Below are 72,089 nucleotides of genomic sequence, written 5' to 3' on the forward strand. Positions count from 1 at the left end.
TCATGGAGATAATGGAAACACACAAGTTCAAACTTAACTCATGGAAAGTCATCTTTTTCTTTTTCATTGTTAATATAAAATGTAATTTGAGATAAAAAATGTTATTTTAAGTGCAAATTTATCTTTACAACTATGCAAATATGATTTATCCTTCAAAACAGCTCAGCTTTCAAAATTACCAGGATGAAGTACTATAACCAATATACATGCCTTACTCCTCCATCTCTTTACATTATTAGGGTTCTAGAGGCACCCGGGTGGCTTAATCAGTTAAGTGGCCAACGTTTGATTTTGGCTCAGGACATGATCTCAGCGTTAAAGAAAGAACTTGCTTTTGCAAGTACTTAGTTCAGTCATGAGCAACTTTCACATTTCAACAAAAGCCCATTGACTGAGAGGTATTTGTCTCTACACATACACTGGTATACACACACTAATTCCTTTCCTGGAAAACAGTCCGGGTTTCCAAGATATTCGATTAGAGAAAATGAACTTCTTTTCTGTTTGTCCATGTCATTTCAGAGGCATTTACTTCTAAAGACCTGTAAGTATTCTCTGATGTGAAGATGATTTCTGCTATAATTGCCACATATGAGTTCAATTTGTATCTTTTCTAAAAGAAAAAAAAAGCTAGTCTTGATCAGTCTCCTTAGTGAAGTATTTTTATGCAGTTCCATATTTATTTTTGTATGAGGACTTTTCTATCTCTTAAGCAGTGGAGTTTCCTTGTTGACCTTTTCATTAATGTCTATATATATATATATATATATATATATATATATAACAGACATTGACATTAATGAAATTATATATATATATATATATAATGAAAGTGAATGTGAGAATCTTTTAATAGGCTCTCTAATACCCATCATAAAAAGTATAAGAAGTTAGGTACTCCAAAAATGAATATTTTTAACATATATCTGACAAAAAAAAAAAAAAAGATCAAATAGGCAGTACACTTTGTAAAAGCTCTGGAGGTTTCAAAAGCAAGTCCTCAGAGTTTACTGGAGAATGTGCACCTTAGCAGGGTACTAATCTCTGCAGACTTCTAAACAAAGCTAACTAACAGGAGGTGACTTCGACTGTGAAAGTGGCCTGACCTGCAGGAAGTACGCTGTGTATTATTGCCCTGTGAGTCATCCTGAGCCATAATCGGTCTCAGGGTTAGAGGAGGATTCCTGCCATTTCTTCCTGCGATTTCCTGCCCTCTTTGCCTCTCTCTCATGCCCATGGATCCTCAGATCCCTTTCAGAATGACTGCACACTTCATCTTCTTACAAAGGCTGTAAACCACCTGTAAATTGAATAATAAAGAACTAGGAAAAGGCTAAATATCTAGGGAACAAAACAAATATATTTTAAATAACACTTTAAAATGACACAGGTTTTCTCATCTAGGATCTCATTTCATTCTTATTCCTGGCTTAATTTGGCATATGATGGTGAAGATGAGGAAAATGAACTTCCCAGAGCGAGAGTGCTTGATCAGCGCTGACAACATTAGAATTTGGAGTATGGGAGAGACGGGGTCTGCTTCAGCCTATGTGTTTTTCTTTAAACTACATTGCCTCTGATTATCAACCTCAGCAAATCCTGCCTAATCAGTAAAGTTAATGTTTGTGGATTTCTGTTTTAAAGAGGAAACTATCAAGTATGAGGAACCACAGAAAAGAACAGAGACCATGCTCTTGCAAAACACCTCCAACACTACTGCCAGGTAGCAGATTATTTTCAGGTGATTCAGAAGGCATTCACTCTTCTTAAGAGATGCTTTGTGCTAATTCTTGTCCTATTTTCCCAAGAAAATAGTTTTATTCCCTCAATTTTAATATGTTAGCAAATGCAAAAGAGAGAGCACAGAGCCCGTGGAAAATTAGTAGCCACCTCACCCAGGGTTAATGTCTGGCTACTCACTGGACACTCATTCAATTCACCATTGTGAAGGCAAACAGTCTCAAGAAAATCAAGTAATGTATCATTTCAATTCCTAGATAGATCGCTTTCTGTCTACATCATACTGCCACTATTAATAAAGCCGGCAAATCAAGCACTGACAGCAACATGGGGTAGTGCAGGCATAAACGCTCACAATTTACAAAAAGAGTAACGCATATGAGCCATTCAGCATCACTCCCCAACATTCTGACGCTCAAAATTTGCTATATATGGCTGTTTTAGAAGTGTTAGCATGTGTGTGTGTGTGTGTGTGTGTGTGTGAGAGAGAGAGAGAGAGAGAGAGAGAGAGAGAGTACAAGCAAGCACCAGAGTGACAAAGACAGAAAGACGGACAGATTGCAATAGTTCTTGTGCAGGTTTTTCTCTTCTTTTACAGTTGAACTCTACATCCAGATACCAAAGATTCACCTAACACATCCAAAACTGCCACATCTGATAAGGTCTTGAGTTGTAAGATTTTTCAGATACAACCTAAATGGAAATACAACATCTGCCACCCCTCTATCCATTTTCTGCCTCGAGAATCCCAGTTTTCCCACCAAAAGTACTCATCCATCCCCTATTTATGGACACTTTTTGGAAAAAAGCAACATGAATACTAACTTAAATTATCCCCTGTGACAAGCCCTGTCCTAAACTGATAGTCTAGCTCATTTAATTGTCTTCACAATCCTGTAAGGCATGGGTATAGTATTATTTCCAATTTGTAGAAAAGAAGCCTTAGGCTCAAAGAAGTAAAGTAACCTGCCTGGGATCACAAATCTAGAATAAGGCAGAGCTGAGATATAATAAATGCAGCAATCTGGTTCCAGAACCTGCTTAACCATGAACATTATCTGGCTTTAGCAAGGCAATCCAATAGTCTCCCCCTCCTGTTTGCACATCAAAGAACTAAGCAGAATAGGGTAGATGAACTCTGCCTTTGCCTAGGTACCCAAATATAAAGGCTGGATAAAATTAAAATATTGCAAGAATAGTTCTGTAGCTGTTGCCTGCTCATCCTCTAGGGTCTAGATAAAGCTAGAGGAAAAGCGAAGGGCTGAGATTCTATCATCCCAAAGCTACTCATGCACTAAGAGTTACCCTGTTTCTCCTTCCATGTTCTTTGTTTTTTGTTTTGTTTTGTTTTGCTTTTTGTTTTGTTTTAAGATTTATTTATTTGAGAAAAAGAGAGCGAAGGAGAGCATGGGGGAGGGGCAGGAGGGGCAGAGGGAGAGGCAGAGAGAGTCTAAATGGACTCTGTGCTGAGCACAGAGCCCAACAGGGCTCCATCTCACAACCCTGAGATCATGACCTGAGCAGAAACCCAGAGTCAGACACATAACCAACTATGCCACCCAGGTGCCCCCATTCTTTGCTTTTTAATTTAAGTCTGTGAGGTTTTTTTTTGTTTTGTTTTGGGTTTTTTTTTTGTTGTTGTTGTTGTTTTTAAGTGTGTGCTACTTGTCTCAGGCATCTCTTGTCAGTTCTCTTCATGGACATTTAAGATGGAAAACCCCTTTTCAAAAAAGTATGTTTATCCAAGGTATGAGGGCAACTGGTCCAGCGTAACTTACTTCAGGATACTACAGATTAGCATAAGAAGAAAGTAGAGGTTGTTTTCTCCTTCTACTTATTTTGGGACCTGACAACAAGCACGAGATATACCAGTTCTCTTAGCAGTCCTGGATTGCTTTAAACTTCTGCAATTTTTATGACCTAAGACTAGTGTACAACTGTAATTTCTAATCAGCTGTATGAAGATAATGAAAAATGTTCTAAAGTTTAAAGTCAAATGTTTTATATTTTCAGGTGAATGGATAGCTACACTTTTCCTGAGTTTAAATTAGTGACTTCAATAAAAAGAAGATAATGGATGGGGGAAGCATGTTATGAACGGCCATAAATGATTCTCACTAATCTGAAGTCACTGGTGTTTTTTTCCAATATGATTCGGCAAATCTCTATTCCAACTGTGAGAGAATAAGAGGAACCTTTAGTTCTCATTTGATTTCCTACAAGGCATTGGCTTATAAATGGAATGCCCTACATGAGATTTTTTGAGAGTTTAGGAAGTAAATAAAAAAGCAAAAAAAGAAAAAATAAAATATAAATTATCATAAAAACAATGAATTTTTGAACACAAAAACATCCATAGAAATATTTTTTAAAAGACACATTAGGACATGTGATTAACTTTCCATTCTACTTGAATGCATTAGAAAATAAAACTTGACACAGATTCCAGAGACCTTGAACCAGAAAGGAACAGAACGATTACATGATAAATTTAAGAGGAGTTTAAAATCATTCTATAATATATTGACTGGTACATTTTTAGACATAAGACAACATGGCAAAGTGTATTTTATCCTACTGCAATTTTAATACAAATAACTACGATATGTATCACTTTACAAATCAGGTTTTAAAATTTTATTCTCATTTATTTGCTTAGAATGTACTTTACTTAATAGACAAACTAATTAGTATTAACTGACCAATAATAAAACTTGTTTTTCCATTGCCCCAAATATTTTTCTATCTAATCTATAACATCAAGTTATTGGGTTTAAATGCCATGAGTTTCTAAGTTACAATGTATCTATGTTGTCTAACAATTAATGTATAATAAGTGAGTTCTTCCTTTTAGATGAAAATCTAAAAGACTGCATAGGACATTTTTTAATTTATGTGGAAGACAGACAAGTATAGAACAGACTTTGTTTGAGAAGAACACTTTGAATGGAGTTTCCTCTTTGGGGAGAAGCTCTAGACAGTGAGAAAATAAAAATGAACTTGAGTGCAGACTGAAATCTGAATGAATGCGGACTAAGAAAACCTTGGGGGATTGGTACGAAAAAAACTAAGTTTATCCACCTAATAAATTTTACTAACACTATTTTGGTTAATATAATAAGCTGAACACTTAAGCATAGCTGGGATGGTAAGTATCTTTAATAATAGCTTGAATGTATTGATCACTTATTATATGCCAGAGATTCTTTTTATCTCAATATTTCAAAGTAGGTGTTTTATTTTGTTTTTACATCATTGCTAACTCCGTCTTAGAACATTTGTTTAATACAAATCATATGTGTTGCTGTGTTACAATTAGACAATAGCATACTAAAGTAAAAGTTCAGCTGTATTTATTTCACTGGTTTGAGTCTTACTGAAGGGTAAGACTATGTCTAAATACACACAGGTTAAGAAACAAATCATGTCATTCATAGGCAGGCAGTGGATAATGTTTGAAATATTAAGTCAGGGTTTCTGGCCACTGGAGAATCAAGCACCTCAGTTAGTAATAGGCAATTTCTTGGGCAGTTTACTTGAAATGTTTTTACAGTTCAATGCTAATATTTCTGATAATTTCAATAATTCTTTTTTCTTGTCTAACACATTTACGTGGCCTGCCCCTTTGAGGAGGCTTTTACAATATTAGATCATGAAATCATTCATATACATTTGCAAGGTTAATTAACTGTATCTGAAGGGATGTCTCTGTCTTAAAGCCAAACAGGGTGCCCATGGATTCAAGATCGGTCAAGAGTTTGAGGACTTTCTTAAAAAAAAAAAATATATATATATATATATATATATATATATAGAGAGAGAGAGAGAGAGAGAGAGAGAGAGAGAGAGAAAGAGAGGGAGAGAGAAATATATATATGTATAGTTTACCTTTTAAGAATCTTTCTCTTTCTCAAGGTTAAGAACACTGCCAAAAACCAGAGCAGTAGTAATTATGATCAAATTTGCTGAAACTTATGATTGTTAGCATATTAAAGAGAAACACGTGTTTTAGACATCCACAAAATGATTTTGACACTAGTAAGTATAACTCTAATTTTGAAATTATTTTTATTTGATTAAATACAAATGCTTGAAAGTTAACAAACAAATACTCAGGGTTATTTTTTTTTTATGCTGATAAACTCACCTTCCCTTTATTGTTTTTAACAGTTAATAAAGAACAATCTTGCAATCAGTGAATTTAATTACTATAACCCAAGCTCACCCAAGCACAAACAGAAGTTAATGACATGTTTATTAATAGAATATCTAGGCACAGAATTGTTGCACACAGACTAAGAAAACACAGGTTAAAAACAAAAATGTTCAATGAATCAGGATGTCAAGTAGAATTATAATAAGTTTCAGAATTGGTTTCTGTTCCATGGGTTATTTGCAATATTTAATGTGTTCTTTCAGACCACCTTTACTTTTACAATTTATTTTTGAGAAACTTCTATGTGTCAGACAATTTACTAGACTCCTAAGTATAAAAGATAAATACATTTTTATTCCAAGGAATTCAAATTCAAATGTAGACAATAGTAGGTAAACAAAAAAAGTTTTTAAAGAGGGTCATGTAATACAAATGAGGAGAAAGAGCATGCAAACCTTGGAAATACATAAGAAGTCACCATCAAACTGGAGAATTGAAGATAAAATTTGAACTGGATCTTAAATGAGGGTGATTTCTAGGTAGAGAAAATAAGGCAAAGTATAGTCTGCATAGACTGGAAATGATGAACAAAGACCCAGAGAGTGAAGAAAAACTTGATGTTCCTGTACAATTGTGGACCAATAAGATCTTGCCCTCCCCCCAAAAAAATGTGTAATGGGGATTAAGAGGATTTTAATCCAGAGAGAAGGTCTGAAATGAGATTATAAAGAGGTTAGGAATTTGACTGTTTTCAGGAAGGGAAAGGATATCAAAGAGGTTTTCAAATCAGGAGTGTAACATAAGAGAGGCACTCCAAAAATGAAGACTGTCAGCTGCATCCATATACTTCCTCAAAGGAAGGGCTGCATTTAAAAAAATAAATAAATGTAAAACCTCTATCATGCCTTTTAGGGTCATGATAAATACGCAGTGATTATCATGTATCTATGCTTCTGCAATTAAGTTGGAAGACTTTTAATTAGCTATCGCTTCACATTGATTGGGATATCCATTTCCTTTCAACTCAGTAGAGCAGTTGCATCAGAAATAAACAGATGGCAGCATTCTTATGGAAGTTAACAGTATATTAAATAATAGGTTTTGGAAATAAATTTTAAAAATTGACTCTGCCTGTTCAAAAAAAAGGGGGAGGGGAGGAGTGTTGCCTTCCATTCTCATATATTTGCATTTTTTGGGAAAAAATAAAACCTTTTCCTCACTCATTCTGTCATGTAGAATTTGTGTAAGAAATTATAATGCACTTACTTTTGTGACCACCTTAAGGGAAGGCATGGTAATTTATGGATTGCAAGACTAAATACCCTATAATGGCATATTTCTGATGAAAAAAGCAATATTATTAAGCAAATCAAAAACTTAAAAAAAATTTACACATAAGTCCTGATTGATCAGTGGCCTATTTATACTTTCAAATAAGTGCACTGAAATGAAAAAAAAAAAAAAGTGAATTACTGCACAAAGCTATATGCCATTTGGTGTTTCACAAGAATGATAGTGTTAATTTCCAACTCTTGTGATAAACATCTAAAGATGACAGATCTATATTAGGAATGTTCTCCTCTCATCTGAATGAAAGAACACCATCAGAGATAACATAGTATGCAGAAAGAATGCAAAATTAAATAGTTAAAAATTTCTAGTAGCATAATAATTTACAGAACATTGAAGGATCATGTTTTATTTGTACTTAAATATCAGTTAAATAATGAAAATTTTAAAATTAAATGGAAAGAGCAACATGTTGAAACGTTAATAGAATTTTAAAGTGACATATTTGCAGATCAATCAAGCAAAATAACAAGCTGTTCTTTAGTACAAGTACAAACAAATACGAATTAATTTCCAATACTATGATCTAATCAATTGCAGAATTTAATAAACTGATTCATATATTCTCTTCTTATCCACACAACTTATAATCTTTGCCATGTTTGAACCCGGTACAAGAATGAGTCATACACAAGGCACTGAACTATTTGGTATGGGGCAACAGGCTTTAATAATCCTTATCTACTTATTACCTCATAAAATATTATAAACCATTACCCATCATCTACTATTCTATCTAACAGGTATGTATTAGTAATACACACAATGATGATCAGATGGTCTCTATACATCTTCATTTTGCAATAATACTATTCTATGATGTTTATGTCTGATCTCCCCAAATTGCCTATTGCCCAGAAGACTATAATCAGGGCTGAACCTGGGCAAATATTACCCTTTGGAAGTAGACAGCACATGAGTTATATCCACAGGTGGTCATTCAGGTTTTCATCTACACAGAACTGTAATTTACCTACTATTTATTGGTCTTTCTTAGAAGTCTGCTTTTAGTATTTGGAGAAGTGGGGACTGATACTCAAAATATTTAAACAACCATGTCTAACATAGACTCTGATTTATAGTTGCACAAATCAACAAAGCAAATAACCAAGAATAGCTTGTTAACAAAATCAAATTACTTTATTTTAAATAATCCTGCTAAAGGAAACATATTCAATATTTAGAACAACATGCATCTTTAAGAGTTTTATTTCAAAAACATGGACTTCAGTGCCCGTGGAATAATTATCATAGTTAGCCTTGGAGCATGCCTAAATAATTTAGCATTTAAAACACAAATATTGTCCTCTCACAATACATAAGAATTGTAATTAGATGAGCTAAGATGACAAAACCTATACTCCTAGATTTCTAAATTCTAACGACCTTTTTGTACTCTTCCCATTCTCTATCTTCCTTTGTATTCTCTATATGATATTTAAAGAAGATTTAGTGTGATATGGAATATAATTGTGTACAATATTCCCTTGCTGGGGAACATGATGTCTATCTTGAGTTTTAGATGTGTTCATATTTTGTAAAATGTGACTGGAATTATTCAACTGCTATCTAAAGATAAAGACATTATATTATAAAAGATGTTATATCTATTATAGCAGATCTGTTCTATCAATTTATTTTAAAATCGAGAATGTCAGCCCTATCCAATTTAAGGGAACTGATAACAGCCAACTATGATATTTATAGATATAAAAATCATATGCATGGAGTTTTGTAAATATAAAATGGCATATAGCTAGCAGAATCTGATACATATTCTCCCAATTCATCATTAAATCAAATACAAATAAAAAAGGATGAAAATTTTAAATAGGATTGAAAACTAAGAGAGATAATATTTTCACAGATATTAGATGACCCTCCAACACCATTAGACAAATAAATCCTGACTGAGACAGTCTTACACGGAATAAAGAGGCATAGTGTCATAAAATAGTGGTTCCTGAAACCAGTCAGGCAAACATTTAATGCCTCCTCTTTTCCACCATTGTTTCAAAGACCAACGAACTGCACCACCAAGAAAACTGGGCAGCCACCTTTCACTGATGGTTCTCAAACACGCTATGCAGGATCACAACATTAATATAAGATTTTATAGAATTTATGTGAAAAGTATTTTTCTGCTAAAAAGTATCAATATATATTTCTAATTGCTACTATTCCCAAGCGACATAAAAATTTCTAACACTTCATGTGTGAAATGGTAAGTAACAATGCATATACAGAAACCTATTCAGACTAAAAATGGAAGGGAGCAAGATGTAAGAATCCACTATGAAATTAAGGACTGAGGTATAGAAAACACCATGAAATTAATACATATTTCTTGCTTTTGAGAGATCGATAAGCAGAAGGCAAGCAAGAAATTATACAACTCAAATAATCCTTAAGAGGGTTAATATATTGAAAGTTATACCTTAGAAAGAAATAGTATGTTTTCATACACAAGGCCCACAACACTTAAAGATTTTTGTGCATTGGTCAACATAAGAAAATCCCAATTTGTCTTACAAGGTAAAAGTAAGTAATATAATGAAATCAGAAATGAGAATTGTTTTAGAAGTCTTACAAATCAACAATACAAAAACAAAACAAAACAAAACAAGCATTCTCCCTAATAAATCCAAGGGTAAAACAGGAAATAAAACAGCAAATAAAATCTATTTGGAAATTACTGACCATCAGAAGAGCACCCAACAGAACTCAAGGAATGTAACCAAGCTACACTCTGAAGAAATGCCACAGACTTAACTTCTTTTATTATGAAACAAGAAAAAAATGTTAAAAACTAAACTTCACACTTAGTAATATAAATGGCATAAGAATATACATTTAAGAGAAGATATAAATGAATAAAGATGAAACAGGAAAAAATGAAGGAGTAAGAAATCAGGAAACAAATTGGTATATTCAATAAATAATTCTTAAAGCCATTTTAACAACAATAAATATATGCAAAATTTTAAAAACAAAATCAAGAAAAAGGAAGGAATAAGTACACTAGACATCAGTATTTAAGAAGAGAGTAAAACACAAAGTAAATGATTAATAGAACTGTAAATAAAGACTGCCCTTCACTTTAAAATTTCAAATTTCTATTTATATCACTCAGCAAAGTTGAGAATCTCTTAAAAATTAATTTCTAAAAGGCAGAAATTTTCAAAACTGTTTCATGAGGATAATATAATAAATCCTCTACCATGAAGTTATATAAAAATAAGCTAAGAAATACATCTTTCCAAAAAGATGCAGGACCCCAAGAGTTTTAGAAATGCCATAAATGAAGTATCCATTTTTATGTATTTTAAACAACTTCAGAATGCAGAAATTATGGAAAGCTTCACAATTCATTTAACAAAACTGGTTTAATTCTGATAATAAAAATGACAAAGAGAAAAAAGTACTAATTAATTTTCTTTACACATACAGATACAAAATACTTAATATTTTATAGCCAATTTACTTCAGCTATATATTACCATGATATTCCATGATAAAATAGTTTCTAGTAGTAAAGCAATGATGGTTGAAAATTACAAAACCTTATAAAATAAGTCCACATGATTAATGAGTTAATAGAAATCCTCTCCATAGATACAGCAACCTATATGATAAACTTTAATATGCATTTCTTATAAACCAGTCATGAACTGGAGGAGGTCAAGTATTTCTTTAACATGGTAAAGAAAAGCCATTTGTGACTAAGAACAACTGCTGTTCTTGTTAATAATGATGGACAACAGAAGACTTGCCAAATTTTGCCTAAGAGAGAGTCTAAACTTGCCTATAGAGAATCTAAAAGAGGAAAGTAAATTCTAAAAATTCACAGACAGAAATGCATTTAACAACCTCATTTGTTTGGATTTTTTTAGATGTTTTTATTGAAGTATAATTATTGGAATGATCTGTCATTTCCATTTTAGCTGTTCTCTCCACCTGTGGTTTGTATTTTTATTCCCTTAAAAGTGCCTTTCCAAGAGAAGTTTTAATTATGATTAAGTCTAATTTATCACTTTGTTCTTTTATAGATCATGCTTTTGTTATATAAGAAAATATTTTCTCCTATATTTTATTCTAGAAGTTTTATAGTTTTAAGTTTCACATTTTAGGTCTATGATCCATAGAATTAAACTGGTATCAGGTGTGAAGTGTTATTTTATTTATTTATTTATTTATTTTATTATTGCATTTGGATATCAAGCATTAATTGTTGAAAAGACTACGTATCCTCCCTTGAACTGCTTTTGCACCTTTGTTAAAGATCAATTGTTCATATATGTATGGGTTTATTACTGGATTCTCTATTCTGTTTCATTGATCTATTTGTCTATCTTCCTGTTTAATTCCACACTGTACTGTATACCAAAACTTTATAAGTCTTGAAATAAGGCAGTTTGCTTTCTAAATTTTTACTTCTTGCTTTACACATTTGTTTTGAGTTATATTAAGTCCTTTGCATTTCAGTACCAATTTTAGTATTTCAATGTCAATGTGTCATTTTCCACAAAATAAATAAATAAATAAATAAAAGCCTGGTGTGATTCTGTTTGGGATAGTGTTAAATCCATAGATTAATCTAAGAAGAACTGACATCATAACAATACTAAGTCTTCCAATTCATAATCAAGGTGTCTTACCTATTAGTTATGCTTTCTTTAATTTCTCTCAGCAATATTTTGTAGCTTCAGGTTTTGAGCATTCATGTCAGGTTTATTCCTAAGCAACTTATGTTTTTGATGTTATCATAAATAGCACTGGTTTTTATTTAATATTTTTATTGTTAATACAGTAATACAATTGATTTTTTGTGTAATAATGTACACTGTAACCTTGATAAACTCACTTATTTTGGGAACATTTTGTTGTTATTGTTTTTATAGATGTCATTAGATTATCTTTATAGATAATCGTGTCATCTACAAATAAAAGTAGTTTTTAAACTTATTTCCGATCTGGATGCCTTTTATTTCTTATTCTTGCCTTACTACACTGGCTAGAACTTTCACATTATTTTGAATAGATGATGAGAACACACACGTTTGTCTTGTTCCTGATCTTAGGAAAAAAACATTGATTTGTCACTATCATGTGTGATTGTTACTAGTTGATTTTTCATAGATGTCCTTTATCAGGTTGGAGAAGTTCCCTTTTACTCCTGTTTTGCTGATTTTTTTTCTTACTAGAAATGTATATTGAATATACTCACATGCTTTATCTGCATGTAGTGAGACAATTATATGTTAATTATATCATAAAATAAATTATATTGATTGATACACAGATGTTTGTATCAACCACACGTTCCTGAAATAAACCTCACTTGGTCATGATTATGTATTTTTGGGGTATGATTTACTAAAATGTTTATAGAATTTTTGCACATATTTTTATTTGGTGTGTTTGCCTATACTTTTCTTCTTATAATGTAATTTGTCTGCTTTTGGTGTTAGTGTAGTGATGGCCTAACTGAATGAGTTGGGAAGTGTTTCTTCCTCTCTAATTTTCTCTTTAATCTTCTTCAACTTGTGTAGAATTTGTATTATTTCTTTCTTCAATGTATGATAGGGTTTATAGTGATACCACCTATACCTGGCATTTCACTTGTGGGAAGGATTTTAAGTACATATTTAATTTATTTAATAGACTCAGGGATATTCAGGTTCTCTATCTCTTGATAGAGATATCTCTATCTCTTGAGTAAACAGGTAGCTTTGTGTCTCTCAAGGAATTTTTAAGTTATGTCTAAGTTATCAAAAAGATGTTTTTAATATTCCTTTAATATGCTTTTAATATCTTTAGAATCTGGAGAAATTTCACCACTCTCATTTTTGATACTGGTATGGTGTGTGTGTTTGCACTTTATTTATGTAGGTCAGTCTGACTACAGTTTAATCAATTGCATTGCTTTTCTCAGAGAATAACCTTTAGTTTCATTAATTTCATTATTTTTCTGTTTTTTTATTGCTTTTGACATCTATAATAATTACGTTCTTCTGCTTACTCTGGTTGACTTGCTCTTCTTTTTTCTATTTTTTTAAGTAGAAGTTGAAGTCACTGATCTTAAACCTTTCTCCTTTTCTAATATAGGCATTTATTCCCTGTAAATACTGGCTGCAGTTTTGTATTTTTTTTCCCAGAGTCTTCTTCCCTATCTCCCTATGTCACACTTTTCAAATAGCTTCAAGAAGTCAAGAAGACAAATATTTAAGTCCAGCTCTACAACCACATTCACACATTCACACACACACACACACACACTTACACAAATGATAGATAGATGATAGATAGATAGATAGATAGATAGATAGATATAGACTGATTTATATGGGACTTTAAATATGTACATAAAGAATAATTATATAATTATAATCATATCTTATATAGTGGTGTATTCCAAAATAATACATGTTCCGTTTTATGCTTAAATCGCTGGTAATTTAACAGACGACACTGAAGATTAGTGATAGCTGGGTAAAGAGGTAGGATATTACAAGCATAATAACAATATCACAGCAATAGCTAGCATTCGTTAAGCACTCAATGTGTGCCAGAGCCTATGTTATGTCTTTTACTATATGATGGTTGTATTAAAACACTATAAGATAGACATAGTAACATTATTTTATAGGTAAGAAAACAGGTTGACATAGGCTAACTAATCTGCCCATAATTCCAGAGCCAAACATGACAGGGCTAACATTTTGGCTCAAATCTTTTTGACACCAAAGTGTTCCTAAAGGAAAAAAAATCATTTTAATTTCAGCCTTTCCATGGTACCAGTCAGTCTATGGCATTTGTTCAGATTCCATTACTTGTGAGCCTAAAACTCAATTGGGAGAAATCTTTCATCAAGAGTTTAACCATATCTCTCCCATATAATAGGAGAAAATTCTACCATCCGTGAAAATTGCTTCCTCCAATAGAGCAAGTCATCTGAGAAACCATCTTCTTAGAGATTGCAGAAAATTACAGAAATGTCTCTGTCAGTCCCCAAGTTCTTCCTGAGGCTAGTTTCTTCCTATACATTTTCATTTGGTGTATTGAAAACCTTTTATTTGCTTTTCAGTTTCCCCTTGATTCTTGCTTTGCAGGTCTTCCACATTGAAATGAGTGTATGAAACTTATCAGGGTTTTTCTCCTTCCCGTACATAGACAAACATAATCATAGTCTTAAATTCACTGATGACAAACATCATTTTTAGGCCTGACAGGTGCTATTTGTGTTTCCCAAACCCAATTACTCAAAAAACTTGTGGGAAGATGTATTTTTCCTACCATGTACTAAATTCTCCCACCATCGTCTCTCCTCATGCAAAATTCTCTATGCCTGTAGTACTACTATGGTGGTAACAAAGCCATTTCTATCTTTCTTTTTTCCTTCCTTCCTTCCTTCCTTCCTTCCTTCCTTCCTTCCTTCCTCCCTCCCTCCCTCTCCTTCTTTTTCTTTCCTAGAATATTTTTATCTATAGAAATTTGTCAGTTCTTTAACCTTGGCTAAGAGTCACAATAAAGCAAGGCGTGCCATTCTTATCATCAGCAAAATCCTGACACCACGTTATTAAAACCCCATACACAGAAATACCCTCAATTTTGAAGTGAGCCTGAGTTTACTACCATTCTCTGCATAGATTACCCCCCTTACTCCCTACATAGGACATCAAACTCTTTAAGTTTTAAGATCACTAGTGAACTTTCCTAGGCTACGAAATGTATCCCTTATCTCTTCAAGAGCAAATTCTTTGTATTACATTATGGTTCTCAGTCATGGCTGATTTTGCCCACTCCCCCAGAGAGTTATTTGGCAATATCCGGAGACATTGTCAGTTGTCACAACTGGAAGAGGGGAGTTGCTGCTGGCATCTAATGGATACAAGCCAGTCGTATTTCCTACAAAGCTCAGATTATACCCCATCGCCTGCCCCCACCAATTATCTGGCCTCAAATGTCAACAGTACTGAGATTGCGAAACCCTGTACTAGATCACTTCCTACATTAGGAGCTTCAATTTTTGTATGGAAATGTGTCCATGGGAAGTAGAGTTGCCTTAGAATTTATAAGACACTGAAGGAAATTTTCCTGGTTCTAGTTCTCTACACACTTACCTGAGCCTGCCCAGTTATGCTAGATGTTAATTGTATTTCTGGGATGCAAAGAGATAAAGGCATGATGAGAAAAAAAAGAATTCAAAAAAAGCTTCATCAGTTGCCTAATTCCACCATAGTTCTAACTCTTAATCCTAGCTTTGGTAGACTGGTAAATCACAAAGACTGCTTTCAGCCCTTTAAAGCTCAGAATCAATCACTCTAACTAGATAACCAAAAGAGAACTTTGGATCAAATCTACTCTATCTGTCTAGAAGTGTTAAAACTCTGAATGCCTCCATAGATACTCTGCAAACTGTAGGTTTCCATAGTCCCATTAATTCTTAATGCTTGTTTATTTAGACATGCTGCTTCATATACTACCTAGGTTAGTTGTCTCTCTTGCTCCTGAAGGCATATGAGTCTGCCTAGGCTTCATTAAATATAACCCATAGAATAATTTTAACAGACCACCTTCCTTTTTGCCCCAAACTCGGTGCTTATTTTGGCTTCCTTGTTCTCTCTAACCAAAAAATAATAAGACCTAGAGGAAACCTCATAAAAAAATACTAAAAAAGAAAATGATACAAGAGCACCTTTTCTAAGTCTACTTTCCACGCATTGGAGAACTGCTGGCAGGTTATATTATTGCATTCTCTTCCCCCACAAGAGCCTATTGTCAACTATAAATACTTATCAATCACATTGAACATTCCTCGACATGGGCTCCAGTCATCACCAGTAACGCTTTCCTCCTCAAAACTATTGTGGAGGTGAGAGAAGAGAACGTTGCTGAGCACCCTTAGAGCTTCCTAATTAGTCAACATTATTTCAAAACTTTGACTAATAAAATAAAGAAGGTGAAGCTTAACAACTGGCAAGGTTGAGAGATAATAGATAAAATGTCCTATTTATTAAACCAAAGAAAATATACTCAAACATAAATGGAATTAATATTTGGAATATTATTGTTTCTGATTACAATAGGCACATTAAAAATATACCCCCACCCATATATATACACAAGTCTGCATTAGATGGGTCAGAGCAAAAAATAGAAGAAAATATTGAAATATAAAAATTCATTATATTCATATTAGGAACAAAAATAAAACAATTACTATATAGAGAGAAATAAACGTTCTCCTTTATGCAGAATATTTTAGTATTTTATGGTACACTTAACTCACAAATAGAAATTAGTTTTATCATACCCCAAGGTTAAAGATTTATAATTTAAAAGATATTAACTCACTCCATATTATTCGTTAAAAATAACACAATTCCAATAAATGTATCAAAGAAATTTTATTAGAATACTGACATAATAATTCTAAAGTTCATCTCCATAACCTCAAACATCTCACTTGTCTACCACTAGAGAATCATTTTAATAAATTAAAAACAAAGAGGTAGATTTTTATTTGCTGTCATGGGGAAATGTCCAAGATATATTACATAAAATAAATAAATCCAAAAATATACAAACAGAACTTAGATCAGTACAGCTAGTATAGTATTATTTGAGAAGAAAAATGTATTCATTTATATATGCACAGAAAATATCCAGAATAATACAGAAGGAAGTGTTAACAATGATTTATTTCTAGAATACAGTTCTGGAGAGGATAAGAGGCTAAAGAAAACAAGACAGTGGGAAAGAACCACTTTTATATATGTAAATATATAGTGACTTTTATAATTAAATAGAGAAAGTGGGTGAAAATGATAGTCAAAAACATTTTTAAAATATGAATAATGAAACATAATTTAATCTATTATATTAATTAAGCAGTATGAAAAAAGGATTAGGAAAATAAAAAGTTTAATAGAAGAGCATGTGTATTCATATATATTTGTATATATATGGAAACGTTATGTGAATACATAATCCATGCACATAACACATAAATATATATGCATAAAACAATATATGTATTTACAAGAATTCAGTGCTTTGTAAATTCACAAATATAACATTCCATAGCTGTGTGTAAATGACAAATGAGTTTGTGAAACTGGGTAACATTTTTGATAACAAAAGTTAGTTGAATTAATGATTTGCATGCAAAAAATAAAACCATGAAACTATTAGAGGAAAATAAAAATGATTATTTATTTAATATTTTATGGAGATAACCTTTGTACCATACAAAAAGTCAGAAACAATAAAATAAAATATAGAATTTAAATATACGAAATTAATTTTCTAATTACACAGTCAAAAATTCCACCTAAAATAATTAAAACACAAATGACAAGCTCTGAAAAAACCATTTGTGATGTTTATAGAAGGGGAAGGATTAATCAACTAATTTAAAATTATTCAATAAAATTATGAATTGGCAAAGAACATGAACATAAAATACAGAAAGTAAAATATACAAAGGCCAAACAAATGTAAGAAATTATATATATCGTTAGTAAAGTGATGAACATTAAAAAAACAACAAAATACTTTTTGATCTCAATTGGAAAAGATCACTGCCAAAATTTAAAATATCATTATAATTTTTTAATCATTAAATATATTTAGAAAGACATAGTGCAAGAGTGGCCATCTTAAGTTTTATTCCCAAAATGTCGAAGCAACCACTAAAACAAAACTGGAACCTGTGTACAGTAAAGTCATATACAATAAAATCTACTAAATAAAACTATGTTGTAGATGAATATTTATTGATGTATAAACATGCTCACAATAAAGTAAAAAAACAGATTATAAACAATTTGCAAAATTAATTTTGTGTAACAAAAACACAGAAATATGCTAGGAAAATTGTAAAAAGAAGCTATATTAAGTATTTTTTCTCATTTTTACCCTTATGTTTTGTCATATTGAACACAAATAGTATAATAAAATGGCATATTAATGAAAAAACTCAGTGAGGAAAATGTATATTAAAAAATGGGCTACTTCAAAATCTATACTCTAAAGTTAATCCATAGTTTTAAACTTCAAATAATGAAACAAGCTTACTAATTTTTCAGACAAAAACTTAGGAAGAAACTTTTCAAACAAAAGAATCTATTTTTAATGTTAGAATCTATTTTAATGTTAGTTAGAAAATAAGAGATGCAAAATTTGGGATGCAATCATTTATCCTTCCAGTAAATATTCTTTCAATAAACATATAAGACATGGACTGAGGCAGGAGATATAAAGTCAAACAAAAATAGTCATATATTATCTGCCCTTGAGTAGACAGAATTAGAAAGTATTAATCAAGTCATAATTTAAAAAAAAGTGATGGTGAGCAAGAATAAAATACTGTGGTTTGACAATACAAGGATTTCAGCAATGGCTTCTTGAGGAGTTGATGAATGGAAATTAACTAATTGGAGTGAGTAGTACCTAGGGCTGGGTTTATACAATGATGTTGTCAAAGGAGAGAAGGAGAGAGCACTACAAATAAGAGGGAAAGGAAAGGAGGCCGGTGTAGAGAGTGTGGAAGCCTCCTGGGATGGAGATTTGAGAGCAAGGGAAGTATGATGTGAGAAGAATCTGTAAAGGCAGGGCCAGGTTAGTCAGTGTTTTTAAGGTCATGTTAAGTGTTTTCATTTTTATTCTAAGAACGTGACTCCACTGAATTGCTTTAGATTAAGGAGGAGAATGAAGTGATCAGCTTTCATTTCAAAAGATGCACCTATGTGCAAAGTAGAGAATAAATCCAATGGAGCAAGAGATCAGTTAGGGAGACTAAACAGGACAAAAGGTGGCTCTAGTGAAGACAGAATGGACGGATTTATGAGATACTTAAAAGGTAAAATCAACAGGACTTCATGATGGATTTTTTATGGAATGTAAGGATGAGGATAGGGTCAGGTATAATTCCTTTGATTCTGACTTGCAGGAATGGATAGTTTCATTCACAAGACAAGGACCACTGAAAGAAAAAACAGGCTTGGAAGAAAAGACCACAGTTTAGTTTGGAAATGGGTTACTGTATCAGATCTTTGAATTCAGATGCCAAGTAGAAAACTGTTATACATGTGGGGAACTCAGAGAAGAGGTCAAGCAATTCAGGAATAACTTTATCAGTAGTAAAAAAAATGGTAAAGTATACTGTATATGTCTCATTCAGAAAGAGAAAAAGAGAGCGAAGGAGGGAGAGGGAGAGAATGAATGAATGTAGGGGTGTAGAGAAAGTGCAAGGATGAAGCCATAAGAAAAACATAACATTCAGTTTACAAAGGATATGAAAAAGGAATATGATAAAATGGAAAGGGAATGTCCCCTATATAAATGTCGAGGAGAACATTTGAAGAAGAAAGAAAAGACCACATGTTGAATATTAAGATACCAAGGTAAAGCAAAGAATAAAAAAGCCATCAAATTTAGTGTTAATGAAGTCAGTGGCAAACTTAGCAAGAGCTGTTTTGATGGCTTTCGGCTCTGATGACAGACTGTAGTGGGTTGAAGAACTAAATGACTGATGAGGAAAGGTAGACTTGGGTAGAATCTTTTAGAAAGATTTTCCATGAAGGGGAGAACAAAAAAGGGCAATAATAGAGGAAGACATCAGGTTAGGAGACAATTCTATGCAGTTTATTTTGAGGAGTAAGACTCCAGTGTCTCTAAAAGCCTATGACAATAATCTAGATTAGAAGTCAGCGAACTATAAAATATGAGGCAGCATGTTGCCTGTTTTTGTAAATAATGTTTTATTGAAACACAGATGTGACCTTCCTTTACATATTTTCTATGGTTGCTTTCATGCTCTGATGGCAGAGTTAAGTAGCTGTGACAGAAAGCATATGGCCCACAAAGTCTAAAATATTTACTGTCTGGTCCTTTACAGAAATATTTTGCTGACCCTGATCGGAGTAAAGAAATAATTTGGCTTTATAAGAAAGTAAAAGGTAAGATAAGAACAGTAAGGTAAAACTACTTAGAACATCCGAGCATATTGGTGGAGGGATTCATTTAGACAGAGGTGATGTTAATACCTTGGGGAAAAGAACACTGATATAATTTGAAGGTGATTCTCTTCCAATTCTTTTTAAAATATCAGTAAACCTGAAAATCCTTAGCAATTATGAACAAAATACAGAGAACTAAAATATTAAAAAAAAATATTCTAAAGAAATTTTATGTCTCTGAGGAATTTACATTCTTAAGGACAAAATGTGTCTAATATCTAATGATCTAAGGGTTTTATTCTGGATTTTAGGAGTATGGATCAAAGAAACTCATCTGTCTCATTTACAGTTTCTAGTACAGTGGTCCATAGAAACAGAAAGAACAAATATATAACTAGAGAAGATGCTTAAGAATAAGTAATTATTACATAAAATAAAAATCATTATATATGTTACATTTTCAATAATATTGGTATTTTTCTAGGAAACTATAATTCAACATTCTGATTCAAGGACAACAAAAAAGCAAACAAATCTGCATCTGAAACAAATCTATGTTTTCTTAGTATTATATCCCCACAGGGACAATACAAAGGGCATTTTCAGTGGAAAACTAGAAATTTCAAGGAAAAGATAATGTCTATATTATTTTAACCATCTCAGAGCTAGAAAAAGAGATATACTAAATATAATTCAACTGATAGAGACTAATATTGACCATCCTCCCTTTTTAAGAGAAATTTTAAGATCGCAAGCAAAATAAAACTAAACTCAATGAGAACTGACTTAAAAAAGGATATTATGAAAGAAATGCCATAAACCAGAAATGCAAATCACATTAAAAATAGGAGATAAAATATGTAATTCATAAAGCCAATAACTGAAAGCTGGGAGGGAAAGATACATCTCACAAAAAGAAAAAAAACACAATTCCAAAAGTCATTTAGTGAAACTTAATGTCCATCCTGATAAATGAGTATTTTATAAATGAGACTACAGGTATAATGATAAATGTGATCAATAACTTTTACCTAAAACAAAGTATTGTATCTGCTATTGTAAACACAAGCACAAGCACTGAGCCTAGCATTAATATGTATTAATGTAGGTAAACAATACATTTTTGTGTAATAGATAAGTGAGAGTAAATAGAATGATAAAATGGGCAAAAACACAAAAGGCAGTCCCATTAAAATTAGGAACAAAAATATTGCTTAAAATCACTGTAATTGTTTGATAGTCTAGACTTAGTCAATACAAATAGAAAACTAAGAAATGTTAACTATCAGAAAGTTAACACATTTTGTATTTTACAAAATTATTTTTGAACTAGAAATTTCAAAAAAAAATTAACTTAGTCTCCTAAAATTAATGGATTCGGTCAAAATGTTGATAATAATTTTATATGCATCTATGGACTTATGATCTTATACATGCTTGAGAATTTTAAAATAAAGCAACTCAACTCATCTTTATTGGGGACACAAAAAAAAGGTAACACAAATTGAGCTCTATGCCATTTTTATGTCATCCATAACATTTCCCTTTGACAACAGTAGAGCTATCAATTATTTCCAAATTGGTTTACAGATCCACATAATCCCAGTCACGTGTATGTGTGTGTGTGTGTGTGTGTGTGTGTGTGTGTGTGTGTGTGTATGTGTTCAGGAAGAAAAAGGTTAGAGAGAGGGAGGGAGGAAGAGAGACATGCAACATTTTATTTCAAATAAAAATAGCAAAACATAACCGAGACAGTTTTTTAAAATATATGTGGAATTTAGTAGAAGACTCCTTTATAAAAGTTAAAATATATCATAAAACCATATTAGCATAAAAATATGCTTCTGATACAAGAATAGAGAGTGAATCCATGGTAAAGACATAGAAACCACAAAAATGACATGGATATATGAAAATTTTACATTAATATTAGGTAAAACACACTGACAAAATCCTAATTCTTTAGTGAGGAAAAAAAAGTTAGGTCTATATTTCATATTATATACTAAAGGATATTTTAGGTAGATTAAAGAATTAAATAAAAAAATAAGCCTATAGAGGAAATGATCAAAACATAGTGAATGTTAACTTACATACAGAATGTAAAAGGCCTTTCTAAAAATAAAAGCAATGCAAGAGAATATAATGAAAACTACTGTTGACCTCATGGTCTGTTCATATATCATATTTCAAAATAAGAAATCTAACAACAGAATATTGCACACAAAACATTCTAATGCACTAAGGTTAAAGATATAAATATCTTTATATGCTAAAAAATAATGTGTTAACTTGTTTAATAAAAGATAATAAATAATGTTGGTGTGTATGTGGAGAAATGTTAAATCTTATATAATGCATGTGTTAATACAAATAGGTATATATTTTTGAGGGGGTAATGTAGCAATATGGCTTAAGAAGTTTAAAGTTTCATTCTTTTGACTATGTATTTTCTCTTCAAGGAATCTACCTAAATGAAGAGGTCATTGTAGAACTATTCTAACAGTGAAATAACTCAGCATAAGTGTCCAACAAAAAAGAAGCCTTAAGTAAAAGATGGCACATTTTAGGAATGTAGTTTAAACATACAGTATTTTAAGAAGTTATTCTATTCATCACAAAATGTGAACTTTAAAGTAACAATATATAAATCTATACATACAGTTTTCAATACCAAATTAATTTTAAAAACACCCACAATACACGATCTGTGTATATAATAGAGAAGAGCAGAATTTTAAAAGTATTACCACTGCATAGTGAAACTTTTTGATAATTATTGTTTTATTTTATAAATAACCTCATGTTTTCAACATTTTTGAAAGAAGCATTCATTCATAATTAGAAAATGGAAAATAAATAAGATACATCAGGTTAATGCACAAAATTGTACCTCATATTTCAGAGTTATATTAATCTAATTGTTTAGTATCTATAAAATAGAAATATTCTGACAACATTGATAATATATTTGCATATGTAGTTATAACTAGGTTCCAATAAATTTTCAGTAAGAAACACAATGAGAAAAAGAATGGATACTGTTCTCTTTATAGGCCAATGATCTTTGCCAATCTTCATGTTTTGGTGGAGAATTGTATATACATTTTCGAGAAAGATGCTATGCCAAAATTAAATGAGCATAAATTTGGAATATTGATTTAAATCATCCCTTATCATCCAGTCATTTGAGGAAACACAGAGAGCCAAAGAGATTATGATTTGCAAAAGGTTAAAATATTATAATAACATTCTTTTATCTTTCAAGTCTCAAGATTAGAATCTAAGCAGTGATTCTCAAAAATTTATAAAAAAGGATTCTGGTTAGAGTTCTGTAGACCATATCCCAAGAGTATTAAATGGATTGACTATCTGGCAACTGGGGAAGGGAAAGAGCCTGAGAATAGTAAGGTCAGGGCTAATGACTCTGCGGTCACTCTTTGCTGCAGTTCAGAAATCACAGTGGGAATAGCTACCACTGAACTAGCATTCCTATGTCAAGAGGAAAAATGAGATCCCCAGGTGGCATGGGCCTAGTGTCAGCACTTAATTGCCAAAGACAAGACAGGCATAGTTACCATAAGAGACAGTAAAGTCAGAGCGGTAATCAAAATAATTTGACTCAAGAGACCCATGGTGTTGTCTACTTGATCATGGTGTCCCTAGGAAAAAAACTACATGAGCATTAATTCCTACTTGATCAGTATAAGTAGGTCAGATCTAGGTCAAGTGAACAGAAGTATAATTTGACTCAAGAAAATAGTGTCATGGCCCCATAATCAATTCCCAGACTGGAGCCAGTTACAGATCCAGAAACATTTAAATGAAAGGTCAGATTCCCTTGAGGAAAGACGAAGCTACGCTGTCAAAATGTATATCTTACTCTCTCCCCTAGCTTTTCCCAAAGAGACAAACAGCTATTTACCAAGGTGACTATGCATTGGGGAAAGTGATGTAATCAGTTTTGGGGGCTTACTGGAAATTGACTTGGAAGTGACACTAATTCCTGCAGATCCAGAACATCAGTAGATTAGGGGCTCATGGTGAGTGATGGAGTTTTAGCTCAGGTCCATTTCATAGTGGGTCTAGTGGGTCCATTGGGTCCATGGCCCCATCCCGTAGTTATGTTCCTAGTTCCAGAATACATAATTAATGGGAAGAGACATATTCAATGACTGGAAGAATCCTCATTTTGGAATAATTCTGCCTTTCCAATCACAAAGAAAATAACTTACTGTCTTCTCCAGAAAAGATAAAATTTTGTCTTTTGTCTGTGGGGCATTTGTTCTTGTTAAGGACCTACACTAGTGGTGCCCTTTATTTCACAGTAATAATGGTATCACAGGAAGCATTCTATGGGGAAACTTAAAGAAATATATCTCACATTACAATGTATTATGGGAACAAAACCAGGAATTATGTAATAATCTATTTATGCAAAAATAAGAGCTCATATTCAACCAAAATTAATACTTATATACATCAAATCATTAAATATAATATATTTTTGCTAGAGAAATATCAGGTCTTTTTAAAAATACGTATTAACTTCTTGTTATGCATAAACACTTTGGGGAAATTAAAACTGCCTCCACTTGTCAAGAAAATGAAATGAAGGGTAATACTTGATCAGAATGGAAATTTATAAGTTGTTTCTATAACCCATTTCTTCCTTAGAGTTAATATTAATAAAAGAACTGTAAATGCTACCTTCTTTGAAATGTGAATAAAATGTTCAGCCAAGGGAGTATTTTACAAATCCTGAGGTATTATTTATATATTAGTGTGTCTGGTACCCAAACTAAATTACAGCTCAGACAAGGGACTGAAAGGTCAGGTTTATTATTCACTTTAGTAAAAATGTAACCACAACACTTGTTTCTACATCAGGGAGTATTATAACCATCATTATAACTAATAATAACAATGAAAATAATACAGCCACAATGTATTTTGCATTTTTCAGTAGACAGTAGGGCTTATGGCTAATAATCATTTATATTTACACTGAAGCTTTTTATGGAGGAGTTCAGAGTGGTTTTCGAATAGTAGCTCATTAATCATTTCAACAAGTTAGTTGGAAAGTTATTATCCCAGTTCAATAGATGGAAAAATTATATCACAGAAAGGTCAGATACATATTTACTTGTCCAATATTACAGAAGTAAAGTGAGTCAGTTTCAAATCTCTCAGACCTTTTTTTCACCCCTTGATCTAACCACTGGACCAATGCAATTTTGGTCCATACTATGGTTTGACCATCAACCTAAAGTACTTTAAGGCTGACCTCTCTGTTATTACTTTTACAGACCTATAAACACAGAAGAAAATAACAATTTTTCATCTGTGGAGATCATACTAAAAAAGACTCAGACACAATTAATTTCTACTTCTATTTCTTTAAGTCTTATTAGAAATATTTAACAATGTTGGTGTCAATTTAAAATTGTATATCAAAACCTTAATAGTGAAATGCATCATAATTAAATTTATGTCGAAACAAACAAGCAATATTTTCAGGGCTTCATTTGAACATAAACACATTTAACAGGAGTTACTTGAAGGAAACAAGAAATCAACTTTTAATAATTCCTATCCTCGCAAATAATTAGATCACTAGGAAAAAACGAAAGAACCAATGTTTCAGTAAATGTGATCTGAGAGAGGAGGGAGGGACTAAAAACAAGCACAGAATTTAAACTCAGACTGTTTCTTGTTTGTTTGTTTTAAAAAATCAGTGTAATTTCAATGCTTTATCTGATGATATTTAATTTTAAAAGATAGCGAAGCAAAACTGTTATCCTTTAAAATGAAAATATGCCATGAATATGAATTAAATAGAACTCATTTTCTAAAATAAAATAATTTCAGATATTTTTCCTCTTTGTCTATATTATTTGCTACTCCAAAATTAATGTCTATATAGTTTTGCACTACCCTTGAAATAGACCCAAAAGTGAAATCAGTTCACAACCCTACACATTTCTTTTTGGAAGTATATATTTGCTTATGAGATCCTAAAAGAGTGAGTTTTCTTAAACAAATCCATCTATATTCACGTTAGCTTGTCTGCTTTGAATATTTAAATATACTGTAATTTTTTTTTTTAGTTTTTAAACTCAATGGGATTTGAAAATTTCAACTACTGAAATATTAAGTAAAAATGACAATTACAAATTTATAAAGGAAATTTTGTTTTAAGATTATGGTTACTTTCTTTACCTTAAATTTTTCTTTTAAAACCAATGTGATAAAAGTGTGTAATGTAATTTTCTTTTACTGGAAGAATTGACATTAAAAAAAAGAAAAGAAAAAGATGACACTTCTTGCTAGGTTTAATAATTATAACTTTACCCTTCTGAGGACTGAGAATTCAGTAAATATATAAAAGACTAAATAAAGGAGAGAACAGAACTTCCCGAGAGATGGTGGTATGGACATCTAAAAACTCAGAAAACAATCATGATAAATGACAGAGGAAACAAAATTATGCTGATGTCTTTAAATTTTTTAATGTCTCCCCCAAATATTTACTTTTGAGGCAATTCATGTGAATTGGACAAGTACTAAAGAACAGGGTCTACTGAAAAGTTTAATATATATTACTTTAATACCTGTGTGCAATAGACATCTTAGCATTTTAGAAATATTTATGTGGGATATATGGGTGTTTAATTGCACATACAATTATATTTCAAATTTATTTTTGTATATGAAGAATAGCATTTATATAATATTAAAATATAAAGATCTCATTGCCCTGTACAAATAATAATGCTAAATATCATAATCTTATTTAGTTATGCATGGGTTTACTACTTCTCTGATATCCAGGCATCAGTTTTTGTTCAATGTTTCCCTTTTAGTCAAACTTATTAATAATTTTTGGACAAGATTTTTTCTAATTTTTAAAAAATATTCTCACCATTACTTTAACCATTCATTAATGCATATCAGCTTTACTGTCCTTTCACTCCCAAACCTAGGTTTACATATTATAAGATTTGACTTAAAGTCAAACATCTTACTCTTAAAAAACAATCTTCCCACATCTACATTTGTTTAAACCTTAATTTATCTTGACAATGAAAGCATTATTTTTTGAACTATTTAGCAGGAGTATGAATCATACCGTTTGCATATATTGAGGAGTTTTCAGCATATTAAAGCAGTTTATTAAAAAGCTAGTGATTTTGATACCATAGGAAATAGTGTGCTTTTTCTCAACTTTCTTTAATTTACAGCTAAATTTTTAATGGCTTATGGAGTCCCTAAGGAAAATACCCTCATAATTTCTCTTTCATTTTAAGAATATTGAGATTTTATTTAATTGACCTGATAAATGATACTTCTTTTGGTACTATAAAAACCAATTTTAATTATTAAAACATATTCAACATCACTTTCATGCTTTTCACTGATCCAAAGACATACTAATATTTCAAAACTCCCACTGTCTGATGACATAACAGGTTGCCAGTGTTTCACTTTATGATTTAGTGATTCATGAAACTCTAGAGACATGAGAATTCTAATGAGTCACCAAGTCCCCAATGCTAATATTACCGAGCAACTTTCAATGCATAAAGCTATCTATAAATGTAATTCCTGAGAACTAGGATGAGTAGAATTTATTCAATACAGAAAAGTCTCAAGAAAAAAAAAATTCTGAAATGATATGAAGATTACTGGGGTGTGTCAAAAGCTATACATTCCTAAGACCATAACATAGTCTGACTTTTCAATTTGGAATCTTACTAAAATTATGTCCATGACATGCAATGCAAACTTATTTTTAAAAAAGTAATTGAACCCCTTATCATCAGTTCAAAATCTTTCCTAAATTAACCATGTCAGGCTTTCTTGGAAGCTGTCACTCTTCACCACTACCATTTGCAGATTCTAATGAAAACTCTACTCACAAATAGATTTTAATTGAATCAAATTCAGACAATAGATTAAAAAAATCTGTCATATTTTAAATGCTTTCAAAATATCTAGTTACTTGCCAGAATTTAAAGATATATAAATTTGTATGTGTGCTTGCATGTATGCATACATGCGCATGCTTGTGTATTATGTATTTTCCCCTCAAGCATAAAGAAATTATAATGTTCCTCACCTGAACATGACAATTTTTATTAACTCAAGAAGTTCTTTCTTTTCTCACTGACTGAATATAAATAACTCATTTTTTTCTCCATATCCCATCTTGCCCTTTTAGTCCTGGGAATGACCGCAGAGAGTTTACAAAGTTTACTAGTCGGAGGAATGCTTTGAGTTGGGATATATTGTACTCGTTGCATATACTCATTTAGTGATGGGTCACAGAGAAAGGAAGCGGCTAGCCCAAAGTCCACCAGAAATGGCAATGAGGAGTTTACATTTTGTTTTTTGAAAAAGAAGAACATTAAGACTATCTAAACATGAAATACTAAAAATTCTAGAGAGGTTTAAACATTTATCTTAAGAAGTACGTTCCCTGACTAATTCTGATAATTATAACCCAAGATTCTTTCATGAATATTTCAAATGTCCAAAACAGACAGGAACTTTAATGGAAATATATTTCTCTCTCCATGTATATGAACACATACACATACATACATACAAACACACACATTTACCACACATAAATATACTTTATGTGAATTTACAAACTAGAGGTTCAGTTATAACATTTCAACATAACACAGCAGTAGTAAGCCACCAAAATGAAGTTTATTTTCTATAGTTTTGTATTGGTAAAGTATAAGTTAAACTCAAGAGTACTGGGCCTGCTTCACTTAGAAATCCTCTTTGAACACATCACACTTTTTAGTTCTTGGAAATTCATTTAGTATACTTTAAAATGCCAATTTCTAAAATGTAAAAAGAAGTTAATAATCCCTCTTAAGTCAATAGTTAGGATCTGACATAATACATTAAATAAACTGTTAGAAATGGTCTATACCACCCACTGCACAGCACTGAAAGAAATCATGTAAGCCCAATTACAATTATTATATTTATATTTTACTTGATTTTGAAGAATTGTTAACTAAACTATCAAATATTTGGAAAATATATATCTAATGTCACCTATACTCCCATTTTCTTAATGGCCCTCTTAGCATTATGGGATCATTAAACTTTATATTTCAATTAGTTAACTTTTAAAATACTTTGGATGGAGGATTTCTTAAGAGACCACTTTCATTTATTCTTTCATTTTAAGGTTTTACCAATTCCATTTTATTTTTTAATTCACAAGACAAACTTGAAGTGTTCTCTCCTCTCCCATATTTACAATGACTAGTTTTATAAAAGTCCTTGCTATTTTCAGTTGATACAACATATCCTAGAAAAACCAGGTGTTCAAAATTTTGTTCTGTATAAATTTTAAGTAAAATTTTGGTAGGCAGATAAAGTAACTTCATAATTCTTATAATAATTTTTAGCAAGATAATGCAAAATTTCACAAACTATTTTCAAAAGTATGTATTGCAATTTTCTCTCTTTTTTTTTTTTTTTGCAATTTTCTCTTTTAATAACACTTTACTAAGCTTTAGGCAAAGCTGTATCCTTTTAGCTTTACATTCTTTCTGAGCACATATTGAGGACAGACAAATTAAATGATTCAGTTCAACCAAGCACCCTGCTCCACTCACGGTATGATGATTGAGATGTATATATCTATTAGAATCGTGCCATATATCATATTAATTATTCACAACTATCCACTCTATTCTTCTTTTATAGATATAAGAGATTTTTACTGCCTAAGGTATTATAATATTCTCCTTCAAAGTATTAGCATAGAATGTGCATGAGAAATTTTCAAAATTAAAACTTATAAAGAATAAAGCCAAAGTGATTCACTTACTGAATGCTGTATTTGTGTGTTAGCTCATAGACACCATTCTAATTAGAGGTCTTAATATTTTTATTTTCTTCTTAAAAGAAATAGACAAAATGAATATTTTGACTATATTTAGATCATGATAACTAAATATAACATTTGTATAAGTGGAATTTTCAATTTAATGCAGTTTTTTTTCAAGGCACTATCTTAGAAAATTAGCATTTAGTGCTAAGTTTTCTAGTTAAATATTTATGGCTTTATTGGGTAGAGTTTGGTGTTTTAATTAAAAAAAAAACCTACCTCACAAAATTGTATTATAAATACATTAATGATTTTTTATTTTTCTAAGCTACTGATATGTGAGGTTTATAAAAACACCAGACTAAAACTCAGCTTACCCCTACAGTCTTAAAAAAATCATAAACTTGGACAAATTGCTCCTCTCTCTTGGCTTCATTTTGTACAGAAATTTTCTCAACAGGAGAAATTTTACTCCATGGTCACAAAGACATAAGGGGAAGTTATGGTTGTCATCATAATTTCTAATAATTTGCTTTTTCTCATTTCTTATATCCACCTATACCTGTAATAGATTGAACATCCTGTCAAAAAGGGGAGTGGTTGCTGCAATGTTCTTATGCATTTGTGTTTCAAAACAAGTTAACATTCATTCAAATGTAGCTTTATTGGACCCCTTGAGTTAATGATCTTAAATGTATAGCCTACCATTTTCCACTTGTTAGGGCATGGAGAGTTTGATCTACTTCAGCAAGGCTGCCATTTCAACTCTTCATTACAATATTTAATTAAATTCTTCATTATTTAATGTCTTAACACCACATTCATTGCCAACAATGCCATTGCAATTTCATGACCATAAACTGCCCTCTCCATCATAACATTTATAATATCAAAATGTGTTTTGAAACATGTTTTTATGGAATAAAACATGATTTTATTTTGTTCCTATCATGGTAAAGCCTAGGGTCTTTGAAAGAATAATCTCTGGAACTGAAGATCTCTGGAAAAGTTTTAGAACCACTATACTCAAGACCTAGTTCTTTAGGAATCTTCCTTCTTTCTTGGTGATTATTATAAATAAAAATCACCTTTTGACTGCAAAAGTTAAGAGAAAATGAATGAATGGACCTGGATTTTCCTTTCCTTTTTATATTATTAGCCTTAAAGAGTATCTCAAAATATAAAGAGAACCTAGAATAAAACAAGATGAACTTGTTTTACTAATACTCATATATATTATCTAAATATCAACCTGCAATAAAAGCCTCAAGCCTTGTTAAGACTTTCATATAAAATCTTTTATTCTCTTTAATTTTTAAGATCAATTGCTCATACAGGTTTCTTTTAGGGATTTATTATCTGGGATTACTTTTCTTATTTTCAATTGTATACAAAAAGGAGAAAATGAACTCTGTGAAGAATAGCTCAGTATTCCAAATTCTACTGGGTTGGAGAATATTTCAAACTCAATGCCTTGTCCGAAAACATTCTCATTAGCATCTGCCTTTAGGACTATAGAAAGACTGGGTATATATTATCAAAGAGCAAATTATTTTTTCCAACTATTATAACTAGTAATAAAAGGAAAAATACACATTCGATACTCATGGAAACTTTCCTTAAAAAACTAATCATCTAAAATTAGGTATTAAGACAACATACTGCCAGAACTTTCTTTCTCCATTACTTTATTCCAGCAACAAGGCCTTGGCAGTCACAGTCTTTGTACTTTTTGATCAACTTTACCAAGCAAAGAACAATTTGCATCCAGTACTACTTATCAACTGGTTGGAAATCTGTGACTATTTTCTACTCCTAAGCATGTTACTGTAAGTGATCTTTAAAATTAAATAATCAGAAACTGGATCCAAATGTATCCTCATGAAAATGAAAATAATGTAACATGGAATGCCTCCATTTGAAGCTAATGTTACAGAAAGGGAAAATACCCAGAACTCAAATCTCTCTCTCTTTATTTATAAATATTTGCATCACTTAGTTTTGGATAAGTTTAATAAGAATACACATTATTTCTTTTGGGGATGACAGCAACATTGATAAACAGTCCCTGTTATGCCTGTCATTATGTTATTGCTAAATCATCCACAATATCATGACCTGATTTTAGTTACCAGGGACATAGCCAAAACATGGAATTTAAGTATCATTCTGATTACATACAAATAGCCAGCACTTAAGAAAACCTATGAAAAGTGATCTATGTCCAGTAATTAAAAAAAAAAAAAATGGAAGGAAGGAAGGAACCGAGGGAGGAAGGAAGGAAGGGAAGAAAGAACAAAGGAAGGAAAGAAGGAAGAAAGACATCTTTACAAGCCTAATACAATTACACAGTAGGCCTCTGACATTCTCTATGCTGGTATAATAACTAAATGGCAAGTAACACGGAAACAGTTATCCTTGTGAGATCCCTGTTGCATGCTTTAATTATAACTAAAAATTTACAACAAAATCAACCCTTGGGTAAATTGCTCTTTGGTTTAAATCTTCAATACCTCCTGGAATTTTGGTAAAATCACTTTGTTTTTAAATTAAGCTGGTCCCTCCTTCTTTACTCCATTACAGAAGTCAAACAACAAGAACCAGACATTAATTTTAGAATGAAAAGAGTTTTGTGTATATGTGTGTTTGTAAGTCCAACCCCTGTATACAAACTGTTAAAAAACAGATGTTTTAACATAGTGCTTTATTCCAACTTAATCTCATCCTTGCATGAACTTCCTTCAAGTTTCAACCATTAAAAACAAACAAACAAACAAAAAAACAGTCAATTTCCTGGTGGTTGTAATTTAATTAAGTAACCTTTCACACTGAGCAAAAACCCAAAAGCAAAAGGGTCATTAATCTTTCTAGTGATTAGAGACACCTCTAGAGCTTCAAACATTTACCTCTCCTTCCCCGCAGTAGAAATGCTTTTAGGAGGATCATGGTTCATACCTCGCATTCCCTGGAGCCAGAGATGGTATATGTGCAGGGCCCAGATCCATTAACGGATATATCCATGGTCTCAGAGTTTGTAGGCTTGTAGTCCACATAATACTCCTGTAAAGGGGAATTCATTTGTCTTTCAGACTCTCTGGTCTTTTTCCGCCGCCTCTTCATTAGAGAGTGTTGCTGAAGTTGTTTCATGCTTGCTGGGTAGCGTTTCCAAGACACATAGATTACCAACAGGATCATGGCCACCGAGAGGAACAGAGCCACACTCCCTGCAATAATTTTGTGAAATGAAACATGCTCATACTCTTGCTCTGTGCCAGGAATCTGAAACCCTGGGGAAGGGCTTGGTGTTTCAAGGGTGGGTTGGGTGGGGTCAGATTTGGAAAATGTAGGCTTAGGGATAATCAGAGGCTTCTGGGGCGTTTGGGGTACCAGGTGTGATTTTTCTGTGTTGACCACCTGAACTTCAGAGCAGATATTATATGTTTCCACTGCATCACTAACCTTTTCACCCTGGATATGCTTAGGTCCTGCACATATCATGGTGCTTTCCTTATTTCCTTTGAAATTCTTAAGCCAATAAAATAGAGGACAAATGCTCCGACTGCATTCCCACATATTTCCAGACAAAGTGATGGATATTAATGATATCCATGCATTGACAGTTTCCTGTGAGATGTTGGTAAGCTTGTTGGAATCCAAATTCAATTTTTGCAAATTGGGTAGACATTTAAATGTGCCCGGCTCAATTCCTTGGATGTCATTCCCTGATAAATCCAAGTTGTGTAAGGAACTCCAAGTCCATGTCAAGCCTTGGCTAATGGAGCGAATCCTGTTCCACTGTAAGTAAATTGAGCGAAGATTGAAGAGACGTGGAAAATGAGCAAAATTGATCTTGGAAAACTGATTGTGCTCCAAGTGGAGCTCCTTCAACTTCAAGAGGCCAGCAAAAGCATTTCGGGACAAGCTTCGAAGACGATTGTAACCCAAATCCAGAAAGTCAAGATTTCGACAGTCTTGAAAAACTCTTATCGGCACAGTCTTTAATGAGTTAGATCTCAAGTGCAAAATGATGAGTTTCCGAAGACCTTTAAATTGTTCCGATTGCAATGTCTGAAGTTTGTTGTAGGAGAGATCCAGATTGCGGAGATTGGGAACTGGGTGGAATGTTTTATTGTGCAGATAGGTAATTTTGTTGGAGCTTAGAATTAATTCTTTCAGTCTACGGATCCCTTGAAATGCATCTTCATCCACTGAGCTAATGTAATTATGGTCAAGATAAAGCCATATAAGCTGGTTAAGGCCGGCAAACTGATTGGATTTGAGTTTCTGAATGCTGTTGAACCTTAATGATAAGCCTTGTGACCCTCCAGAAATGTTCTCAGGGATATCTGCGAAAGCATGAGACTCACAGTACACAATTTTGCCATCACATCTGCAGTTCTTTGGGCAAGCTCTCTGAGCCCCCGTGAGCATAACAAGCAGCAGTGTAGGAAGTAGCACTAGCACCACACGCATGCCTCTCAGCTGCGTAATTAAACGGAAACCTACAATATTAAAAAGAAGACAAATGCACATTGTAAAGCTATTAACATAAATCACCACCAGCTTACTGATATCAGGGGCACGTCATCTAGTGTAGTAATGGGACAGTTGCTATAAGAACAATGTATTTAACATTTGAAGTCTTATTTTCTTCAGTGTTGCATGTTTGCTGTAATGAGGTCTCCTTCTTTCTTCCTTGATTTTCAAATCACCACAGTGCCATGGAACTAAAGAAAAGCGTCCTGAGTTTCATTGAGTTCATATGTTCATCAACACTGAAAAGCACACAGCCTGTCTTACCACTTAATGCCAACACCGTAATAACAACAATATTTGGCTAGTCACTCGGCTGAACATCAGTATCAAGAAGAAGAGTACCAAGTCTTCTGGTAATGGCAAAAATGTGACTTAGAAAACCCCTTACTTGTATATCTTTCTTAGTTGAGCAAACAGGCTTTGATTTGACAAAAGAGCTTCAGTAAGCTGTCAAGGTAACCCAAGTTTGCCCTGCCTGAAATTGTATCCTTATTGCATAATGGAATAACAATGCATGAGCTCTGAAAAAATGGCATTGGGACAGTATGGGCAGCCAATGAAGCATGGTATGAAGACTAATAACAGTGCAAGACACTCTCAATGTGTTAATAAGCATATATGCTCTCGGCATTCAGTAAGATCTGCCTACTGTGGCTCCCCTGCCCAGGGATACACCAGCTCAGAACCCTAACTACTGATAACGCAGAACAGTCCAAAGTTAAGATTGTCAAATTCTTATTAAATATTTGCATAAAATGCAAAATAATCTTGTGTAGTATTAGTTCTGCTGTTATTTTTAACATAGTTGCTTTTGCAAATTTGGGGGATAAACAAGGAGGGAAGCAGTAGACTACTACCCCCCCCCCCAATCCGGACCTGCTCAAATTTCTCACTGACTTTTTTTTTTCTCCCCTACCTCTATTAACTTCAGAAAACCTGCAAAGTTGCAATGTATTGGCACTTGTGCTGCATTTCCAAGTCATAGCCTGGTAAGGACTTCTTTCCTCTGTCAACAGATTTATTATTTCTTAGCGGTAGGGGGAAAAAAAAAACCTGTGTGCTGTAGTTTATTTCTCTTAAATATTTGCATTTCAACCAAGAAACAACCAGCCAAACCTCTAATCAAAAAACTCTCCTTCTTTTACTCAACCAGTTTTTTGTTTTGTTTTGTTTTGTTTTTAATTTGAAACCCGATCTTGCTCTCTGTCCTCTTGCCAACTACAATCTCATTGAAATACATTCCAGCTCTTCCAGACAGGAGAAAGGGGGGAAAAAGCCAGTCACACTTGAAAAAATAAGACTGGCAAATGACTGCTGGAAATTTGGAAGCTGTGTTCAGGATACAGCTTCAAAGATAAAACAAACCCTTGTGCGACCTCTGATAAAGTAACGACCCCACCCCTACACACACGCAGTAAAGTGTTAACAATCTCCCTGACAGCGACCAGAAATACAAGCGTGGTTAATATTATCAAGAAATAGAAGCAAACACAGTATTTATCCCATGCTCAATTCCCAAGCTGTAGAAACACATACAGAAGAGACAGTCTTAAAGATATTTCTCTAGAGTCTGTTTAAGTCCGTGTTATGCATTTACAGATTTAAAAAACACTACTAAAAGGAAAATGATCTAAAAATATAATAGCAACTATACTGAGTCAACTGGCAAACTCAGAGGCTGCTGCTTTTTGCCTGTTTCCCGTCTTTTATCAGCTAATGCCACGACTGAGAATAGGAAGCCAAGAGGATCAGCTTTGCTAAGAAGGAAACAACAAAAGTTCACTTACCCATCCTTTGTCATCCAAAAACGGATTCCCCCCTCTCTCAGCTTTCTTCTTATTTGGTCTCTCGTGCTGAAACCACCACCACCTTCATGACACAGTGCGGCTGTCATTCACACCATTCTGATCCCGCATGTGAGCTAGTAGCCCCATACAAACTTCCCCGGAGAGGACAGGCAAAAAATATATATACATATATGAAAAAAAAAAAAAAAATCAGCATGGGGTGGGATGGGGGGGGCAGGGAGAAGGAAGCCGTTGGGGGGGAGGGGGAGGGCCTCTAAGCTCTGAGGACCATTGTGTAATTCACCAGAGACCCATCAGCAGTAATTGGCAATCTGTGCAAAAAAGCTACAGCCCATTTCGAAGGTAACCAACTTCTCTGTAAAAAGAGAGGTAAAAAAAAAAAAAAAAGAAAAAAGAAAAGAAAATCTTCAGAATACCTGGCATTCCTTATTGTGCTGGCTTTTGCCATTCCCAGATAAAGCAATTCATCCTCTGGATTTTCAGTTCTTGAAGCAAGTAGGCCTCCTGTGCTGTATGAGACCCCAGTTTAAAAGCTATGCAGGCTAGGTTTATCCATTTAGCTGGTCAGGTTTAAAGTGTTTTGTAGCTGTGCTGAGAGGCAGCCCTTGTCTAATTCAGAAGGCTTTCCAGAGACTGATGATGCTCAGAGCTTGTTGGTGCTAATGCTTGAGTTTGTGATACACTGAGTGCCCTCCGCTGGAGAAAACAGATTGCACATTAAAGACGGGAACAAGTGAGCCTGTCAGTGGTGTGCAGCCTTCCCTCTCTCAGAAAGGGAAATTAAAGGCACAGGATCACTTTTTTTTTCTCTCCAATTATATATATATTATGAAAGCCTTATGACAAGGAATTCCATTTGGTGCTATCAAATATTAAGTAGAATACCAGCTCTCTAAATATTTTCCAATTAGCAGTTTTTAAAAGTTGCCTTGGCTTTTTTTTTTCCTGCACATATCACAGATTTATTCTCTTTTTTTCAACAGAAACAATTTGAGCTTTATTTTTGTTGTTGTCAGTTTATTTATTCAAATTTTTTTAAAGCAAACCACATAGAGAAACAATTGTACTTAAGGGAAAAATGTAAGTAGATAATTTATGAAGGTAGTCATTTTAAAAATTTTAGGTCTAATTTTTAAATTCCTAACTTCTGATAATTAAATACATTCTGTGATTTTGTACATCTTATTGTACAGTCTAGATCATTACTTTCTAAAAGTGTACATTCTTAGTCTTAAAGTAGTTATCTTTAATACTATATTAACCAAATGTGCAGGCATCTAAGAGAAACTAAATGTTACTTTGATAAGAGTATATTCCAGAGTATAATTGACATCCTTAGTGCAGTCACTGTATTTTAAAATCATCTACATTAATAATGCAAAATTTTTCTTATGTAAGTTACTTATAATATCCAATTCCAGAAAAACAAAAGCATGTGAGTTCTACATCTCTGTTGTATTTATCTAAAATTTGCAACATATCCTCAAAACTGGGAAGGATGAAATGATGAAACATCTGAAATGTGTATTTTAAAAAGCCTATACCTTCCTTCAACTTGCACTGGACTTTGAAAAAAAAAATAATGATGCATTACCTTCCATTTTATTTCTCTTCTTTACTTGTTTATTTCATAATCCTCTGGCAGAGAATTTTTGGAACAACCCAAAAGAGTGAACCAATGTAATATAGAGTGAGACTGCTAAATGAGATTACTAACCTAACTTAGCAGGTGTGAGAAGTTTAAATAAGTTTTACATAAGTATCTAGAACTGCTATGGATCAATGAAAATGAATATTTTTAGAAATACTTCTTGGTTTTAGAGTAACTGTCAAAATACTAATAAGGAAGGCTTATCATATAAATAACATAAATAATTTGAGTCAAATTTATGAGTAGGCAGCAACAGACAATTATCTAATTACTAAGATTTTTCAAGGCACAGAAAGAGATAATATATGTCCCCCAAATATATCCCATTAACTGATACCTGAATTCTATTTTAGAAATGTATACTTTTGGCTTACAGCTTAAAACCTACTGAAATGCAAATGAACACACAACAAGGCAATATTATTTGGTTAATGAAAGAGATGTACCTTTCTAAGGAAACAAACACAAATGATACACATATAATTTGTTCACAGTAGTGCAGTTTACATAAAAACAAAAATCCCACCCAAATATTCAATGACAGAGGATCAGTTCAGGAAAAATTAATATATTCATGATTAGAATACATGCTGCCATTAAAATTAAAATCACTTGTATTTGCTGACAGGGAATGATGACCGCAATGTATAAAATAAAGAGAATAGAGGTAGAGAACACAGGTCCTAGTGGATGATGAAGGGAGCGTATTTCTGTACATATTTTTACTTGTGTGGGGGCAAAATAAAATATACAAAGCAGATTTTCCTGGGAGATGAATTTTGGATGGATTTCATCTTTTATGATTTTTTGTCTACTTGTATTTTCTAACTTTTTAAAAATCAGATGACTATGTGGTACATGTGACATATCAATGTACATATAAGTATGTTTGTGCACATATGTGTAAATTTCCCTTTGCTGGAATATAAGCCATGAGGACACGCTTTTGACAGTGGATTGGAAAAAATCTCATGATGTTACCCACATTTATGGTGTAATAACCAATTAAAATGCAAGTTTTCTTTGAAGCACTAAGATCTAATAGACGCTATATTCCAAAGCAGATACTAAATCATGTGCAGATTTTACAAAGGATATTGTCAAAAATCAATTATACACTGTGTCTCTTGAAGACACTAGGAGGGTATAAAAAGGCCAAGAGAGTTAAGAGTGACAAAAGTTGTTGTGTGGAGGACTTCACTGGAAAGAGTTGTCCTGGCATTACCTACAATTGTACATCACACGCACACCCTTCACCCAAGGGAAGGGGCAGGGTATGTCCATACCTCAGCTTCACTGTAGCGTGTTAAAAATAAGACAAAAGCTATAAAATGGAGCCACTTATGCTAGGCCTCATTTGACCAAACCACAATTTGACTTAATTACAGTTTTGGCCACTCCCAGAAATGAAATCTTAAACCAGTCAATAAGGAATCACCTGGTCAGCACTAGTAAGGTTATCTACCTGATAGACCCCATTAACCCCTGAAGGAAAGTGACCTTGTCACAATCAGTCCGCCTTTTTCTAATATAATTTCTTAGTCCTGCTCCCTTTGGTCTGTAAGAGTCCTTCATTTTTACAGTTTCTCAGAGCCCCTTTCTATCTGCTAGATGGAATGCTGCCCAATTCATGAATCACTGAATAAAGGCAATAAGATCTTTCAAATTAACTGAGTTGAATTTTGTTTTGTTTTGTTCTTTAACAGTTTTGGTGTCAGTGACAGGATCCAAAGGAAATGTGTGTGTGTTGGGGGATAACAAGAAACACAGGCACTGTTACTCATGAATCCTTTGAATTCTCAGTTCTTCTTTCATTTCCTAGGGCCAAGAGGTAAGTTCCTCTCAGTTCTGAGCTCTGCTTTCTTTGCATTGAGCTCCTGATCTAATTGGCTTTCTAGTCCAGGGCAGGTCAGCTTAGGTAACAGTTCCCCCAGAACCTAAGCCCCCAGCTCTTGGTACCCACATGCCATGTTGGGAACTGCGGGTGGTTCAGTCTGAGTTTTCCATTTGATTGGAATCCCAGTTTGCAGTCCCCATTTGTTGAGTCCTTTCCCCAGTCCTCAGTTCCACATTGGAAACTGCTGGTGGGGCACACAATGCCATCTCTTGTCCAGGTTACTGTTGGTTTCTGTTAATGGGAACGAAGTAAAGGCTATTGCTAATGGGAATCTTGAAAGCCAAAGCCACAAGATTGATGGACATGGGTCAAGCACTTAAAAGCTGTTAAAGCACTTGCCACCTAACTTTCGTGTTAGGATTAGGTGGCCATGGAATGAGTTAGATTGACACTAGGTCACCTGCCAACCTCAAGAAAATTTCCCTACAATGAAGTACACTATAAAATGCCACACAATCCTAAACCCAGTGACACATCCTTACTAGGTATTATTAATTTTGCTCTGAGACACCCAAGGCTTACCTACAAGAAATGGGATCCTTACATTTCAAAGATTTGAGAGTGCTGCCTTTGGCACACCTGCTTATTTTATGTCTAAGAAGTGTGGGTCTCAGAAGCCATAGATATCTACAAAAATGGAAAAATCTTCCTAATCTTACTAGAATTACAATGGTCATTATAGGGATTGTTCCAATTAGACAAGATTGTTCATTTAAGAAGTACACTTGAAAATAAGAATTCCCAAAATAGACAAATAGAATGGGATATCGATTTTAACTGGCATGCAGAAGCCTCCAGAAGCTTTCAAAATTCCAAAACAGCTTCATTGAAGTATTTGCTACAAAAGCCTAATGACAAATTAAAGATATAAAAAACAGGGCTATCAGACTGAGGTAACTCCTACTGCTCCTCTGTGTCCTTCTTTACCTGAGTACTCAGTCTACTAATCCTCTGTCTGAATTGTCTTCCACTATGAAGAGACAACAGGACCATAAACAAAAGTCCACCAAGTTAGTAGCATTACAGACACCCATATATATACTCTTGAAGGAGGGCCCCCATATGGGCCCCTCTCAGGGTTAACAGAAGCAAGAGGGATTTCCTGGTAAACTGCTATATTATTTCCTTAAACAGCCAAAAAGAAATGTCTCTTTGGTTATCTTTGGGAGTGGCTCTGGATCTTGGGAGGTAATATCTTCTCCATTCTCTTTGGGAATGCTACTTGGATTTATGTGTCTTTCAATATTGCCAGGAATAGTTATTGTTTGTCCTGGGCAGAAACCAATGTGTTTTTTTGTTTGCTTGTTTTTCTGACAAGATATTTCAAAGGATTTTTTATAAGTATCTGTGTGGTCAGAAGTTGGCCAAATTGAAAGCTGATATTCAGAGCCCGATAGAAATTTTTTAGGCCTCCTCCCCAAAGCTAAATGTACCCAGAGGGAAAGAAAAAAGATTTGAAAGACAAAGCTCTAAATCTAGAACACAGGAGTCTTTTAATTTCATTTTAGTTGAAGAACTTCTCCCTGGTATAAAGAAGCAAACTGAGGATAATTTAGTTGATGGGCAGTTCAACCTCTAGATATCATTCAGGCTGCAAGCTAATTCTTTGAAGAACTAAAAATAACTCTTCTTATCTTACAAATGTTTACAAAACCAGAAATGCAGATCTAGAAAGAATTCGAAGTCCACCTATCATTTTAACCAATACCAAAACCTCACCTATTCATCTCAAAATGAAATTGGGCAAATACATTACCATGTCACTGACAAACAAGCAAAATTCCAACATATGTCTACCTTGTTTCACTTCTGTCTTACTCATTAATGTAAGCAAATTGAACATAATTGAATTTTAACATGAAAAGGAAACTTAAATCCTTTTTTTCAAAATTAATGACTTTTTCTCCCTTTTCAATTTACTTATCATGATTTAACAGTACTTCATTTCTGATAGTAGTGATAGTCACTTAACTTGTTAAAAATTTAAAGAAAAATAACATTTTATTATATGTGTTCAGCTGATTTTAGGAATCTCAATGTCCATACTCCATGTGTATTTTAAGGTAATGTTCATTATTATTAATAAAGTCACTGCAAAAGTTGTATTAAAATATAGACACATAAAAATGAAGTCGGTTTCTCATTTTATTACCCAAGGAGCTTACAAAATTTTTTTAAAAATTGGTAATGTATTACAGGATACTAATGAGTAGATAATGATAACGTAAAACATAAAAAAAAAAAATGGGGGTTGGGGCAGATGGAAATTGATCATTAAACCAGTAAAACAAAAATAAATATAAGATTTATAGATTATGATAAATTATAATAAATGAAAAAAGGAAGTTATGAAACAGAATAGTGGGAGATAATTTATTTTGGAGAATGGAGAAAGGAATCTTTAAAATACTATTTCAATGGGTTTTCAAGTAAAATGCTCTCACACATTTGTGGAATGGATAAATTACCAAAGTTTAGAAGACTAAAGGAATGAGTAGGAATGAACTAGGCAAACATGAAGGACAAAGGGAGAAGAATACATCAGTGGGGAAAAAAAAAATAGTATGGGAAGAGATGAATGCTTGGCTTATTTAAATAAATAAAGGGAGAAAACAAATAATACAAACAGACTCACAGATGATGCAATATTAGTTACCAGACACAGACTTAAAGATAATTGTGGCTACTATCTTTAAAAAAAAAAAAAAAAAAAAAAAAAAAAAAAAAACAACTATCACAAATTGGGGATTCCAGGAGATAAATGGAGTTTGTACATAAGAATCAAATCAAAATTATAAACCTAAGAACAGAATAATTGAAAATAACTGAAATTAGTTGTAGATTTAAGTGGAAATTAGGCAGAGCTAAATGGAAGATTATGTAGTGAACTAGATAAAATAACAGAATGTAAAATATAGTTCAGGGGCTTTCATTCTACATTATGTACTTATATTTTACTTTTACTATCAAACATAGAAAAGAATACATTTTACCAAACTGAAAATATTTTTCATAAAGCAATATTACTCTAGTTTTTACTTTATTGAATTTTGCTTAATAATATTCTGACATTATATTTAATTGATGTCTCAGTGTATACTGTTTGAACAACACTAATATGAACGCACAGATATAGAACCTAAAATTAAGCTTAGTAGCCTTTCAAAATCCCACAAATGTTAATATTACAGCTATGGATAGAACTCAATGCATGTACAACGACATCATATTATTCACATAACATGAGCATTTTGTCTGTTATAGCAACAATGGCAACATCAATTGAAAATCCTATTACCTAGAGGTAACTCTTGGCTCAATCATTTATAATAACTTGTCTTCAATGTCTGTCATTCATAAACTTTGAGGTGATATAAGAAATCACACAAAGAAGGACTGACAAATTCTTATATGAAAATGCACAACTTTGCTTCAGTGAAAATTTTAAAAAGAAAGTGACAGCAATAGATCAAGGCTTTGTATCTATATGATATTTTAAAATGCTTCCAATACAAATTGGGTAATAACCTATCAGAAAGTCAGATTGGAAAAATATAAAATATATATCCCTAACTAGGAAAAAAATGAAAGCCAAACCACGTACTAACTGTATTATCAGATATAACATTTAAAAAAAATACTACAAATGTTTTTGTTTGCTGTCAAATCTACGCCTTTAGTGGAAATATGAATTAGAATAATTATTTTGTCATGTACTCAGGAGTTATGTGTCAAGATCCATACAAATGAGCCTAGCCTTTAACCTAGTATATCCATTCTAAAATATCTTATAATAAAAGAATACATATTCAAACACATGCAGTGCTGTGTTATTAGAAAGATAAAGAAAAAATAAGTCACAAAATAAACTTCCAAAAAGTAGACTATTTTATGAAATGTGGCATATTAATCTATAAAATTTTGTACCCACTAAAATATGAAAATATTATGACAAAACAAAATAGTATTCATTTTATTAATTACAACCATGTAAAAAATCTATATTCATACTGAGAAAAAGGAGTGAAAGTAACAGAAAAAAATTGCCTTAATAAATTTATATTTTTTTGGTAATTTCTCTATGGTTATAATTCACTTTCTGCAATACATATGAATCAGAAGGATAGAAGATGATACCAGAAGACTGTTGCTTTCACCCTAAATTATGACAAATTAATTTCAGGTATCAATCAATTTTTTGACTTTATTATAGAATCATCTGGAATAGTCTGTAAATGATTTTAAACTAAATGTCTTTCCTGGCTACATAGAAATTGGACATCTATTACAGGAGGCTAATTGGTTAAGAAGATATTTTACAACCTACTCTCCTTTTTGTGTCTGAGCCATGCTGATAAATCTCTTTACCTTTTGCATCCTATCTTTATCTTCTTTAAGAAAGGGGATGGTAAAAGAAAATTTTATAGAGGAGATATTTTTAGGGTTAAGCAAATAATGACTGCGAAACATAGAAAGACCTATAAAATGCTTTGTTCTAGTATATCACCAGTAGGATTCAGGCTTGTATAGCTGGTAAAAAATACATTTAGTAAGTATTAGTGTTTATCATTTTCTGCATATTGTCCTGACATGTCTAGCAATCATATTTTGGTAACTGTTATCATATTGCTGTTGTTGATTCGTTTTAGCTTTTCGCAAAGGGAGGCTTATAATATCTTCCATAAACACAAGTTTTATAATATTCCGAGATAGTTATATTCCTTGCCATCATATGAATGGCATCTATTTGTGCATGGTCTTCTATGAATTATAATACAGAACAATTTTAATTGAAATAGCCCAGTGAGGTATTCTGTATCAACTAATGCTTAAATGATACCATCAATCAATATTCTTTCTCTTTCTGCCATATGGGTACATATTTTTTCAAATGAAAGTAAAATAGTATTTGAAAAAGTAAATGAATATTGAAGTAAAAAGGATATAGATTTACATTCCAATGCAGCACTATTGTTTCTCCATTTAGGAAATAACTGAGTATGCATTGTATCAGTGAGCAAAAAAATCTGTCTTTAAGTAGCTGGATATAAAAAATGTAAGTTAACCAGTCCTTACTCAAGTTCTTTGTCTATAAAATGAAAATAATAGGATAACAATATACAATTTCTAAGGGTGTTTTGAGTATTAAGTGTGTATACCTTCATAATAATATCCACATATTGATAAGTATAACAATAAATTTGTGTTTAATTAATGCATATTCAGTATTTTCCCTGATAGATTTAATAATATTAAACTTAGCCTGTCTATATATATTTCTGTATTTTTTACTATCAAGTTTTTTTCTTGAAGGAGAGAACAGTCTTTATACTTCTTTTTTTACTGACCATCACTGCCAGTACATTACCAGGCTTATTCAAGTCTTTCAGTCAAACATGTCTTACTGCATTGGTATTCTCACTAAGGGGACCTGTGGCATGGTCCAAGCTCAACTACAAGTCAGCAAAATGACCTTAGTAATATCATAATTTCACTAAACATTTTCCTATCATCTCTAAATGAAAGCATCAAAGTGCTTTAAATGCTAGTTTCTGATTAATTCATACTAACTGAATTACAGCAAACAAACAACAGCTTATAAATATCAAGGAAATACAAAAGAATATTTAGTAATCTTGCTTCCTTAGAAGTCCTGACAAAATTAGGTCTACCATGGGCTTTTCTACCAGACACTAAAAATTCCTCCATCTACCTCATATATAAAATAAAAATGTTTGAAAGTAACTGTGTGGTGAATTAGATGAGAAGACAAAAAACTGCCACCTGCTTGGATTCAAGTCTTCCATAAGTCAATTCATGACTTCACAAATTAGCCACTTATTTCTAAACAAACAAAAAAAGCTTTTCAACTGAAAAAATTATCTTAAATATTTCTCAATATAAACTCCTTATTTGTAGCCATATAAAGACCAATTGGGGGAGGAAAAAAAAAAAAAACCTTAAAAGTTGAGCCTCTATGTAACAAGTTGTAGCACCTTCAGAGTTCGTTTTGCATTTATTCACAAAGTGAGATACATGTTTTTGCTACAAGGTCTCCAAATGACCCTGAGTCACTCTCATCTAAAGCAGACAGCATAAAGTTAGTAGTGAGTGACAATGGCAAATGAACAAAATGAACATGCTTCTGCAGCACAGAGTAGATTTCATTCAATTCGGCAAGAGCAGAAGTAACAAGGCAATAGGAACTTAGATGCTTATCACTGCAATTCCTACAACCCTCTGGGTTTAATGATTAACACATAATTAGAATGTTAATAAGAACTGTCTAGATATTACCTTGAAATAAATGTCCCATCAGAAAATACCTCTACGCTAAAATTATCAATTTCTCATATATATGTTTCTATGTACACACACAAACACCTGACTCCCCCACACAAATATATGTGACTGATTTGCACATTTTGCTACTTGCTGTAAATTACTGCCCGTGAAAATATAGCCGCATATAAAACATTTTTCCAATAGAAAATTCTCAAATCTTATTTATGATTGGCCACTGCAGTAATAATAATAATAATAATAATAATAATAAAAACTCCAAAGAAACCTCAATGTAACTAGCAATTAATAGAGGAATTTGAAAGGAAATTAATAGGGACATTGAGAGGAAATTGGCAGGTTCTAGGGTTCTAGTGCTATCTAGACACTAGCTGTGAGTACAAGTTTGGCCTCCTTATTTAAAAACTGAGGGTTTTAGAGGGGAGGTGGGTGGGGGGATGGGGTAGCCCAGTGAAGGATATTAAGGAGGGCACATATTTCATGGAGCACTGGGTGTTATATGCAAACAATGAATCATGGAACATTACATCAAAAACTAATGATGTACTGTATGGTGACTAACATATCATAATAATAAAAAAAAAGGTGATGGGGATTAAGGAGGGCACTTGTGATGAGCACTGGGTGATGCATGCAAGTGTTGAATCACTAGATTGTACACCTGAAACTAACATTACACTGTCTGTCAACTAACTGGAATTTAAATAAAAACTTAGAAAAAAGAAAAAAAATTAAAAAAAATTTCAGAACACTGCTTTGCACATCTGTATACAGTCTGATAAAATTTAATATATTTAATAAAGGTAATAGCAAAAATGAATAGGTATTAATAGGTTGAAATATGCAGACATGGAAATTCTACAAGCTAACTGAAACATACTTCTCGGAAAACATAACTGAATTTAAATTTAGAGGAAGGCAGTGACACAATCCATGTAATGGTCCCAAGAGTAATATCCTTCAGAGCAGTCCACTTTGCTTGCAGCAATGGTGCTATCACCCACCAGGTGTGTGCCCCAGCAGTGAGAGACCTAAACCAGCAGCTGATACCAAGCTTTTAATTGGAAGGACTGACTGTACCAAGAACCAACTTATAGAAAGGAATACTTCAACTAAATTTAGACTTTTTTCTTTCATCTCCTTTTTGCCTGAAACTATAGTATATTAATCTACCATTGGAGTATGTTATTTCTTTTTTGACTTATTAAGAGACATTATCCTATAAACTACTGGCTTATAAAATACTATTATTATGAATTATATTTCCTATGGTAAACCTGTGTTAAATAAATTATTGGCAAAGACTTAAAATTCACAGAACTAAGACAATTCTAAAATTTGTATGGAACCGCAAAAGATCATGGATAGCCAAAGCAACTGTGAGAAAGAAACGCAAAGCTAGAGGATTCATACACCCTGATTTCAAACTATACTAAAAAGCTAGAGTAATCAAAACACTATGGTATTGGTATTGATATAAAAACAGACATACAGATCAGTGGAACAGAACGGAGAGCCCAGAAATAAATCATACATACATTTACAATTAATCTACATCAAAGGAGCCAAGAACATACAACAAGAAAGGAGAGTCTCTTTGATAAATGGTGTTTGGAAAACTGGACAGTACATGCAAAAAAATTAAAATAGACTACTCTCTTACACCATACACAAAAATTAATCAAATAAAGAGCTGAATGTAACACCTGTAATCATAATAACTCTTGAAGAAAAAAGCAGTAAACTACTTGACATCAGTCTTGGCAAATTCTTTGTGGATCTGACTCCAAAGTCAATGGAAACAAAGTCAAAAATAAACAAATGGAACTATCAAACTAAAAAGCTTCTGCATAGCAAAGGAAACCATCATCAAAATGAAAAAGCAAACTACTGAATGGGAGAAGATATTTGCAAGCTATATATCTTGTATGGGATTAATATCCAAAATATACAAGGAACTCATACAATTCAACAACAAAAAAACCAGCCCAATTTAAAAATGGACAGAAGACATGAACAGACATTTCTCTAAAGAAAACATAGAGACGGCTAACAGGCAAATGAAAAGATGCTCAATATCACTCATTAGGTAAGTTCAAATCAAAACCACAATGAGATATCACTTAATATCTGTTAGAATGGCTGTTTTCAAAAAAGACAGGAAATAATCAGTGCTGGAGAAAATGTGGAGAAAAGGGCACCCTGGTTCACTGTTGGTGGGCTTGTGAACTGGTGCAGCCACTATGGAAATCAATATGGAGATTCCTCAAGAAATTAAGAATGGAACTACCACATGAACCAGCTAATCCATTTTTGAGTATTTATCCAGGAAATCAAAAACGCTAATTTGAAAAGACATATGCACCCCTGTGTTCTACTAAAGCATTATTATAAAAGCCAAAACATGGAAACAGCCTAAGTGTGTCCTTTGATAGATGAATGGATAAATATTTGGCATATTTATACAATGGAACAGTACTCAGCCGTAAAAATGAATTGAATCTCACCATCTATAACAACAGGGATGGAACTTGAGGGTATTATGTTAAGTGACATAAGTCAGATGGAGAAAGATGAAGACCATATAATTTCACTCATATGTAGAATCTAAGAAAACAAAACAAATGAAAAACAAAGTTAAAAAAGCAAATTCATAGATACAGAGAACCGACTAGTGGTTACCAGAGGGAAAGGGGGTGGACAGTAGGCAAATGGGTAAAGGAGGTCAACTGTGTGGAGACAGATGGTAACAAGACTTGTAGCAGTGATCACTTTGTAGTGTATACAGATGTAGAAGGTGCTATACACCTGAAATTTAGATAATTAAAAGAGAGAGAGAGAGAGAAGCTTTAGAAATTTCAGGAGGTTGTGCTCCCTAATTAGAAGAGAAATGAAACAGACTTCCCACTCTGATTAGGCAAGTACCTCATTTCAGCAACAGGGACATAAGATGTTTTTTCAGAGGACAAATGGACTGGGAAGACACATGCACTATACCTCAATATAAAAGCTAAAACAAAGATGCTTTGTTCCATCCATTTAGATGTGCAACTATAGGTTTCATCTGCAGTGCAGCTGGCAGAGAAGGGGTATAGAAGGTAGGTCTTCATTGCCTGTGATAGGTTATCACATATCAGAATTGATAACAATCACCAAAATGAAAACAATTAACATTTATTTAACACTTGCTTTACTCCAGTCACTACTTTGAACAGTCTAATTTTTTTTGTTTCAACATATGCTTTAGGTACTGTTAATATTTTCATTTTACAGATGAAGAAAACAGAGCCATGGGTTTTTAAACAAATTTCCCAAGATTGTACAGCTAACACAAAACAAAGCCATGATTAAAACCCATGTTGTTGGGACTCCAAACCCCATGCCGTTAGCCTCTAGGCTGGCCCACTGCAAGCTCATAGAGACCAGTTGCTCCTGATAGTGTGGGGAAACACGAGCAGGAGCCATAAGTCCTCATGGTCCTAAAGGTAGATTCAGTCCTGACCAGGTCTGACTGTTATGCTAAACTAAAGTTGCATGGGCAATGACTAATCTGCTGAGCTAAATTAATCAATGAACTCAATTCTGAACCAAAGAAAGTGTGGGAGCTATAACCTCTGGGTATCTCTCCTCTGACAATGAGTTTGTGTAGGCTGAGATCTCCGGCAAAGGGACAATGGAGAGTACTGAACTGCTTCAAAGGATTGAGCACATTTTCTAGTTCCTGCAGAGGATGGTATCATTCACAGAGAAACTGAACTGAATGATTGGACATCACATGATGGAAGGCTGGTGGGCCGAGGTCCACCAGACTTTCCAACATAGATTTTTAATCAAGCAATTGACCTAAAGGCAAAATTAGAACACTTAGAAGAAATTTCTTTTTCTTCTTAAATTCCGTTCTCTTTCCAGCCACATATTTTACAAAGGCAATTTACTGACGAAAAAAGTGGATTAGGAAAGGTAAGACTATGTTATTCTCTGATATTCTATTCTATGATATACCTTTACTGTTACTTGTTTAGCATGTTAGGAACGGAAGTACGAATAAATATGATACATATCCAATTTCAAAGTATTCTCTCTTTCTAAAGGAAATAATGCACATATTTTAAAAGACAGATTAAAATAATATTTAAAAACTTACAATAGTTAAAGTAATTAAACAAGGAGGCCATTAAACTGAGATGGCTCAATGCCTTAGCAGCCTATGTAAGCAAACTGAAATTCAAGCCAGAATCAAAGAATTCTTTTTTTTTTTTTTTAAGATTTTATTTATTTATTTGACAGAAACAGACAGCCAGCGAGAGAGGGAACACAAGCAGGGGGAGTGGGAGAGGAAGAAGCAGGCTCATAGCGGAGGAGCCTGATGTGGGGCTCGATCCCATAACACCGGGATCACGCCCTGAGCCGATGGCAGACGCTTAACCGCTGTGCCACCCAGGCGCCCCAAGAATCAAAGAATTCTAAACCATAAATATGAAACTTAAGAATAACCAATCACAAATAGTAAACGAGGCTTTCCCAAAGAAGGCATCCTGAAGCTATAACCAATCAAATGATTTCCTTGTTTTGCTTCTGTTATCATCTTTATAAAATCTCTCCTTTAGCTCTTGTCCATGGTGTTCCTAACTAAGCAATTTTGGTTTGGTGCTAATTGATTTGAATTGATGTATGCTCAAATAAACTCTTAAAATTTTTTAAATGCCTCAGTTTATTTTTTAACACAATGCATGATAAAGGAGTATCATAAAACTAAGTACTGTATGTGTAGAATATGAATGTGGCGGATTACTCCTCTGGCCCATGCAGTCTTTGACAGCGAACAAATTTGTAAGGCCAGAGCCATTTGTCTGTTAACAGAAGTGTCAGCAAAATTCTTGTAATTCAAGTCTTACTAGGCTACATAACAATTCAATTATATCACCATTTCAGGTAAAATTGTGACTGAATCATGATACAAAGAATATATCTGAACTCTAATTTGTTAAATTCTTATCTAAATATAAACATTTGAGTCATGAGATTTTTGCATCATATTATTTGCATATCAATATAAACACAAAATTATGTGACTAGATATTGCATAACGTATATAGAGATGTATATTATAACTACAAAAAGGTGGATATTATTTAAATAACTCAAATTACACATTGAATGCTATTTTCAAAATTCCATGGTAATGAGAAGATTGAATTAAGCATTTATTTAGTGCCTTAATAATATAGCTATTTGTAGTGGACATTACCAATGTGTAAAACCTATGCATAAATTTCAGGATAGACTTTTTGAAACAAAGAAATACTATGTTCAATATTTCTATTATGTAATAAAATCACATATTCTCAGTATTCAGTTTTTACTTTTTAATATCTGCACACACATGGCATTATTTCTACTTGTATGATCTAGCAAACTGTTCCTTGGAGAAAATGTTAAAGCTAATGAAGCTTATTTTATTATTGATTTGTGACTTGCGGTTGATTGACTTGTTAACTTAATAAGTGACTTGACTAAATGCAACACTTAAACACTCTTCCTGGAAATAGACTTCACCAATGATGTCAAAGCTGCTGGAACTACTTTCAAAGGAAATGCCGGGCTCAGTGTTTAAGCGTTTGTTTTTCATGTGGAGACTAATACTTTAGTGCAGGTTTCTCAAGGTCAGCACCTCTGGCATTTTGGACTGGATAATTCTTTTTCTGAGGGCTGTTCCATGCATTGTAGGATCTTCTCTAACCATTAGATACCATTAACAATTTCCTATCTTAGTTGCGATGATCTAATATGTTGTCAGATATTAACAAAATACACTCCCATGTCCAATGAGAACCACTTCTCAGCAGAAGAGGAGGGTAAAGGACATTCAGAGATCACGAATCAAGAGCAGAATCCAAGCACAGGAATTTTTCTAGAAAAGTCTTGAGGCACAGAAAACAATACTTAGTATAAATGAAATTGAAGAATTAAAGTCAATAGGCTTCATTATGTTAAATTATTAAAGATGAAATGATTCTTAATATACATATTTTAAAAAGCCAATCAGCTTTCAGACCAAAATAATTTGGTATCCACACAATTTAAGATAATCTGAACTTCCAAATTAAGAAAATGTAATATGTGAAGCTACTGCTATTCTTGACAGTTTTTTTTAGTCTGAAAATATTAGGCCCTAAAAGTCTGTGTTATAGAATTTTCAAAATGGAAGAGTAGAATAATTTTGTTTCTGCAAATGACTGACATTTTCAGAATGAGGTAGTTCTCACATCATCTTACCAATGATAGCATACTTCAATTACTAATCATTTTAAATTTAAGGCTAATTGAGAAAAAATGTATCTTAAATAAAAAAGACATTATTTGGCTATCTCAAAACACATATGGATATTATTTAAAAGATAGGTAGACACTAAATTAGTTGTTAGAACAATCACTTTTTTTGAAACTCAGAAAACACAACAATTATGACAAAGAAATTAAAAACATATTTATTAATGTAACTTTTAATTATTATTATCCTTAAATAAAAATCATATTAAAGAAGATGTGCATTTACTAGCACCAGCTCCAATTCTTTCCTTACACCGTAAAAATTATCATTTATATTAAAGATCAGCCTACAGTTAGTTAATTGTGGCTAGAGTGCTATAAAAATAATTCAAACTTGGCAATTCTTAATAAATTTAAACTCTATAATTTGTGTCACCCTCAGAACAATTCAACAGACTAAGAAGTCATTTGTCCTTATTCTTAATGTTATTAAAAAGGAAACGTATGAGATATGCAATATTCAATTACTACATTAACATGTGCTCGTTTATACTTTGGAGTAGAACTTAAACTTCTGGCATTTCTTCAAGCCAAGATGTGTCAATTCTTAAAACAAGATTTACTAAACATGTCTGTAATGTATCACAGACCCTCTTACAACTTTCACACTGTTCTCCCATGGTGCCTTATTTCTATAAATAGAATTGCTTTGAAAAACAACAGAATATTACAACGACATCAAAAAATTCAAGGGATTTCACAGACAACATATCCACACACTGCCAGTGAGTTTTCTCCCTGTGGGGAACTGACAAATGTCTTATGGCACATCATTCACCAATGTAAGCTAATTCCAAGGCTGCCTGTACACATTCAAGTTGAAACTGGCAACGTAGGGAAATAATAAACACATTAGGTGGGCTAGATTTCTATAGGGAAACATTGCTTGATAAAACTTTTCATTTTCAGTGGCTTTTAAGTTCTTGAAAGCTTTGTTCTAGGCTTTTATGTAAAAGTAAAAGTAAGTTAAAGACCAGGTGTCTCTAGAAAAATGGGAAACTCCTGTATGCCTAACTGGTACTCTTATTGAGGCTATATCACGTACTTCATGAAAGTTATGGCTGTAGTTATGGCTCTAATGTTTGCATATAATGTTTCTTTCACCAATATTGGATTCTGCTTGCATTACTTATAAAAATTGTTCTTTGTTTTGGGAAGATCTGTGTCCAGGTGGTTAACCAGAGGGGATCTGATCCAAAGCCGAGGGGAGAGGAGGAAGAATATATTGATTTCACACTGGCAGAAAACCCTAAAGGGGAAGAGGCTGAAAGAGGCAAAGACCAACTGGGATCATTTTGCTGACATGCAATTTCAGACAGAGTAACTGTTTGGACCTAAACTGATTGGGATTATTATATTCTGACTATTATCCTGAGGGTCTCAGGCCCAAGGCCATCAGAATCCCAATGGAATCAACATCCATTGCAGAGATTAGAATAAAAACAAGAAAATTCTAGGGAATAGATGCCTGGACAGAGAGTGGACAAGTCATAGTGGTGGAAGTCATTCTCAGTTGCTGAGGTGAGCTTGTCTCTGTATGGTGGTGACTCTGTAGAGGAGGAAGAGAACAGAGCCCACACCTATAGTTGCCACGGCTGGGGACAATTCTCTTTTGTTTTTCACAGTCCCTCAGTATAATCTAAGGTAGAGACTAGTTACTGCTATCACTGTTAAAAATTAGGGCAAGGTCTGTCTTTTGGATAAGTGGAACTAACTCATGGAGGTGGCACAAAACCACCAAGACAGACTTATTAATTCGTAGAATATCAGTGGAACATAGGGCACACTCTCTGAATTTTTTTTTTTTTTTTGTAAAGATTTTGTATTTTTAAGTAATCTCTACACCCAATACAGGGCTCAAACTCACAACCCTAAGATCACATGCTCCACTGACTGAGCCAACCAGGCACCCCTGAAATTTTTAAATAATACTCGGGGAGGAGAAACTTGCTTGGGGAAAAAAAAAAAGTAAGATAATGAGAAAAACAGAAAGAAGGGGAAAATGAGAAAGATACCCTATGCAAAGGAACCCATGGAATTAAATGTACTATGATACACCTTTCCTTTTAACCACAGCTGCCGAGGCAAAGTTCTCACTAAATAAAATATAATCCTTTATATAAAAGCTCATGTACTGAGTTTTGTCAATATCATATATTAAATCAGTCACCTTTCTCCATATTGATTACCAATTCTCTTTCTTTCCTAAAATAACACTACATTTTAAATTTTTATAGCACTTAGTTTTCCTTTGAAGTAATAAATACTAGATAGGTGGAAAGTGAAAATTTTTAAAATATCTGTTTTGTATAATACTCTTCTCTAAAGATACCCACTATTAATGTCTTCAGTAGAAATTTCAAATTGTACTGTGATTAAACATAAGCAAACACATACCTGTATGATTTACAGAAATACTAAATTGTAAGTCTTTATGAATGGCATATTTTTACTAAAAAATACATATATATTCATGTCATCAGGTCTTTTCCTGTAACGTTTCTTTAATAGAATATACCCAAATCTATTTAAATGATTCTGTTTTTAAATTTTTAAGTGATTCTTCAGGAAAACATTCTGCTTTCCAACAGTTTATTCTACTTCTTTTTCATTTTAATAATCAAAAAGTACAGAAAAATGATTAACAACTACAAGTGAGCATTCAAAAACTGCCTTTATGCCTCTGATTTAAGTTCAATGTTGGTTAGCTTTAATTATAAGGTATAGTGATTATACTATTTATACGTTGGTAAGAAATTTTCAAATACTGGTGTGGAATTTTTTAAATTATCTTTTGCTTCAATAGAGATAGTCACATGATTTTTTTCTTACATGAACTATTAATGGGGTGAATTATACTTATAGGCTTCAAATATTAAACCATACTTGCACCAGCGGAATGAACCCTACATTTGAATGTTGTCTTGAAGATCTCTTAATATATTCATGAAATCCATTTTGGCATATATTATTTATAATTTCTTATCTGTAATTTCCTCTTTTGCACTTTGTTAGGCTTTCTTATCTATGTTATTCCTGTTTATTTAATTAGAAAACATTTCATCATTTTCTAAACTCTAAACAAACTGCAAGTACTTTTAATTCTAAAAAATATTTATTGATAAAATAAATATTTATAGATCTCTTTTCCCCTGTCAATAATGACCATTGTTTTATCAGGGTATTTTTATTTATAGTATTATTTTTATAATAATTTTATTAGTTAAATGTAGCAAAGGTTCTTATTGGCCTTTTCAAATAAACATGCTTAGATTTATTACAGAGGATCTGTTATTTTGTTGAAAAAATCATTATACTGACTTTACCCATTATATATTTCTTATTGTTGCTGTTCATATTCTAAATTTTAGGTGAATGATTTTTCCATTTTTTAAAAAATAAAACTTTAAGAGAATCATTTTTTCTCAAAACGTAGTCTTAAAATATCCTAAATATTTTAAATAAAATAATTTTATTTTTAATTTTCAGTTATATCAATATAGTTTTAATTATTTCCTTGCTAAAGCATTATTTGTGAGATTTAAAATTTCCCAAGAGATATAATGTTTTCTTTTTTATTATTATTTCATACTTCTCATATATTATGACAAAAAACTGTCCATACTTTTAACTTTAGGGAAGATGTTAAAAGGCTTCTTTAGAGTTTATAATAATATAAGACTGCATATATGTATCACATTAGCATTTTATAATACTTTGTCTTGTATCATACATATACAAATATAGCAACATTAACATTTTTAATGGATTAGTAATTTTTTACTTTAGCTGTCAAAAATGAGAGTGATATTTTAATAGTCTCTCACTATAATTATTTTAACTTATCCTAATATAAGTTTTTCTGTTTTTTCATAAAATAATGCTAATAATACTTTCAAGTTTACACAACATTACATAAAATTTGAGATGAAGAAAAGCAACGCTCAATTGTTCTGATTATGAGGTTTTGACTATCTTCCTTTATTTCTCCTTTATGTTTTTCACACATCCTTTTTTTTTTTTTTTCCCCTCAAGCACACATTTCAAATCTTCTTCACTTGGGCTCAAATGATTTAGAAGTTATACATTCTTTTTTCAGCCTGCCAGTCTTGAAGACATGAGGTAACTTGTGTAACCTATACTTAAATAGATATTTCTAAATATGTTTCATAATAATATGATTTATTGCAGGTTCAGATTACTTTCTACAAAATATTTCATCTCTTACAATTTTAATTTTTTGCTGCACCCTAATTGGTAGCTAGACAATACCATGCTTTACTAGCATCAATGCTTATTGTCCTTTTTTATTACTGTTATCCTTTTTATTATTATTTAATTTCACATTCATATGCAATACTTCCAGAATTGGTGTGTGGGTGGCATACTGAATGAGTCTTTGCCTGTCAGATAATCTATGAGGTGCTTGTAGAAGAATGATGGTTTATTAGCTGATTTAAATATCTTCAGTTGCAATCTTTTAACCTCAAATTTTGCATTCATCTTTTATTGCCTTCCTGTGTGGAGAGAAATTTGAGGCCAACTAGATTTTTTTTCCATCCTTAAGAGTTAATAAATATATCTTTTCAGCATAGGTGCTTGTGTGATTTTTTCCCCATCATTGGTGTTCATGATTATTCCTCTAAAGAACATTTTAAGCACATGTTCCATATCCTGAACATACAGAAACAGTTATAATGTAATAAAAGTCATATATAATATTTATAGCTATACACATACTAACAGAAAAAAAGGGGAAAAATATAGCTAGTGGAAATATTTTTAAAGTCTGATAGTTAATATCCAACCAGTGATAAGTTTATAAAAATAAACTTACATCCTAATAGTGTAATTATTTCAGAATATCTGGAAATATGTATAAACATGAATTTTTTTTCACCCAGCAATTCCATTTCTAGGTACTTATTCCAAGGAAATAGTTGAACAAATGCAACGAAGTTACAAAGACTATTATCAAGAAATTATACCATATATACCTATAGAAATTATTCTATATAAACCAATGGAATAAAATAGTACAGAAAAAAAGGTGCACATACATGGTCGAATGATTTTCAACAGGGGTACCAAGATTATTCCCTGGGGAAAAAAGAGGATAGTTTTCAACAAATTGTGTTGGGAAACTGGATACCCACATGCAAAAGAATGAATATGGAATCTTACCTTACATCATATACAAAAATTAGCTGAAAATGGAAAAAAAAAAGACCTAAACATAAGACCTAGAATAATAAAACCTTTAAAAGAAAATGCAGAGGAACAGCTTGATAACATTGGATTTGGCAAAGACTAGAAATAGAACAAAAAAATCCCAAAATTTATAGGGAACCACCAAAGACCCTAAATAACCAAAGCAATCTTAAAAAAGAACAAAGCAGAGGCATCACACGTCCTGATTTCAAACTATGCTACAAAGCTGTAGTAATCAAAACAGTATGGTACTGGCATAAAAACAGGCACATATAAAAGGGGAACAAAATAAAGAACCCAGAAATAAAACCATACATATAAGGTTAACTGACTTTTTACAAAGGCATCAAGAATACACAATGGGGAAAGGATAGTCTCTTCAATAAACTGAGTTGGGAAAACTGGATATCTGTTTGTAAAAGAATGGAATTTGACCTCTATCTTACACAAAAATTAACTCAAAATGGATTAAAGACTTGAACATAAAACCTGAAACCATAAAACTAGAAAAAAGCATAGAGGAAAAGCTCCTTGACATTAGCCTTGGCAGTGATTTCTTAGATAAGACACCAAAGCAACAGGGAACAAAAGCTAAAATAAACGTAAGACTAATATTGGATGAGAGATTTGCAGAACAAAGGAAACAATAAATTGGAGGCAACTTACAGAATGGGAGAAAATATTTGCAAACCATATATCTGATATTGGGGATAATATACAAACTATAAAAAGAACTCATATATCTCATCAGCAAAAAAGCAAATAATCCAATTGAAAATGGGCAAAAGACCTAAGCAGACATTTTCCCAAAGAAGATATACGAGTAGTAAACAGACACACGAAAAGTACTCAGCATTACTAATCAACAGGGAAATGCAAATCAAAACCACAATAAGATATCATCTCATACCTATTAGGGCAACCACTATCAAGAAGAAAAGAGTTAGCGTTGGTGAAGATGTAGACTAAAGGGAACCCTTATAAATGTTGGTGCGAATATAAATTGGTATAGCCATTATGGAAAACAGCACTGCAGTTCCACAAAAATTAAAAATAGAACTAGTAATTAATAGACAATAAGATTACCTTTGCACACATAAAAACTGAAAATGACAAAGGAAAGATCTGTTTACCTATTAAGCCAAATACAGGTCTTGATTTGTAAACCAGTGGTTCTCAGTCTCTCAAACTTTGAGTGTGTATCAAGATCCCCTCAAGTGTTTGCGGAACACAGATTACTAGGTCTCATGCCAGAGTTTCAAATTCAGTAGGTTTAGGGTGGCACCAAAGAGTTTGTATTTCTAACAGTTCCCATAAGATGCCAATGCTGCTGGTCCTGGCTTCATACTGGGAAACCACCAATGTATACTGATTTCACTATGCATGCTCTCTCCATTTTCACTTTCAGAAGGAAAAGGCCTAATTCAAAGTCTGCTACAGTGTGCTGACCCAAAACCAATGTACCAGCCTCTTGGGTATCCTACTTATGATAGCCTGCATCAGTGACAGCCATGAAATGTGATCCCCGCTGTGATGAAATGGGTCAGCATAAGCTGCTGCAAGTTGTTTTTTTTCAAATGAGGATTACAAATTTTTCTCCTTAGCTTTGTCATTTCCATGTTCTAAATTATATAGTTTTTCATTGGTTAGATGAATTCCAAAAATTTTGCATATGCATATTTCACATCATCAACATTAAATTTCAGATGGACATAAAAGCAAAAGTAAACATTTAAAGTACAGAAAAGTTGCCCAACAGAAAGCTTATCGGGGCACCTGGGTGGCTCAGCCGGTTAAGCATCTGCCTTCGGCTCAGGTCAGGATCCCAGGGTCCCGGGATCAAGCCCTGCATTGGGCTCCCCGCTCAGTGGGGAGTCTGCCTCTCCCTCTCCCTCTGCCTCTGTCCCCACTCCCGCTCTCTCCCTCTTTCCCTCTCTCTCTCAAATAAATAAAAAATAAAATCTCTAAAAAAACAAGTTTATCAGATTGCTAGGGAAACAGAAATTATTAGATATGAAGATAAAAGGAAAAATAAAAAAATATTGGCTCAATTGACTACATAAGATTAAAAGTGATTTCTCTATATCAAAAATATAATTAAAAAGGAAAGAAGTCCCAGCAAAGATTAAAAGCAATTCTGAGAGACCACTTATAAATAGGCTTTATGAAAAAAAAGCTTGTAAATACTGACAAAAATATATCAATAATCAAGTAGATATAAAAGCAATGGATGTGAAAATGCAATTCGTATGTATTAAATGAACTCTGGAATTCTGAAAATGGTAATGTACTTTTTGGTGGTAAAATAAATGCAAATTAAAACAAAAAGGAGACAGCAGTGCATTTAAGAAGTACTAAAAACATAATAAATTTTAATACGTCTATGTAGAATAATTGTTTCTGGTGGGATACATATATTAGCATAGTAACTTGGAGATCAATTTTAGAAAATTTATCAATAACCATATTTGCATATATATGTCATCATCCTTTGATTTAGCACCCTTTCTTGTCAAAACTGATCCAAAGGCAAAAAACTTCAAAAAATTAAAGATATTCATTATAGCATATCTATTTTAAAATTGGAACTAACCACCTAATTATTGTTGTATCTGTGCTTAAGTAAATTGCTTCTATCAATTTAATAATACATTATATGACATTTAACTGGCATTTAATGATACTCTGCAGCAATAAGGGAAACGTAAGTTCAGGTAAGTAAAGAACAAGCCAAATCTGTACGTATATTATGTGGTAATAACTCTATAAAATTATATCTACAGTGGATGAAAGAAAAGATAATTAGTTACTTAAGAAGAATAAAGATTATAAATATCTTTCTTGTCTTATTATTTTTTAAATTGCATATAAACATTTTCAGCAAGACATGCACACCTCTTTTCTATTTATCAGAGGAAGAGCGACTAGGCTTTTGCTCCTTCCTTTATGAAAAGAGGTCTGTTGCTAAACTTCGTTGGACAAATATGGCCGTAAGGCCAAATCCAGCCAGCTGCTTGCTTTGTATATGACCTATGAGCTAAGAAAGGTTTTCAGATTTTTGAATAATAATTTCCCTCACTATTAGTTTTGAGTATAACAGGAGAAACCAAAGTACTGGAATAACTGCCATTATTTGTAAAATAACAAAACAAAAAAGAAAAGATCAATAAGAGGATCAGCCCACACAATAAATGTTTTCATTTATGTATTTTAGTTTCTTTGTACTATAGAAAGATACTTGAATCTTCCCCTGCTTAAAAAACCCATATTCTCCTATTACTTCTTTACTTTTTGATGGCATAATTAGAAATGTGAAATGCCACCGTGTTCCCTTTCCTCTTTATTCCTAAATTATTAAATTGCAAAAACAATGTCCTGTACATTTTAAACCAAGATACTTAGGGTCTTCCTGACTTGGCGACAGCCTTTCTGGGTGTGTAAACAATCATAAGAGGGCTCCCTTATCTGGGGAAACCAACCTAGGCTCTGTCATGATTCACTGCCTTGAAATGAATCTACCCACACTCAACACCAGGATGTGCTGAAAGTCGAAGGAAAAGTACAGTGAAGTGGATCCACCTAAACACAAAGAAAGAGATGAGGGTGCTGAATCTGGCAGGCCCCTTACAGAAAACATTTTGATTTATTTTACATTTGCAGGTACTTTATGCAGTGCTGCACTGAAAACAACGAAACAACAAGAAATGTGGTTTTCTACTGCCATTATTACTTATGAAATATGGGACCAAGTATACAATTCAAACATGGCATTTTTATATGGAAACTGTCTTCTGTACATTAACAATAAAGTAGTACACAAAGCAAAAAAAAAAAAAAGAAAAGAAAAGAATTAAGGAGTGCAATAATTACAAAATAAAAAAACAAAACAAAAAATGAAGTCTCCTTTTACTCTGATACCTATTCCCTCTCTCTCTAGGGTACACACTGGTCGGTTTTTAATTTTTTCTTTTCTGCTCTTTTTTTAAACAAATATATATTGGAATCTAAATATATGCATGTTATCTCCCATATAAACACAAAACTGTACTCTCTCCATTTTCCCTTTGCTCTTACGGATTTAATGTATATTGAAACTCTGTTCATAATACTTTAAAAATTATGTCAGTCTCTCTAATGCCTGTGTGGTTCACCAGAGATTGCAGGAATCTATACCATAAAATAAATCATATTCCCCTGATTGAGCTCTCAATTCCCCTTGATCGAGCTTTCAATGGTCCCTATAATTTCTTAATTGATCAAATCTTTGAACAACCAAATGACTTTTACTAATAATTAGTATAATTTTGAATAATCAAATATTTACATAACTGTCATTTAAAAACTTATTAGCATGAGATAAGATTCACTTATTCTCTGAAGACAAATCTTTGACAGTGCCACCTCCCAGTCGCTGAGGTAGAACACAACTTAGGAAGGCAAAAGTCACTTAGACATATGCAAGCAAATGCAGAGAATTGTTCTGCTCTCTGTACAGATGGAGGTCTTTGTTGGTTCGGAATTTGGAGCTGATAAAGGCTCTGCTATGGACATGAGTTGCTCCTTCCCTGTATCTTTCAAACTCAGATGAAACTGAAACAGGAATCGTGTATTTATTGCTTTATCCTTTATCCATTTAGATATACAGAATAAAGATCCACAGGATGAAGAAAGAATCTGACATAGCTTAACAGACGTTGATCATATAGACTTGTTTTGGAAGAAAGAAAGCAAATTAAAAAACCAGGGGTATGGGTTTCTATGCAATTCAATCTTTTGTTAGTACAAACATTTCTTGGGAAATCAGAAATCAAATTTGCTTTGAGTAAGGCCTATGGTATAAATTATTCCCTAGAGACATTATTTTATGTTTATTTGCTTTAAAAAGTATTACAATTTAGGGAGAGTAGAAAACATAATTATTTCAGTGGGTATACACTGGTGTTTGGTTATTTAGCTTTAGATTAGAGATTTAAAAACATGTTTAGAGTTGTGCATTTTCTAAAGCCAAATACTTGCAAATTAAAATGTTAAGCTCTGAAATGGTAATCTAATTACAAACATAAACAAAAGTAAAACAGGAATGACAAGATGGGACAGTACTGGCAAAATATACTAAAGTGGAAGAGTTAATTTCCTTACAAGACATGTTAGGATCATAAGTCAAAGGCATTGTAAAAAAAAAAAAAAAAAAGAAAAGAAAAACACCTTAACAGGAAGAAAAGTAAAGATATAAACACAAGCACACATAGACATTCAAATAACAAATGCAAACAAAAGTTCACTTTGATCAATAAAATAAATGAAAATTAAATAAAAAATACATATACCTCTACCATGGGCCCAATCCATCAACAATTCTTATAGTTACTTCAAGATAACTCTGTCCCTTGTGATCTCCTTAGTCTAAGGCACTGTCACTACTCACCTGAACTATTTCAAGAAAACTCTGCAATTCTACCCTTGTTTTTCTCAAATCTAGCCTACACTGAACACCCAGGATTATATTTTAAAAATATAAATGAACCATGCCATTCCTGTGCTCAATGCTCTTCTCCAGGATGCTGCTTCTAGAAAAGGCAGGGCAATATACCCATGGCAGAAGCATGATGGCCCCTAAACAATATGCTCACAGGTTTCTACTTGTTAGGCATCTGCAAATGTGTAGTGACTTGGGACACTTGGCTGCTTTTCAAAGGAACATACCTTAACTTATTAGACACTTGTGGAAGGGGTGTATTATGTTACTAAACGTGTAGACCAAAACTAAGCAAGTTGGAAATTGCTTTGTGCGTTGTGTCAACACTGAATGTATATTCAGGAATAGCCAGTAAGGTTAAAATGTACTTCTCTCAAACTCCAGCACAAGCATCCCATCCCCACTGTCCCCTCATTTATAACTGTCCGCTACTCTAATGTAGTCCGCATCAGGACCATTCTTCTTCGGTCCCCTTTCCTTTATAAGTAAATTCTTGTCTTAATTTGCCCTTCCTTCAACCAGCCTACAGTATATGTTAAAATTTCTCGAAGCATTCTTCAAGCGGATGGCATTTGCTTAAAGTTAGCACTGCTGAGTAACAAATTAATCAAAATTTAGCAGCTTAAAACACCTAATTTGTTATGCTCACTGTTTCTGGGAACAGGAGTTTGGACAGGACACTGCAGGGGTGGCTTTTCTCTACTCCACAGTGTCTGGGGCTTCAAATGAGAACATTCAAATGATGGTGATACCCCTAACTGTTTGCTCACTTCCATGTCCTGCACCTGAGCTGGACTGACTCAAGCACTAGGGCTTAGAGTTATGTGTGACTTCTCTATGCTTCCTCGTGGCATGGCAGACTCAGGCTAGTCTAACTTAATGGTTCAGGGCTTTAATCATGACTGTTAAACCAAACAAGGCAGAAACTACATCACCTTTTATGACTCAGCCTCAGGAGTCACATAACTGGTTGAAATCCAAGCAAGCGCAAGCCTGACCAGATTGCCATTAGATTGCCAAAAGGAAGGGAGTGTGTCAAAGAAATGGGGAATCATGTTTTAACACCTTCTCTGCACTGATCCTTGTACTGATGCAGCTATCTTTCCTCAACTTTATACTCTTTTTGTCATTGTTGTGAAATTTAAAAGATTAGGGTATAGAGGTGGCTACCAAGGTAAAGTGCAGTTCATCTGGAAAACTCATTTGCCCTACTACATTTGCAGAAAGAAGTAGAAATGAACATGGATATTTGAAAACAAATCTGATTGCCCTGCTGATTAGAGCACTGTTGATGATGAAAGTGATGTTGATGCTTTACTTATTGGAAGTTCTTGGACATTTCAAGCTTACTTTGAATTCATGAATATGGCAAGTCATTATAAAATCAAAGATAACAGATAGAACTTGGAAAGAAAAATCAGGCAATAATTAATGAAAAAATTGAAAACAACAGGAAAGATTAATTTCTTAGCATTTTTTTGGTATTACATGAAGTAGCAATAAACTGTACATGTATTAAATATATATGTGTGTGTATATGTAATTTTTGTTGGATGTTAAGTATTTTTACCAAAGGGTACCACAGAGAAAGGAAGGTAGTATAGAAGATATGGGAAGACAGCAGAGGCTTTAAATATAAGCAGAAATAACACCCTGCCACTAATTTTTTAAAAGTAAAATGTGTGTGTGTGTTGTGTGTGTGTGTGTGTGTGTGTGTGTGTGTGTGTTTCTAGTCAAATGTACTTATATTTCAAGTATTCAAATTTATGGAGCCAGGTCTTCTCTTTAAGGAAATAGTTTTGATATGCATGGTATGCAACATATTTTTTTGTTTAAATATTTTAAATATATTTTTGTTTAAATATTTATAACTAGATATAGATAGTAATTTAAATTGTGCTAAATATATTTTAATGCTTTTTATTTTCACAGTACCTTAAAACATGTGCATTTAAGGACTATAAGGGCTATAATTTCAACCATTAGCTCTTTAAGGTAGGCTTTTAGAAATATCAGTTCAGAGAGAATTCTGGGTAATTAACTAATGACTAGGACTTTGCTCTATATACCTTTCTTAAAATTAAGATATTTTTGTAGTAGAAATACTCTGCTGCTAGCACACAAATGTCCTTTAAAAACAGATGGAATTTTTATACTCAAGGGTCCAATTAGTGCTTCTTAGTGAATTCTTATCCTAGTTTCTGTTTTGGGATTGGGGAATATTATCCCTTAAAGAATCATATTTGTAAAATATTATTGATGCAAATGTCTTTTAGCCTCAAGTGGAGATGCTAAAAATGATCATGCAACATTATTAAACATTATAACTATGTCATATCCTTTCTTTCCTCAGAGGAGCTCTTTTAATTTTTAAGTTCTTATGTCTTAATTTCCCTGAATTTCATAATTCAGTCTATTATTTCAATCGCAAGCAAATAAAAAATAATATATTGCATTGGGCCCAGTGCTATATTTAAATAAATAAAAATAAATGTACATTCTATAAAATACCATACACTAATAGTGTCAGGTAAAACATTAGTCTTTATCACAGATCTAACTTCCCTTTTTGTTATGGAAGGGGGTAGAAATAAAGGATAGATATATAAATTAAATTTTCTATGTAATACTCCTGATAATTTTTAATAAAAAATATTTATCATATGCCATCTATTTTATAATAATTTAGAATAATTTCAAATGACAGAAAAAAGATTATCATCAAAATGACCAAAGGAAGAGAAAACTAAACCAGGTTTAAATTTCCAGAATACACAGATATAATTCCACAGACTGAAGAACCCCAGTCTCCTAAATTTTCACAGAAATTAGCAAAGAAATTCCAGAATAATAAAACATATGCTTTCATGCTAAAAGCCAAGATAAAATATGCCTCACAACTCAGAAAATTTCAGAACTTTTTTTCAAGGGTCCAGATTGAGAGATTATCTGACAAACCTGATTATGTGAGAATGACCATTCCATTCTTGTTTCTGGTGATTAGGGATGTGAAAATAAATGCCTACCACTAAAGAGGGGAATTTGCAGCAATTGGATCTAAATATAGGTAGGACACAGTTGTTGCGGGGGGGGGGGGGGCAGATATTGATCCTTGGCAACTGACTCTCCTTTGACAGATACTGATATAGATTGATTTTACATCTTTGAAAACAATAAAGAAAATAATCAATAAATCAACAGCAAACAGAGCAAATTTAATCAAAGCTGCAGAAGAAACTCTTGTAAAATCTTTTGGGTTGCCAAAAAAAAAAAAAAAGATCTGATTTTAAAAATACTTTAACATTATCTTAAGCATTGTCTGAAAAGATTATCCAAAAAATAAAAATTTAACATACTTAAGATTATCCACACATTCTGGGAAATGTGTATATATATATACACACTGATCATTAATATTACTGTCACCTATAAAATAATATTTTTTAAAATATAAATACAGCCTAAAATGCCATATTATACCAACTGAAACAGAAAAATAAAGGAAGATAAAATTTGAAAAGCTAAAATGAGCTGTCTTATCTTCCATAAAGAAGGGTAAAGATTATTTTATTTTATGTAGTTTAAAAATCTGATTAATTTTATTTAAATATTTTATTTACATTTAGGGGTGTCTACATGGCTCAGTCAAGGGAGCATCCTACTCTTGACTCAGTAAGGTCTTCATCTCAGGACTGTGAGTTCAAGCCCCATGCTGGGCTCCACACTGGGCATGGAGACTACTTAAAAAAAAAAAAATCGATTTACATTTAAAATTAATTTCTACATAGAATGAATTTAAATAACTTTTGGAAAAATGTAAGGTAACCAACAGCTAAACTAAACTAAGTTTGTCTTATTTTTTTCCAATTGCTAGTGAAATTTTGTAAAAGAAAAAATAAACACTGCAAAAATCATAGCTGAAACTAGAAAAAAAGTGAAGAAACCGTGAAAAGAGCGGCCTGAAAGGCATTATAATTTATGATTCCATTTATACAACATTCTGGAAAAGGTAAAACTATAGAGATGATAAATCAATGGTTGCCAGAGATCTGGGGAAGGGAAACCACTGAGCAGGTAAAACACAGATTTTTAAGGTCATGAAACTATTCTGTATAACACTGTAATGGTTTGATACATAACATTATGCAGTTGTCCAAACAGAGAACACAGAGTGAACTTCAATGTATACAAATTAAAAAAAATTCACTTATGATATCATGGGATCCCAGAATGGAATACAGCCTGTGACAAGAGAATCTCATTGTATTACAAATGTATGAAACAGCATCACTGTGGGAGATGAGAGAAAAGGTGCTGACCTAAATTATTTTGGAAATGAGAGAAAACTATAAATCTAAACACAAAGGAAATGCACAGAAGCATTACAGTCTAGTTGATAAACATTTTTCCCCCATGAGGATACAGGTTAACAGTTTCAAAACCATTATATATGTATACCAGAATTTTAAAAACTAAATAAATGGATAATGGGGGTGTGGGAACCAAGTGTCTCACTATTGGAGGTGACACGCAAGCAAGAGGAGCAGGCTTGAATGATGAATGTGGTAATGGATTAGAGTTGGAGACATCAGTATGAACTCATTTAGCTTAATACTGATATAGATGGGTAAGCATACAGATATTTGTATATATGCAGATTAGTATACACACATTTCCATGCTCTGTCACCTAAGAGAACACTGAATACTGATACCTTAGGAGTAACAAAGAAATCTAACACTCATGTCTTGGTTGTTGATAACATTTTCCAGAAAAAAAAAAAAAAAAAAAGAACCATCGCTTTTTGGAATAATGGCTAATTCCAGGGTTGGGGCAGAAAATACACAGGTAAACCTTGAGTATTTTTCATGCTAGAAATTAAGGAAGTACGTAAAATACTAACAACAACAACAACATAATGATGGGGATATGTGAAAGTGACACAGGATCCAAGTGAAACAACTCCTAATAACTAAAGCTGAACAATTTGAGCAATGGAATAATTAACATATTGAATTACAACCCAAAGTATAAGATATATATGCACGACTCCATTCTGACACAAATAACAGAATAAATAAATAAAATGGGGGAGAAAAGACAAATTTCCCATCTAGACCAATTCCAAATCATTTATGTATACACACCACCCTCAAAAAGGGGATAGCACAACTCTCCACTTTTTAAGTGTAGGCCGCACATAGTGACTTTCTTCATAAAAGTGCAATATGAAATGGGAGAAAAAAAGAATAATTCTACAGAACTACCGCACAAACACTACCTATAGTCAGATGATCAAGATTAGCATTACCATTATTAGTTATAATGATACTCTATACTCCTGACATTATGTGATGAAAAAGGCACTTAACCTCTCTTAGTTTCCTCTTCAGAACAAATAACTCTATCATAAGAAAAATAGAAAAATCTCAATTACAGCATATTCTACAAAATATTTGGCTAATATTCCTCAAAACTATCAAGATCATCAAAAACAAGGAAAGTCTGAAGAACTCACAGTTAAGATGATCCTAAGGAGACATGACTGCTAAATGCAATGTGTTCTGGAAGAGAAAAAAAAAAAAAAAAAGTAAGGAAATCCGAATAATGTATGAACTTTAGTTAATAATAACATTAATACTAGTTCATTAATTATGACAAATCTATCATATTAACATAAATGTTAATTGCAAGAGAAATTGGGTGTGGGATGCATGGGGTCCTTTTACATTATCTTCACAACTATCTTATAAATCAAAAACTTTCTAAAATGAAAAGCTTATTTTTAAAAATTCTTTTAGTTATGTGAAGTAATGTCACTTAGAATTGATCATCTAAAAATAGTTTGGACATCTCAAAAAAAAAAGCAGGTAACATAATAAGATAAAACACTTGTGAGTATAAATGCAAGTAATTGTCAAAACAAAAACATAGAGACTCTAAGATTTGGTTACCCATATCTAAAAAAGGAAAAACTCAGAAATGGTAAAAAATAAATGATACATTAGGAATAGAAACAGCAGTCAAATTCAAGCAAAAATACAGCCTGTGCCCAATCGTTTTACTGTAATATGCAAAGCTAAATAAGATTAAGAGTGTGGTTTTGTTTTGTTTTAATTAGGAAATAATGTCCTTCAATAATGTCACAAAAAGAGCATTCAGTATCCCACATGGCCATCTTATCCAGAAATTTAGAACACTTCCCCGAATTTCCCCTCACCTGATATTTCTAAGGATCCCATCTTGTTTACTATTAAATAACGAAGGTAAATATCAAAGACTTTTTTGAAGCTGGAAAATACCATCAACACTTACGAAGATGATTGTTATGGAACAAGTTCTACTCCTATTGCTACTGTCCAAGTCTGAGCACTGTCTGGGGGCTCTCCCTGAGATTGGCCAGCCCAAATAGTATCTACTCTGTCATAGCTGATTCTGTATGCTCTCTTCCTTCTCTGCCCCCTTCCCTACTGCTGCCCTTACACATCCATTTTAAAGCCATTGCCAATACGTCTTATAAACATTTCACAGAAATGTCATTGAAAACATGCAATAAATTATTAAGAGTGATTGCTTTGAATGTGTATTTTTATGATGGCCAGGAATACCATTAAATTGAAGGTAAAATAAAAAACCTGGAGGTATATAAAGATATAAAAAAGAGATCTCATAAAATAAAAAGAAAATTATGAAAAGTCCTAGAGGAGAGTGTGTAAAGATGCATATGATGCATTTAAATGTTAATAAATGAATAAGAACATATTCAGTTTTACTCACAATCCAAACTTTTGGTTGTGAATTTGTCAAGGATTTAAAAATAGCCAAATCATAGTGAAGTTGGAGTGAAATGGGCATTTTCAAATATATCTGGAACACTGTACATTGTCACCTTTTGTGAAGTTCTGACTGGGAATCATGTTAATTTATCACACAAACAGAAATAAACAAGGATAGGGAAATAAAACATAAAATGGAATATAAGAGCAGAACTGTATTTCACATGAATTACCTACCTACAATGAAGGGGAGAAACACCTAAGCAACTTTTGAACTCCAAATTTTGACTATTATGCCTCAAGGATAAAGACAAAAAGAACTGTAAACAAATATCAAATATTAAACTCTAGTTGGTAGGCTTCTTTTTCACAGAGGCATAGGTTAGCTATACTGGAAGTCTTTCTGTGTATTCTAGGATTAAGAAAAAAAAAAAAGGAAAAAAAAAAGAAAAACCAAACACTCTCAGGAGGAATTCATGCTGATACACTGAATAGATGTAAAGATGTTGGTATGATAATCAGCACCTCCAGTATGTTTCAAATTAGGAGAATTCAGGTTCTGTATAAACTTAAAAAGTTAGGTAATCCAGGAATTTATACAATGGAAAACTATTTAATCATTTGATTTACTTCATAGATAATATACAATGACATAGAACACTGTTTATAATATTTATACAAATAAATATTCATATTTTTTACAAGTATATAGCTTTTAAAAATTTCTATATGTATATGGAACCTCTAGAAGAATATCCAACGAAAAGATAATAATATTTACCTGTCGCGGAATACTATATGATTATTACCAATTTTGTGTATGACAACTGCCTTTAGGAAATGAATATGTATTAATACACAGTTAAATAGTTATATTTCATGAACTATGATTGCTGTGAAATAAAAACTAAACAATTTCTTCAAATTTTGCCCGTAAAATATGAGATCATAAACTAAATTAGGTAGGAAATAGGAATGGAAAAGGGTGTTGGGGGACCAATGTTCCATAATTCTGAATCTTCTATGCACTGTCCACCAAGAAGATCTGGGCGGCTTCTGTTATTGAACAATGGTTATGCTGTCCTTGCAACTAATTCCCTTTTGCTACTTTAGACAGAAATTCTGGTCCTCTGTTTTAAGACTTGTTATGGTCTTGTGCTCAGAAATGCTCAAATGGGTACAACCATCATCAAGGATGGGTAATGTTGACTTAATTATTTTTCAAACTGAGAATATGACTTTACCATTTAATGATGTAAAATAAAATCATTTATTTAATTATGAAATTTGGCAGCACTAAAACATAGACTACTAACTGACTTTCATGTGGCCTTTTACAGAGCATGAAATGAACACACTGACTCAGTTCTGACATTAAAACTTACTACACGTTGACAAAATATTGATGATATTCTAATAGACAGCATTCCATTAATAATGCTTGAATCTTTTTAAAAAGATTTATTTATATATTTATATATCTGAGAGAGAGAAAGAGCACGAGTAGGAGGGGCAGAGGGAAAGAGAGAGAGAGAATCTCAAGCAGACTCCCTCCTGAGTACGGAGCCAGATGTAGGGCTCGACCCCACAACCCACGAGATCATGACCTGAGCTGAAATCAAGAGTGGGATGCTTAACCAACTGAGCCACCCAGGCACTCCTGCTTGAAACTTCTATGGATGAGTTTTCTTAAAAGCATTAGGTTAGTAATTAGCCATCTTCCACATCTTCCTATTTAGTTTATCTTAGTGTAAGAAACAGACAAAAGTTTTTCAACTTGTGCTTTTCAGTCCATTTTCTCCCCATTCTCTATTATATGGATATAAAGAGATCTTTAATTTTGTTTGTTCATACTTTGTATGGTGGTAGAACTAATGTGAGACATAGTTAAGAATTACATAATACAGATAGAGACATCCACTCACCAATATTCTTTTTTTTTTTAGAAGTTTTATTTATTTTTTAAATTCCAGTATAATTAACATACAGTATTATATTAGTTTCAGGTGTATAATATAGTGATTC

At 32.7% G+C, this 72,089-nt stretch overlaps 1 protein-coding gene across 1 annotated transcript; it reads right to left on the reverse strand.

The window, feature by feature from the left end:
* Positions 1-31,414: 31,414 nt before the first annotated feature.
* On the reverse strand, positions 31,415-37,081 carry LRRTM4 (leucine rich repeat transmembrane neuronal 4). The gene is made up of 2 exons (XM_026481903.4): positions 36,400-37,081; positions 31,415-34,578 (listed from the first exon to the last, which is right to left on the reverse strand). The coding sequence occupies exons 1-2, from the start codon at positions 36,401-36,403 to the stop codon at positions 33,026-33,028; spliced, it is 1,557 nt and encodes a 518-aa protein (XP_026337688.4). The 5' UTR covers positions 36,404-37,081; the 3' UTR covers positions 31,415-33,025.
* Between the last annotated feature and the right edge of the window lie 35,008 nt (positions 37,082-72,089).

Source organism: Ursus arctos, unplaced genomic scaffold (assembly GCF_023065955.2).
Source record: "Ursus arctos isolate Adak ecotype North America unplaced genomic scaffold, UrsArc2.0 scaffold_8, whole genome shotgun sequence".
Classification (NCBI taxonomy): Eukaryota; Metazoa; Chordata; class Mammalia; order Carnivora; family Ursidae; genus Ursus; species Ursus arctos.